Below are 68843 nucleotides of genomic sequence, written 5' to 3'. Positions count from 1 at the left end.
CCAGGCTGAAGACAGGAGCCCTGAACTCCATCCTGGTCTCCCACGTGGGTGCAGGGCCCCAAGCACTTGGGTCATCCTCCACTGCCTTTGCAGGTGCATTGAGTGGGAGCTGGATCTAAAGAAGAGGAGTCGGGACTCAAACTGACACTCAGGTCTGGGATGAAGGCACTGCAAGCAGTGGCTTAACCCACTGCTAGTAAAGCTGGATTCTTAACATGTTTTTGATTAGTATGTAATCCTTATACATTTTATGGGGTTCAGTGCGATATTTCATCACATAATATGCATCATAGACCAATCAAACCAGACAAGAAGCCAATCTTATTTTGAAGGATTTGCTGTGTCTGGACTTGAAAGACAGTTTGACCTTGAAGGCTTGGGTTGCTTGTCAGGAAGATGGAGACTCCCCAGATAAAAGCGTAAGCATCAAGGGAGTAGAACGGTGGGTGCTGGGCTGGGGGCTGGGAGGTCCAGATGTTGGCAGAAGGGTGCAAGCTTGCAGTTAGAAGACGAACCAGTTCTGTGGGTGTAAGTTATGGTGTGGTGACGATGGTTAATGATATTGTATGGTTTCCTGGGAATTAGCTAAGAGAATAGATTTTAGCAAAATCCTCAAACCCCCTCTCCCCATGACTGGGGACCGCATTTCTTTATTTTAGAGATTTATTTTGAAAGGCAGACTGGCAGATGTTTCATCTACTGGTTCACTCCCTAAATGACCACAACATCCAGGGCTGGGCCAGGCTGAAGCCAGGAGCCAGGAGCTCCATCTGGATCTCCCATTAGGGTGCAGGGGTCCAAGCACGGAGGCCATCTTCCGCTGCTTTCCCAGGAGCGTTAGCAGGGAGCTGGATCAGAATTGGAGCACCTAGGACTAGAACTGGTGCAGGCTACTACACAATGCTGGAACATTTTGCATTTCCGCTAGCTCCCGGTGGTTTGTCCAAAGCCCTCAACACACACACACACATGATGATCATAGTAATCATGTCACAATGTGATGTCAGCCCATCACATTGTACACTTTGCTAATTTTTTTTTAAATTAAGATTTATTTTATTTATCTGAAAGAGTTACAGGGGCCGGCACTGTGGTGCAGTAGGACCGGGAGGAGTGAAGCGTTTTCTCCTGTGGACTTCACTTGACCTGGTTCTAGAATAGTCAAGAGGGCATAGCTAGGGGCCGGCGCCGTGGCGTAGCAGGCTAAGCTCTGCCTGTGGCAGCAGTTCTAATCCTGGCTGCTCCACTTCCCATCCAGCTCTCTGCTGTGGCCTGGGAAAGCAGTGGAAGATGGCCCACGTCCTTGGGCCTCTGCACCCATGTGGGAGACCTGGAAGAAGCTCCTGGCTCCTGGTTTTGAATCAGCCCAGCTCTGGCTGTTGTGGCCGTTTGGAGAGTGAACCAGTGATGGAAGACCTCTCTCTCTCTCTCTCTCATTGTAACTCTGCAAATAAGTAAATAAATCTTAAAAGCAAAAATAAGAAAATTGATTACTGCCGCAGGTGATTGTTTCCCGAGAGAGATGCTTATTTCGGACATGAATTCTTGGGTGTTTAAGCAGACAACGCGCACCATGTTGCTTTCTGGTCTCAACACCGGCGCCACTGCCAGCGCTCTCCCTCTCTGATCCCCGATGACTGAGTCCGCGTGTTTGTTTACGTGCCAGTTGCCTGGGCCTCCCGGGAAGTGCCTTCACAGTGGTCTGACTCACCTGTGGCTCCTTCCCACACCTGCGTCAGGAGGGGACGAGCTGGGAAGTACGCTGGGGTGGGGGCAGCGTCGCTGAAGCTCCTGGTTTCTCTGCTCTCGGGCCTGGGTCTCAGTTGACCGAGCGAGAATGTTGGACATTTCTTTCCTGTCCTTTCAGTTGCAGGTGATAGGTGTGGATCTGAGTTTGTCCCTTTTCTCCCAGTGTTACTGATACGACGTTTATCCTAGTATTGAAAATGGCAGGTACTACTGAGGTTACTTTTCTCAGTGTTATTGAGGAGGGAGGAGAGAGAGATAGGCAGAGAGAGAGAGACAGAGAGAGAGATCTTCCACTTGCTGGTTCACTCCCCAAATGGCCGCAATGGCCAAGGTTATGCCAGGCCCAAGCCTGGAGTCTCGAGCTCCTTCGGGTCTCCCACGTGGGTGCCAGGGCCCAAACGTGCTGGCCATCCTCTGCTGCTTTCCCAGGCACATTAGCCAGGCACTAGATCAGAAGTGGAGCAGCCAGGTCTCTAACCAGTACCCATAGGGGATGCTGGTGTTGAGGCTATGGCTTAACCCACTACACCACAATGCCAGTGCCCCCCTTCCCTTTTTCCTTTCATTTTATTTGAAAGGCAGAGAGAAAGAGATCTTCCATCTGCTGGTTCCCTTCCAGATGCTTATAACAGCCAAGGCTGTGTCAGGCTGAATCCAGGGACCTGGAACTCCTGGTGGCAGGGACCCAACTACTGGAGCCATCACCTGCTGCCTCCCAGGATGCGTTAGCAAGAAGCTGGGGGGCCGGCACTGTGGTGCAGTAGGTTAATCCTTTGCCTGTGGCACTGGCATCCCATATGGGCGCTGGTTCGATTCCCGGCTGCTCTACTTCCCATCCAGCTCTTTGCTATGGCCTGGGAAAGCAGTAGAAGATGGCCCAAGTCCTTGGGCTCCTGCACCAACATGGGAGACCAGAAAGAAGCTCCTGGCTCCTGGCTTCAGATTGACCCAGCTCTGGCTGTTGTGGCTGTTTGGAGAGTGAACCAGCGGATGGAAGACCTCTCTCTCTCTCTGTAACTCTGCCTTTCAAATAAGTAAATCTTAAAGAAAAGAAAAGAAGAAGCTGGGTCAAGTACAGGTAGCTAGGACTCCAACCAGGCACTCAGCTATGGGCAGCAGCTTCACTACAGCCGCAAACACCTGAGCTAGCGAATGGGAGATCTCTTTCTCCTTGCCTTTCTGTATCTCTGCCTTTCAAATAAATAAAATAAATCTTAAAAAGAGCGAGAGAGAGAGAGCGAGCGAGCTCAGCTGGGAGACCCAGAGTGTCGGGGCTTCGCAGTCCCTGGGACTTAGTGCAATGGGCTGGATTGTCACCTACTGCCATATCACAGGCCATCCCCAAACTCAGGAACCTAAACGAGAGTTTATTTCTCTCTGTTCTTGGGGCTGGTTGAGCATTCTTGGCCCATCTTGCCTGTGCTGATTCATATGTCTGCGGAGAGTCAGCAGCTGGGCCCCCCTGGGGCTGGAAGGTCTGAGTGGCCCCACCCACAGAGCAGGGGCGTTCCTGGGGCCCCAGAGAAGCCCTATCCAGCCTGAACGCATTTACACGGCAGTTTCCAAGGTTGCCTAAGCCTGGGCTTGGAAGCCCCATCCCATCGCTTACTAAGCAGTCTATGGGTCGGAGCACAGTGTTGGGGCCAGCCCAGATACCGGGGGGGGTGGGGGAATAACAGTCCTTAAGAGAGACTGCCTGAGCACCCGGCCACGGGCAGAGTTAGCAGGCTGCCCCCGACACGGGCCAGCCCACAGAGACTAACCCTTTGAGGACACTTAGCCGCCCAGCTGGGCCAGGAGCAGGTGCGGAAGCAGACGGGAACCGCAGGCGTGTGAGTCAGCTGGGGGCTTCGGATAGAGGAGAACCTTCCCGAAAGGACTGGGTCAGAGCTCCATGCCAGTTTGCACGCAGATGGCCAGGATGCTGGGCCACTGGGCAGTGAGGACCACGGCACTTCAAAGAGCTCGTGGAAGATGGGAAGAAGCAGCTTTCTGAAATCCATGCATATACGGGATCTTCAAAATGTTCGTGGAAATGCATATTATAAAGAAGCTTACAATGGATTCTGAAAATTTTCTGCACCAAAATAAACTTTTAGTTTTGTTTTCCACCAAGTTTTGGAACTTGGTGGAAACAACATTCCGCTTTGCGCTGTACCTCCCTCCTCTGCCCCTGCTGGCTGGGCTTCAGGGGAGCCCACGCCAGCCCCGCCCCACTCAGCATTCCCAAGGACAGTCATGTCCTTGATGGAACCAAGCTTTTCTTTAAGATTCATTTATTTATTTGTTAGGCAGAGGCAGAGAGAGGCCTTCTATCCACTGGTTCACTCCCCAGATGGCTGCAATGGCCGGAGCTGCACTGATCCGAAGCCAGGAGCCAGGAGCTTCTTCCGGGTCTCCCACACAGGTGCAGGGCCCAAGGACCTGGGCCATCTTCTACTGCTTTCCCAGGCCATAGTAGAGAGCTGGATCAGAAGTGGAGCAACCGGGTCTCGAACCGGTGCCCATATGGAATGCTGGGACTGCAGGCAGCAGCTTTACCTGCTACGCCACAGCACCGGCCCCCTCTCTTCTACTCTTAAGAAAGAAGGGGGAAACAGGCCTGCATGAGACTGCTGTGACTTCCAGAACAAAATAACGGACACGGGTGCTTAAACTACCCAATGTATGTTCTCAGTTCTGGGGTCCAAGATCAAAGTGCAGCAGGACTGGGTCCTTTTGAGGCCCCTCCCTGCCTGGTAGGCGGCCACTTTCTCCCTGTTTTCACACGGTCTTCTGTTTGTCTGTTCAGATCTCCTCTTCCCTGAGGATATCAGTCAGGTTGGATCTGGGTCCCCTCCTAGGGACCAGCACTGTGGCGTAGCAGGCAGGCCACTGCCTGCAAACACGGACATCTCACACGAGTGCAGGCTCCACTCCTGGCTGCCCCACTTCCGATCCAGCTCCCTGTGGCTGCGCCTGGGAAAGCAGCAGAGGAAGATGGCCGGAGGCCCTGGGCCCCTGCACCCAGGTTGGAAACCCAGATGGAGTCCCAGGCTCCTGGCTTCAGCCTGGCCCAGCCCTGGCTATCGCAGCCATCTGAGGCATGAACCAGCAGATAGAAGATTCTCTCTCTCTCTCTCTCCTTCCCTCTGTCACTCTGCCTTTCAAACAAACTTTAAAAAGAAAAAAAGGGGGCCCTTTTTTAACATGTCCCCTTCAAGGCCTTATCTCCAAATAGAGGCACATTGTGTCTTGTCGGGGGACCAGGGCCATGACAGAAGACTTAAGGGGGGGTGCAGTTCAGCCCATAGCAAGGGCACTCCCCTTTCCCACGGGGACAGCTGGTGGCACTTTTTGTGGGTGTTTCAGAAAGTGGACCCCCAGAGTTCGGGGGTGGTCTCTCCCTCACCAGTGGGAGTACATTGGCGTGTCTGGGGGTTGGAGAGGGAGCTTGGCCAGCCCTTTAGGATCAGGAGTTCCCTGTAAAAGCCTTGTCCTTGGCCTGTCCTTCACACATGAGGGCCTCTGAGGGAGGGGCCAGCCAGGAGGGAGAGCTTGCAGGCCTTGGTTTCTAAATGCAACTCTCACTGCCTGGTTGTCCCCAGCTGGCAACAGGTGGCTTCGGAAGCCTCCCGGCCCTGGAGAAAAACATCAGGGTCTTGGCTCTGTGGAGAGTTCACGGGGTTGGGGGTACAGAAGAATCCCGGGCCAAGCAGGTGCTGCTGCTTAGTGCCGTGTTCTTCCTGCTTGCCAAGTGGCCTGTCTGCCTTTGTGTGTGTGTGTGTGTGTGTGTGTGGCAGGACCGGAGAGAGGAGGGGCCGCCCTGGTAGACCCAGGCCGCCCCAGTATTTGCCTCTAGGTTGACACAGAGCTTGATTTTTTTTTTTTAAAACAGTCCTAGAGTATTTTACTGCAGGCTGCTGGCTTGTGCAGGAGCTGAGTGAGCACAGTGCTCACCCCTCCCCCTGACCCTGTTGTGAAATTCCTGTGCCTGGAACGCAGACAGCAGTTCTAGGAATTCCATCCTTGTACTCTGGCTAAGTCCCTGCCCCAGTCCCTCATCAGGGGAAGAATGCCTCTGCCGGGGGGGGGGGGGGGGGGGGGGGGGGGGGGGGGGGGGCGCCGCCCGAGGGAGGGACACGCAGGGCTCAGTTTACACCGGCTGCAACCCAGCAGCAGCAGTAGGGAAGTAGAGGAGCAGGCGTCCCTCGGGGGACATGCTGTCCTGGACAGGTGCTGGGGAGTCTGCCAGATGTCAGACCCCTCGGGTGGGTGGGTGGTGGCCCAGTCGGCCTGGCTCATGTCAGACAGCGGGGGTGTGAACCCTGAAGGCCTCAGTTCTTCATCAGCACATTGGGTGAGACAGTGGTATCCTGTCGGAGGGGGACCTAAGGCCTTGCGTGTTGGGCCGTGAGCAGGGTGGCGTCTGTGTCCGCCTCGCCTGAGGACCTAAGCACGCGTTTGTGCGACACCAGCGTGCTTCTAAGAAGCTCGTGGACAATGGCATTAGAAGAGTATTTTGGTGTAGAAACTTCTGAAAACCATGCATATGGGGAGGGGTCTTCCAAAGTTTGTGGAAAATGTGCATCATGGAAAAAAAAAAGTGTGGATTTCAAAGTCTTGCAACAGAATAAGTTTCCCTTTTAATTCCATTCCCGCCGACGTCGCTGTCATCACACGTGGAGAAGGCACAGATCCGTGCATTTCGGCCTCCGAGGGCCTGCCTGTTCCCAGCCCGGCCTGGCCCAGCCCCTAATTTTATTTTTTCCTGGACTTGTATGTGCTCTGCTGCGTGGTTGTCTTTTTAGTAGCAGTTTTGTGGATAGAATAGAATCTTTATTCTTTTTAAAGATTTATTTATTTATTTGAAAGAGTTAGAGAGAGAGAGAGAGAGAGGGAGAGGTCTTCCATTTGCTGGTTCACTCCCCAGATGGCCACAACGGCCGGCACTGAGCCGATCCAAAGCCAGGAGCTTCTTCCGGGTCTCCCATGTGGGTGCAGTGTCCCAAGGACTTGGGCCATCTTCTACTGCTTTCCCAGGCCACAGCAGAGAGCTGGATTGGAAGTGGAGCAGCCGGGTCTCGAACCGGCGCCCATATGGGATGCCGGCACTGCAGGGGGAGGATTAACCTACTGCGCCACAGCGCCAGCCCCTGGGATAGACTCTTGACATTTGTTCGTTCCTGTATTTAGCATTCACGGTGAGGCTGAGTTTTGTTATTACCCAGCTCCTCTGACTAAGGACTGAAGCTCTCGCTCGGAACCGAGGGACTGGCTATGTGATGAGCCCGGCGCTGGCCCCGCAGCTTTGCCTCCAGCCCCGTGCTGTTTGCATGAGAGGCACCTGCCAACAGGCAGGTCCTAAAAATAGATGGCGCATCAGAGGTGCTTTAAAAATAGTTGGAATGAGCTGAGCACAACACTCTGGTTTCATAGGTGAAGAAACTAGGTCTCTTGTAAGGGGCGTTTGTATTGCTTTATCAATTCCACTTCTCTGAACTTTTTAAAGTCCCTCCCATAGGTACCTATACCTGTTGTATTCCCACACTGTCTGGAAGATTTGAGGGTTTTTCTCCTTATTGTCAGCATTGTGGAGTTTCACCGTAAATGTGACTTAGCGCTTTTTGTTTTGTTTTACTTTAAAAGCTGTATTTATTTGAAAGGCAGAGTTACAAAGAGAGGGAGAGAGAAAGAGATTTTCCATCCTCTGGTTCATTTCCCACATGGTTACAGTGGCCAGAGCAGGGCCAGGCCGAAGCCAGGAGCCTGGAACTCCATCCTCATCTCCCATGTGGGTGGCCAGGGGCCAAGCACTTGGAGCAACTGGGACTGTAGCCGCTTGACCTGCTGGGCCACCTGCCCCAGGGGTCCAGTTTTTGACTGTCTGTTTTCTCTGCCCAGGGCAGAGCAGGGTTTGAGGCACCCCCTTCTGGAGGTCCATGGTGACTTAATTTCCTGGCACCGCCCTGGTTCTGCCAGGTGGTGGTGAGACTACCTGCTAACAGCCCCAACCCCATTTTCTATGATGCCTCTAATTCTTTTTTCAAATATTTTATTTGAAATTCAGAGTTACACTCAGAAAGAAGGAGAGGCTGGGTCACCCCCCAGTTGGCTGCAATGGCCAGAGCTGTGCCGATCTGAAGTCAAGAGCCAGGAGCTTCCTCCAGGTTTTCCCACGCGGGTGCAGGGGCCCAAGGATTGGGCCATCTTCTACTACTTCCCCAGGCCACAGCAGAGAGCTGGATGGGAAGTGGAGCAGCCAGGACTTGAACTAGTGCCCATATGGGATGCCGGCACCTCAGGCAGCGGCTTTACCCGCTATGCCACAGCGTCGGCCCCACTTCTAATTACTGAATCACCTGCTTCTTGTTAGGGCCCCTCCCTGTATGGAGAGGGGTCTCTGACAGGTGGTGAGGAAACAGGCCCTCTGTTCCAGAGTTCATGTGGAACACCCCCTCCATGTGACACCACCTCCATCACAGACTCTGATGTACGCATGTGCAGCAGGTCAGGGGTGGGGGTGGGGGGGACCATGCCTGACCAGCAACCTTTGCACACAGACACACACAGCTGCCACTTCAGCCTAGGTTCGCATTTAAAAAAAAAAAAATCATTCATAAATTTAAAAGAGTGACAGAGAGAAAAATCTTCCATTCACTGGTTCACTCCCCATATGGCAGCAACAGCCTGGACTGGTTCAGGCCACCTCCAGGAGCCGGGAGCTCCATCTGGGTCTCCCATGTGGGTGGCAGGGGCCCAGGCACCACCTCCAGGAGCCGGGAGCTCCATCTGGGTCTCCCACGTGGGTGGCAGGGGCCCAGGCACTGGACCATCGTCTGCTGCTTTCCCCAGTGCGTTCGCAGGGAGCTGGACTGGGACTGGAACTGGCGCTTTGATATGTGGCAGCTTGACCTTCGGCACCACCAACACCGGTCCCTGGTTCGCATTTTTGACAACTCAGGGCTGTGTAGTTTTTGCCTCCTCTGCAGGAGGCTTAGGGAGTCTGCAGGTCACTGTTGGTCACAGTTAAGTGAAGTTAAGTCGCGGTGGAGCCCGTGGGTGATGGGAGACAGACTCGGTAAAAGGCAATGGCGGCTTCCACCAAAAGTGCACTTCCCCGTGTGGCCTCCGCCTCCGGCTCCTCACTGCCCCTCCACTCCATCAGGTGGCTTCGTGGTCACTTCCCCTCCTCCTGTGTCCCAGTCCCCACCACTGTTCACTGCCCGCAGCCTCCCGCCCCCAGCTGCAACACTCCCGTGTGTGTGTTGGTGGTGGTGGGGGGGGTCCTGGCTACCACCTCTGCTGACGTTTAGTTTGTAGGTTTTATTAGCACCAGTAATGATTTAAAAACCACTGGGGTGTGTGTATGCACTGCTTGGATATGTACCCCTGAGAGTTGGAAGCAGAGTCTTGAGATCTGTGCACTGTCGATCATAGCCACGTAGCTCACCATAGCCAACAGGTGCAAGCAACCCAAGTGTCCACGGACAGGGGAAGGTCAAACAAAATGTGGTCCATCCCTACCAGCGAACATTATCCAGCCTCCGAAAGGAAGGAAATGTGACCCAGGCAGCAAAATTGATGAACCTTGAGGACATGGTGCCAAATGAAATAAGCCAGTCATTGAAAAGCCAAGTACTTAGGGCCGGCGCTGTGCTGTAGCGGGGAAAGCTGCTGTATGCAGCGCCAGCACCCCATATGAGCACCAGTTCCAATCTCAGCTGCCCCATTTCCAATCCAGCTCCCTGCTAATGCACCTGGAAAAAGATGGCCCAAGTCCTTGGGCCCCTGCATCTGCATGGGAGACCCGGAAGAAGCTCCTGGCTCCTGGCTTCGGCCTCATTCAACCCTGGCTGTTGTAACCATTTGGGGAGTGAACCGGCGGAGAAGATCTCTCCCATTTCACAGATAAGGAAACTGAGCCCCTCTCCGCCAGCAGAGGATGCAGGGGGTACTGTCCAGGGTCACACCGCTGCCTCAAAGTGCAGCCCGGTTCTGGATTCTTTCCTGTATACCCCACTTCTTACCTCATGAAACCCAGCGGTGGATTCTCACCTGCCCGGTGATGATGATGGGGAGGGGCCGGAGCGGGGCAGGAAGAGTGGGAGTGGGTAATGCAGGCGACACTTCTCTTTGCTGTCTGTCTCTGTCTCTGCCCCTACGACATCCCACGTCCTCCTCGGCCCACTCCCATCTTTGACACTGAAGTTGACTCCTGCTGTGGTTGCAACGAGATTTGGCTCCCAAGCCCCTGCAGACGTTCGGTCCCGAGTCAGAAATGGGTGGCACTGGCCGGCGCCGTGGCTCAACAGGCTAATCCTCCGCCTTGCGGCGCCGGCACACCGGGTTCTAGTCCCGGTTGGGGCACCGATCCTGTCCCGGTTGCCCCTCTTCCAGGCCAGCTCTCTGCTGTGGCTAGGGAGTGCAGTGGAGGATGACCCAAGTCCTTGGGTCCTGCACCCCATGGGAGACCAGGAGAAGCACCTGGCTCCTGCCATCGGATCAGCGCGGTGCGCCAGCCGCAGCGCGCTACCGCGGCGGCCATTGGAGGGTGAACCAACGGCAAAAGGAAGACCTTTCTCTCTGTCTCTCTCACTGTCCACTCTGCCTGTCAAAAAAATAAATAAATTAATTAATTAATTAATTAAAAAAAAAAAAAAGAAATGGGTGGCACTAGGAGGGTGGCAGCTGGGCTGGGTGGTGGAGTTTAGTAGGTGGGCGGGGGGGGGAGGTCCTTAGGTCTCTGGGGGCGTGCCCTCAGGACGGAGTTCTCTGGAGGGGGCAGGTTATAAAAGCCGGATTGGGGTCCCGCCTCGCCTCTGCTTCCTGGTTTGCCACACCACCTTCCTCTGCTCGCACTCTGCCGTCGCCACCCTCTGGCCTCACCAGACGGCCCACCCAGCGGGGCCTGCCTGAACGTGGACTGTGGGCATCCAGGTCTGTGTGGCCAGAGGAACCTGCTCCTTTCCTCGGCAGCTCGGCTCTGTTCCAGCAGCGACAGGCTGACTGGCGCGGCTCCTCTCCGGGGGTTTACGGAGAGGAGCACTGAGCCATGAATCTCAGCGGTGAGATGCCACTCATCCTTGTCCTTAAGTGAGGGGGCGAAGGATCAGGAAGGGCATCCCCAGCGTCCTCTTTTTTTTTTTTTTAAGATTTATTTGAAAGACAGAGTTACATAGATAGAGAAGGAGAGGCAGAGAAAGAAAGAGAAGGAGAGAGAGAGAGGTCTTCCATCTGCTGGTTCACTCCCCAGTTGGCTGCAACAGTCAGAGCTGCACTGATCCAAAGCCAGGAGCCAGGAGCTTCCTCCAGGTCTCCCACATGGGTGCAGGGGCCCAAGGACTTGGACCATCTAGGTTCTTGCAACACCTATTGAGAGGACCCAGATGGACTTCCCGGCTCCTGGCCTCAGCCAAGCCCAGCCTTGACTTGCAGGTGAACCAGCAGATAGAAGATCTCTCCATCTGTCTCTCTATCACTCTCTATCTCAAACAAAATGGAAAAAATAAAAATAAAAGGAAACTTGGTTCCACTACTGTATACAGAAAACCAGATTCACTTACCATAATAGAAGGTATTAATAAAGAGAAATATGACACCAGACAGTTTTCAAATTCTAAGTAGATTGCATTGCGCTGAGGGCTCTGAGCGTAAGGCCAGCTCTTTGTTGAAAAGGGAACGGATAGCAAATGTTATAGGGGCTGGCGTTGTGACACAGCAGGTTAAGCCATCTCTAGCAACATTGGCATCCCACATCAGAGTGCCCATTCAAGTCCCTACTGCTCCACTTCCAATCCAGCTCCCTGCTGATGCACCTGGGGAGGCAGCAGAAAATGGCCCAAGTCCTTGGGCCCCTGTACCCACATGAGAGACCAGGATGGAGTTCCTGGCTCCTGGCTTCAGTGTGTCCCAGAACTGGCTGTTGCAGCCATTTGGGGAGTGAAGCAGCAGCTGGAAGATTCTCTCTCTCTTTCAAATAAGTAATAAATCTTAAAAAATAAAAAAAGAGACTGCTAGTGTCATACTGCAGCTTTAGGAGTAGTTGGGATTAGACAAGAATATGAATGACCTTCTCATTGTAGGATGAGCATCCTTTATCTCAACTACAAGGCCAACCACAGTCACTGTGGCTTGCCTGTGCTGCAGGCAGGGGGCCCCCGAGGGGCTTCACCAACCTCCCTTTGCCATGCCAGGCACCAGGATTATCTACGACCGGAAATTCCTGATGGAGTGCCGGAACTCACCTGTGGCCCAGACACCTCCAAAGGACCTGCCCACCATTCCCGGGGTCACCAGCCCTGCCAGTGATGAGCCCCCGACGGAAGCCAGCCAGAGCCACCTGCGCAACAGCCCGGAAGACAAGCGGGCAGGCGGTGAGTGGCTGGGCTTGGCCAGGCTGTCCCTTGGGGGAAGGGGACCGAGTCCCTAGGAGGGAGATGCTGGGGACTGTGGCCCGCCCTCGGAGTCCAGAGTGGTGGGGCGGGGCTGGGGAGGTAGCACTGTCGCTGCAGCCAACTCGCTCCCGTGAAAGGGGCCCAAGAACCTCAGGATATGTGACTTGGCACCCTCGGGTGCCCTGTGAGGAGCCGTCCCTGAAGCATTGCCACGCGCGGGGCGGGAGATGGCTCCTGGGAAATCACGCATCCGCGGAGTAAGACATGTGGATGCCTCCTACCGGGGTGTGATCCCGGGGGCAGACAAGGCGGGGACAGGCGTGACATGTGGTCGCTGGTCCTTCCCGAAGTCACCCCCCCTCGCCCTGGCCACGGGTGTGAGTGACCAGCACGCTCTGTAGCTTGCCCGCAGCACGCTCTGTACCTTGCCCGGGCGTGGGAGCAGGCAGGGCGCCGTGTAAGGGCTTCGGTCCGGGCAACCTGGAGTCAGCCTGGGACCCGCTGACCCTTCGCCCAGACAGGAAGCAGCTGCCACCTCGGGCCAGGCTGGGTCTGCTGACAGCAGCACAGTCGTCACCCTGGACGTGAGTCACGGTTATCTCCGGGAACCCGGTGTCCCAAGGCAGGCAGCCGTTGCCTCGCCTTTGAGCCGTGGGGCAGGAGGAGGATTTGGATGGGTGCAGAGAGCAGGGGGACGTGACGCTCAAGGCAGCACCTCCACCCACCTTCTGCCTCCATGGCGCTGTGCAGCCGACTGGCCTTCACCCCTGCTTGTACCCTGTGCCCCGCCCCGCCCCGCCCCTGCAGTTCCTAGAGTTCTATACAGTTTTCATTCCGCTTAACTGGCTGTGAAGCAGCCCAGGCTGCTCCTGCCCTTGGGCCTCCGGATTTCGCACTAAGCCCAACCGGAAAGAAAGGCCAGCCGTCTCCCTACCGGGGGCGGCGGCAGGCAGCTTGCTCCTAGAAACTTGGGCCCTGCCTGGCATTCCACGAACAAGAGGAAGAAGGCCTTGTGCAGCATGGAACACTGGGATGTCGCAGCGGAGAGAGGAGGGGAGGCAGGGAGAAGCTGAATCAACCAGGATGCCTGCTGTTGCGTGGGGCCAGCCTCCGCCCGCGTAGCTGGATGCTTGCCTAGTAGGTTAGGGGAACCATTTTCCAAGCCGGAAATGTGGGCTGTGGGCTCCGAGGGGGTTGATGTTTTAGGAATACTTTTTGATGAGATTGCTTTTCATGAAACCCTGAGTAGCCATTCACTCTTACTAAAACAATAAAAGTGACTGAAAATCCAGGACTGTCACTTGGGTTTTCCCCATGCAGGGCGGGGAGGCAGCTGCTCTCTGTTCTTTGTGTGGGGGACTGGGAAAGACAGCACGCACGCTCCCGGCCTGTGTTGCCAAGAATCACTAGCCTAGTTGCGCGCCCTCTTCTTGCCGGCAACACACACCCGGCCACTGCTCCGCTTGCAGGAATGACGGACAGGAAAGAGGGGGCCTCTGGCTGGCCTCTAACATGTCAGTCCGGCCGTGTGCCGGTCGCTTACCTGGTCTCCTGCCCTTTGTCTCCCCAGGTGAAGAGTCACAGTTTGAGATGGACATTTAAAGGACCAGCCGTCTAGCGAGCAACGCCCCGGGCCCCTGAGACCCTTCTGGGCGAAGAGTCACACCAGCCAGGCCTTAAGAAAGTTAACTGAACTGGGGCAGGCGTCGGGTGGGACTGGCCCCCGCCCCGGCCCTCTGCTCCCTCACTCAGGGCACCCGCCTCCCTTCCTCTTTGTCACCACCAGCACATACCTCCGTGTGCCTCTGTCGGTGCGGGAGCTGCCGCACCAAGGGCGGTGGCTCTGGCACACCCTGCAGCCTGCACCTGGACGCGGACCTCAAGGGAGCCCTTTCTGAAGGATGTCTGGCTCTTCCAGCCCTCTGGGGGCGCACCCTCCCCTTCCTCAGGTTGGGGGTGCCTGGGGAAGCTCCTCTCCCCTTCCTTCCCCCACGAGAAGCAATAAAAGCCACCTTCACTGTAGGGGCCGAGAGTCGGGCCCTGTCTGAGCTCTTTTCAACCCCAAGCGGTGACCAACACCGGCTGCCCTGTGTATAGAACCCTCCCTGTACGTTCTCCTCTCCTTTGGTTCTCACGCTGGCTCTGTGGGTAAGTAGAGCACCTGTTAGCTTCCTTTTACAGCTGACCAGACTGCCACACGAGAAGCCGGTCAGTGACCCGTGGGGCAGGGGTTGAGCTCAGCTGCTCCCACGAGGCCATCAGCCCCTGGCCTTGTGACCCAGTCCCCCTTCCCCTGGGGGCCCAGTTCTTGTACAGAGGCAAAGGGAGGAGCCGAAGCCTTGGCCAGTGTGCCGTGTTTTGGGTCCAGGTGCACCTGCTCTTTGTCGGGTGGTCCCTGTGTGTGAGCTGTCATGGAAGACACAGGCAAGAGGCAAGCTGCCTGCCTGGCGGACTTTCAGGATCTGCGTCTCATAAGAGGCAGTGCGTGTGAGACAGGTTCCCAGTGAGTAGCCGTGCGTGTGCTAAGCCTGTAGGAGGAGCTTCCTGGAAGTGATGCCGAAGCCAGGCTCTGTGAGGGAGTGGCCCTGGGAACAGGCAGGAGCCCAGTGTTACAGAGGTCAGGTGACTGGGACCTCAAGGAGCCCCTTCTGGCCAGAGCAGCAGTGTGTGTGGGGGGGGATGACTTTTACAAGTGGTGCTGGAAGGGTCGTTTCTGGGGGCCCTGAATCCCAGGCAGGAAATGTTACTGAGGAACAGCAGGCTGTGCTGGGGGCTGGATGGCCTTGACCAAGGTTAATGCCTGGTGTGGCCTCTAGAAGCTGTGGGTTCAGCTTGTGCATTTTGGGGAGCAGTAGGCACTCACTGGCCGAGCTCCTGGCCTAGCCTTTTCTATTTATTTATTTGAAAGGTAGATGGAAGTCAGTGTTGTGGCTTAGCAGGTAAAGCCACTGCCTGCGACGCTGGCATCCCATATGGGCACCATTAAAAGCTCTCACTGCTTGACTTTTTTTCTGTAAGATTTATTTTGTTTATTTGAAAGGCAGAGTTATGGGGAGAGAGAGAGAGGGAGAGAGAGAGAGAGCATCCATTCCCTGTTTTGCTCCCCAAATGGCTGCAACGGCCGAGACAGGGCTAGACCAAAGACAGGAGCCAGGACCTTAATCTCTCAGGTGGGTGCAGGAGCCCAACCTCTTGAGCCATCTTCCGCTGCTTTCCCAGGCACCATTAGCAGGGAGTTGGATCAGAAGTAAAGCAGCCGGGACTTGAACTGGTGCCCATATGGGATGCCAGTGTTGCAGGCAGTGGCTTCACCTGCTATACGGCAGTGCCAGTCCCCCTTCCCTGCCCCCGCTCTCCCTGGCTGCTCCACTAACCATCCAGCTCCCTGCTAATGTGCCTAGGAAAAGCGACAGAAGATGGCCCAAATCCTTGGATTCCCTGCACCCACTTGGGTGATATGGATGAAGCTCCTGGCTCCAGGCTCCAGGCTTTGGGCTAGTCCATCTAGGGAGTAAATCAGTGGATGGGAGCTCTCTCTACCTCTGTCTTTCAAATAAATAAATCTTAAACAAAGAAAGAGAGAAAAAAAGGGAGAGAGGGGCTAGCATTGTGGCATAGCCACTAAAGCTGCCACCTACAGTGCCGGCATCCCACATGGGCAATGGTTCATGTCCTGGCTGTACCACTTCAGATCCAGCTCTCTTCTGTGGCCTAGGTAAAGCAGCAGAAGATGGCTCAAGTGCTTGGGCCCCTGCACCCACGTGGGAGACCCTGATGAAGCTCCCTGATTCCTGGCTTCGGCCTGGCCCAGAACTGGCTATTGCCGTTTGGGGAGTGAACCAGCAGATGGAAGATATTTCTATCTGTGGCTCTCCCTCTCTCTCTGTAACTCTGACTTTCAAATGGGTAAATAAATCTTATTGAGAAAAGAAAAAGAAGGGTAGAGAGCTCCCATGGACTGGTTCACTCTAGTTCCTGCAGCAGCCAGGGCTTGCCTGAGCCAAAGCCAGAAGCCTGGCATTTAATCCGGTTCTCCCACGTGAGTGGCAGGAAACCAAGCACTTGAACCCCCACCGCTGCCTCCCTGGGCTCAGCAGTGCAGCCGGGGCTTGAACCCAGGGCCACTGCTGCAGGTTGTGGGCATCCCAGGCCGCATCCAGGCCTGGCCCCTGGCCTTCTCTGCAGCAGAGCCGTATCCTCCTCCCCTGGGGCGTGAGGGACCTGTCTTTGGCGTATTGGTGCCTGCCGGGCACCCAGCCTTCCTGTGTGGATGGAAAACTGAGCCTTTGATGCAGCTGCTGCCGCCACCAAAACAAAAGAAACAGTTGGTTCCAACCAGGATCAAGAGGGAGGCTGGACCAGTCTGGCCGGCCCCTTCGCTTCCCGGTGAGAGCCCTCACTCCTGATGTCCCTCAGGGTCGCTCACCTGCTCTGTACCTTTGGGTCATGTCCCCCTTAGCCTGGGGAGCCAAGAGACAGGGCTTAAAAAAGTGGCTTCTCTGGTGGTTCAGGGCCACAGTAAGAAAATTGTTTACAAGTGTCTTCCCTGTTGAGGAAAAGTTTCCTCCAGAACATCCCAGTACTTTTTTTTTTTTTTTTCCAATTTATTTGAAAGACAGAGTTACAGAGCCAGAGAGAGAGGTCTTCCATTCTGCTGGTTCACTCCCCAGATGACCCCAATGACCAGAGCTGCGCCGAGCTGAAGCCAGGAGCCAGGAGCTTCTTCCCAGTCTCCCACACAGGTGCAGGGGCCCAAGGACTTGGGCCATCTTCTACTGCTTTCCCAGGCCATAGCAGAGAGCTGGATTGGAAGAGGAGCAGCCGGGACTCGAACCTGCGCCCATATGGGATGCTGGCGCTGCAGGCTGGGGCTTTAACCCACAGCGCCAGCCCCTTCCCCAGTACTTTTTATTTACTTGAGAGAAGCAGACAGAGCTCGCATCTGCTGGCTCACTGCCCAGACACCTGCAGTGGCTCCCTGGCGGGGGCTGAAGCTGGGAGCCAGGACTCAACCCAGGTGTCCGCATGAGTGGCAGGAGGCTGATCACTCGAGCTATCACTGCTCTCACAGGGTCCACATGTGCAGAAGCTAATAGCAGGAACACAGATAACTCGGCTGGAGACACGGGTTTCTTAACTGCAAAGGCAAATTGCAACCTCAACCAAAGGTGTTTGTGTTTTTGTTTTGAGCATCAATTCTGGCTGGGTGCTGGCTGTACTGAGTCTTTGTCCTCAAGGAAGTGAAAATCCTTGCAGCTATCTGGGGAGTGAATCAGTGGGCAGAAGATCCCTCTGTCTCTAACTCTGCCTTTCAGACAAATATATCCTAAAACAAAACCAGAAACAGGGGCTAGTGCTGTGGTGTAGTAGGTGAAGCATTCGCCTGTGGTGCCAGCCTCCCATCTGGGAACCTGTTTGAGTCCAAGCTACTCCGCTTCGGATCCAGCTCCCTGCTGATGGCCTGGGAAAACAGTGGAAGATGGTCCAAGTCCTTGGGCCCCTGCACCTGTATGGGAGACCAAGAACAAGCTTCTGGCTTCAGATCAGCCTAGCTCCAGCTGTTGCGGCCATTTGGGGAGTGAACCAGCAGATGGAAGACCTTTTTCTCCATCTCCCCCTTCTCTTTGTAACTGTGCCTCTCAAATAAATCTTAAAAAAAAAAATGGCTGGGGAGAGGAGACTGCTGGGGTGCAGATCACTGTCCTGAGTGCTCAGGTTTGGGAGGGCACTCGCTCTAGGAAACCAGCAAAGCTTGGCCTGCCCCTCCTGCAAAACCAAGACCAGTTTTTGCACCTGATGGAGCTGGCAGGAGTTAGATTCAGGGAGGGCTTTCCTGGGTCTTGAGTGACCCCCAAGAACACTGAGCTGTAGGAATGTGGAGGATGGTGGGGTGGAGGTCTCTGCTCGGGGGAAGCCCAGAGAGAGGTGCTGGTTTAGGGATCAGGCGATGTGAATAGCCAGGCAGCCACAGTGGAACCTTGGTGAATGTTCCCAGCCCAGTAGAGTGTAGGGGGCTGGGCTGCCAGGTTTTCCAACCTCCAGGCTGCTGTGGGCGTCCCTCCAGTTCCCAGGCAGCCAGACTGTGGTCACGACCGAGGCCATCTCTGTCTTGGTGCTCTTCGGTGCCACATTCCCCAAGGTGACTGCAGGAAAGGCGCAAGGCCATGTGGCCAGCCGCCTGAAAAGCAGGTACTTCCAGGAAGGCGGGATTCATCCGTAGACTTAGCAAGTGATCCTTCCTGCTAAATCCAGCCCCGCTGAATGAGCATGTGCCAAGCGTCATTCACACCCAGCACGCTGCCAGACCTTGAGGTAACATGAGAGACAAAGTTAAATAACCCAAGGGAGCATCATGAGGTGCAAATAAATGGACTGGTGAGTGTGACGGACACCCTGGGAAGGGTGTGTGTGTAGGCTCCAGAGGAAATGCATGACAAGGGTGTGGTATTGAAGGAATCTAGTGTTAGAGAAACAGGACCACTATTGGATAACAGGTGTATGTCAGGTACCACATGGTAAGTTTTTTGCTTTTTTTTTTTTTTTTTTTTTTTTGACAGTTAGAGAGAAAGGTCTTCCTTCTGTTGGTTCACCCCCAAAATGGCCGGCGCACTGCACTGATCCGAAGGCAGGAGCCAGGTGCTTCTCCTGGTCTCCCATGCAGGTGCAGGGTCCAAGCACTTGGGCCATCCTCCACTGCACTCCCAGGCCACAGCAGAGAGCTGGACTGGAAGAGGAGCAATCGCGCCCCAACTGGGACTCGAACCCGGAGTGCTGGCGCTGCAGGCGGAGGATTAGCCTAGTGAGCCATGGCGCAGGACTTGCTTTTTTTTTTTTTTTTTTTTTTTAAGATTTATTTATTTACTTGAAAGTCAGAGTTACACAAAGAGAGAAGGCAAGGCAGAGAGAGAGAGAGGTCTTCCATCCACTAGTTCATTCCCCAGATGGCTGCAACGGCTGGAGCTGCACCAATCCAAAGCCAAGAGCCAGGTGCTTTTTCCTGGTCTCCCATGTGGGTGCAGGGGCCCAAGGACTTGGGCCATCTTCTGCTTTCCCAGGCCATAGCAGAGAGCTGGATCAGAAGTGGAACAGCCAGGACTCGAACTGGTACCCTTATGGGATGCCGGCACTGCAGGCGGCCCCTGCTTTTGTTTTAATGTAAGGATTTATGTGACAGAATGGGAAAGAGAGAGAGGTAGCTTCCATCAGCCAGGTCTGAGCAAGGCCAAATCCAGGAAGGAGCCAGGAACTCCAAACTGGTCTCCCACATGGGTGATGGGGATCTAAGTACTTGGACCATCTTCTACCACCTTCCTGGGCACATCAGCAGGAAGCTAGATCAGAAGCAGAGTAGCCAGGACTTGAACTGGAGCTGTGCTATGAGATGCCAGCATCGCAAGCAGCAGCTTAACCCTCTCCACCACAATGCTAGCCCCACGTGTTAAGTTTGGATGCATGGGATTGTTGGACCCCAAAGAGAGCACTAGTGGAGTATCTGCATAGCGGAGGCTCCCTGCAGCCTTCCCTGTGATCCGAGGACTTCAGAGGTGGCTATTGTCACATCTGGCAAGTGCCAATCAGGATTCCAATTCTGGCCGGCTCCGTGGCTCAACAGGCTAATCCTCCTCCTAGCAGTGCCAGCACACTAGGTTCTAGTCCTGGTCAGGGTGCCAGATTCTGTCCCGGTTGCCCCTCTTCCAGTCCAGCTCTCTGCTGTGGCCCGGGAGTGCAGTGGAGGATGGCCCAAGTGCTTGGGCCCTGCACCCCATGGGAGACTAGGATAAGCACCTGGCTCCTGCCTTGGGATCAGCATGGTGCGCAGGCCACAGCGTGCCGGCCGTGGCGGCCATTGGAGGGTGAAGCAATGGCAAAAGAAGACCTTTCTCTCTGTCTCTCTCTCTCTCTCTCACTGTCCACTCTGCCTGTCAAAAAAAAAAAAAAAAAAAAAAAGGATTCCAATTCTGGTTCCAGAGCTCATGTTCTTGATACCGCAAGGTGGGTGGGCTGGGCTAGTGAGACTGAGCTCTGGGCAACTAGGGTGTTGGCCGGAGGAGCCGGAACAAGGCAGTGACACCCGAGGTCGGGCAAGTCCATTAGAGGAGGGACCTAGAGCCAGGAAGTCATTCGGCTGTTGTGTGGGCTGTTCGTTACCGAGCTGGAATTGGGGAGGAAGACAGGTCGACGGCATTTACTCAAGGCTTTGTGAGTCCCTACGGTGTGTCAAGCACACACCTCTCTGTGCTAAGCACTAGAGATGGGACAGTGGCCGAGTTGTGCCTTCAAGGAGCTGACCCACCTGGGGCACCTTGAAAGACTGATGCCGGGGCCAGCGTTGTGGCATAGTGGGTCCAGCCACCGTCTGCGATGCTGGCATCCCATAAGGGTGCCAGTTCGAGACCAGACTGCTCCACTTCTGATCAGGTTCCCTGCTGATGCATCTAGGAAAGGAGCAGAGGATGGCCCAAGTGCTTGGGCCCAACTGGGAGAAGGCTCCTCCTTTGGCATGGCACAGCTCCAGCTGTTGCAGCCATTTGAGGAGTGAACCAGTGGATGGAAGACCTTTCTGACTCTCCCTCCCTCTGTAACTCTGCCTCTCAAATAAATAAATCTTAAAAAAAAAAAAGAGAGAGACTGATGCTACATGTGCTTCCTGCTTTGTAAACTCACATTTCACTGTGGAACTCAGAACCGGCCTACAATGAGGTGCAGAGGCCAACCCTGCCCCCTTAGCTGAGGACACAGACCCTGGCTGTGGGACAGGCGGCGGACACCTGTTTCTGGAGGAGTCAGAACAAAGCCTCTCTCATGGGCAGCACGTAAGGAATACTCTTCCTTCAGCTTGGTGGGAAAAGTGAGACACTCAAAGGTTAGGTTTTCTTGGGTGAGGGTAGGAAAAATGGGGGAGACGAGGCCTAGAGGCCACAGCGCAGTGACAACAAAGTCCTCGTGACCCCAGCTCCAGTTCAGAGGGCATGCGCAGGAAGCCACTTTTTAAATAAAGGGGGAACGTTTGAGGCATCTTTACCTGTTCCAGATATTCCCTTGCAACACTCGGTTTAGGGCTGCCCCCTGCTGGCCATGTTGGTCACAGCAAGGACGGAACCCTGCCTCTAGAAATGCCCCACCTGTTAGGTGTAGAAAAGCAAAAATGCCCCAGGTATTCCAGTCCTCAGCACACGTCGCCAGGGGTTATGCAGGGGGACCCTCGTCCTCTGTGAGGGATACTAAAGGAGACCTTGCTTCCTTCGGGGACACGGACAGACACACACACACACGTGGCTGTGCTGCCCTCTGACCACCAACCTGCCTCTCAGGCCAGCAGTAGCCAGTCGGTTGTGCCCACCAAAGAACTCCCGCTAGGAGCAAACTTTGTCCTTGCTGGGTTGTTTCTAAACCGAGCTTCCACGGTTGCATTGAACCCTTTTCCTGCTCGCTCCTCCCCAACATGAGAATGCAAAGGGCATCAGCGCACTGAGCTGTCGGAAACGTCTCCTTGGCCGCTGGAGGGGAGGTTCCGACTTGCATCAAGGATATGGATATGGCAGCCGCTCAGGTGGTCCCCCAGGTCCTGGGCCTGCTGCAGCTTCTGAGTTTCCCAGACCCTGAGCCAAGCCTCTTAACTCCAACAACGGCGTGTATGGCACGTGAGGAAGCTCCAGTGTCCACAGTGGCACTGACACCCAAATACTATAACAATCTGTGTAATTTTTAATTTTTTACTGTAAATTGTCAAATTACAATTGTATATGTTTATACAGTATAGTGATGTTCTATGCATACAATAGGATCTGATTAAATCAACCCAATGAACATATCACCTCAAATGCTGATTTTTTTTTGCAGTAAGAACTTTTTTTTTTTTTTTAAAGATTTATTTATTTTATTTGAGAGCCAGAGTTACAGAGAGGCAGAGAGAGAGGTCTTCTATTTGCTGGTTCACTCCCCAGTTGGCTGCAACAGCCAGAGCTGCGCCGATCCAAAGCCAGGAGTCTGGAGCTTCTCTTGGGTCTCCCACATGGGTGTAGGGGTCCAAGGACTTGGCCTATCTTCTATTGCTTTCCCAGGACACAGCAGAGAGCTGGATCAGAAGTGGGGCAGCTGGGACTCGAACCGGCGCCCATATGGGATGCTGGCACTGTAGGTTGCAGCTTTACCCGCTATACCACAGCACCAACCCCCAGTGAGAACATTTGAAATTTACTCTTGGCGATTTGGAAAAAGACAGTACATGGTTAACTTTTTTTTAGGATTTATTTATTTGAAAGAGTTACAGAAGGAGACAAGAGACAGATCTTCCATCTGCTGGCTCACTCGCCCAGATGTCCATAGCAGCCAGGGCTGAGCCAGGCCAAAGCCAGGAGCCAGGAGCTGCACTTGGGCCACCTTCCACTGCTTTTCCTAGGCCCTCAGCAGGGAGCTGGATGGGAAGTGGAGCAGCCAGGGCATGAACAGGTGCCCACATGTGCGCTGTTAGTGGCTTTCGTTACCCACAGCATCACAAAGGTGATCCCTGGCCGGCACCGCGGCTTGCCTGGCTAATCCTCCACCTGTGGCGCGGGCACCCTGGGTTCTAGTCCTGGTCAGGGCACTGGATTCTGTCCCGGTTGCTCCTCTTCCAGTCCAGCTCTCTGCTATGGCCCAGGAAGGCAGTGGAGGATGGCCCAAGTCCTTGGCCCCTGCACCCGCGTGGGAGACCAGGAGGAAGCACCTGGCTCCTGGCTTCAGATCAGCGCAGTGCGCTGGCCATAGCGGCCATTTTGGGGGGTGAACCAATGGAAGGAAGACCTTTCTCTGTCTCTCTCTCTAACTCTGCCTGTCAAAAAAAAAACAAAAACAAAAAACAAAAAACAAAGGTGATCCCCAAGGTCAGCTCCTTAATCAGATGCCCTTCTGGCCTGATGAGCTTTGCTGTGCTCTTGATTCACTCACCGATTACACTAATCTGACTGGGGGGGGGGCCCTGCCTTTTCTCCAAGATGGCAGCTGAAGCAGATCAACCTTCGGCAGTGGGAGGGGCCGCTGCATCCCGCTGGAGGGGAAGAGTTTTCTGTGGGAGCACCTTGCAGCGTGTGCACTCCTCCAGCCCGAGGCTGGGGGACCTCAAACCCCAGAGGAACCGCATGGCGTCACCACTGTGCTATGGCTGAGAGCTAACTGGCAATGCCATTCAATCACGAGCGACTGTCTGTTAACAGGATGTCCCACTCATCTCCACCAGGACCTCCGACCCACAACTCTTCGGCCTCCTGTGCACTCTAGCTCTTGATTCTTTACCTGGAGCGCAGCAGCTTCCTTCCTGTCCTCCGAGGTTGAGGATGAGCCATCCCAGGCAGAGGCACAGCATTGCTGACCCCAACTTGTCAGCTGGCCAGCACTCCAGGGTGGGACCATGTTGGCCTAAACACCAGCTATGGGGGTGTTTTTAATGCTCCTTTTATTTTTCTCAAGTAGATCCATCAGCTAAAAAAAATGTTTCTTACATTTATTAACTTCATCCAAAATAATTAAATCCTATGGGATGAGACAGCAGCTTTAATACTGTTTTGCCTTCTTTTAAAAAAAAAAAATTTGTTGTTCAAGGCAGAGAAGATAGCTCAAGAAAAGAAATAGAGGCAGGGTCAGTGCTGTGGGTAAAGTGGATAAAGCCGCTGCCTGCAGTGCCAGCGTCCCATATGGGCACCAGTGTGAGTCCCAGCTGCTCCTCTTCCAATCCAGCTCTCTGGTATGACCTGGGAAAGCAGTAGAAGATGGCCCAGCTCCTTGGGCCCCTGCACCTGCGTGGGAAACCCAGAAGGACCTCTTGGATCATGGCTTCAGATCGGTGCAGCTCTTGCTGTTGCGGTCATTTGGGGAGTGAATCAGCAGATGGAAGGCTTCTCTTTCTTTTTTTTAAATGAGAGTGATGGTTTTTATTTAAAGATTTATTCTTATTTATTTATTTGAAAGTCAGAGTTACACAAAGAGATGAGAGGCAGAGAGAGAGAGAAAGAGGCCTTCCATCCGATGGTTCACTCCCCAGATGGCCGCAACGACTAGACCTGTGCCAATCCAAAGCCAGGAGCCAAGAGCTTCTTCTGGGTCTCCCACATGGGTGCAGGGGCCCAAGGGTTTGGGGCCACCTTCCACTGCTTTCCCAGGCCATAGCAGAGAGCTGGATCGGAAGTGGAGTAGCCAGGTCTCGAACAGGCGCCCATATGGGATGCTGGCGCTTCAGGCCAGGGCATTAACCCACTGCGCCACAGCACCGGCACCTAAAAGGCTTCTCTTTCTCTCTCTCTCTCTCTCTCTTGCATCTCTGTAAATGTGCCTTTCAAATAAATAAATAAATCTTTAAAAAAAATATGTAGATAGGCAAAAAACAAACTGACCATTGAGTGGGGCACTGGTTTGCTTTTGAACATGTTTTTTAGAAGATTTACTTTATTAGGGTCGATGTTGTGGTACAGCAGATTAAGTCTCTATCTGAGATGCCAGCATCCCAAACGGGCTCTGATTCAGAGTCCTGGCTGCTCCACGTCTGATCTAGCTCCCTGCTAAGGTGCCTGGCAGCAGAAGATGGCCTGCATGCTTGGGACCCTGCACCCACAGAGAGACCCAGATGAAGTTCCTGGTTCCTGGCTTCAGCGTGGCCCAGCTCTGGCCATTGCAGCCATCTGCGGGAGTGAAACAGCGGATGGAAGATCTCTCTGTATCTAACTCTACCTTTCAAATAAATAAGTCTTAAAAAAAATTGATGAAAGGCAGCATAGGCCGGCGCCGTGGCTTAACAGGCTAATCCTCCGCCTTGCGGCGCCGGCACACCGGGTTCTAGTCCTGGTCGGGGCGCCGGATTCTATCCCGGTTGCCCCTCTTCCAGGCCAGCTCTCTGCTATGGCCCAAGTGTTTGGGCCCTGCACCCGCATGGGAGACCAGGAGAAGCACCTGGCTCCTGGCTTCGGATCAACGCGATGTGCCGGCCACAGCGGCCATTGGAGGGTGAACCAACGGCAAAAGGAAGACCTTTCTCTCTGTCTCTCTCTCTCACTATCCACTCTGCCTGTCAAAAAAATAAATTAATTAATTAATTAAAAAAAAAAAAAGAAAGAAAGGCAGCATAAAAGAGAGGAAGAGAAAGAGATCGCCTCCCACAGTCCACTCCCTGAATGGCCAAATGGGATTGTGGGCCCCGTGGGTCCACAAGAAACCATTTTAGTTTGTAACCAAGGACTGCCGGATCCCATGTGCTGGCACGAAAACTGCGTGAAGCAAAAGCTTTTGCAGGAGAGGCAGTGACTGTTCGTGGGCTCTGATGTAATGGATGTGGACGCGAGACGGAGCAGGCGGGCAGTCCAGCAGGTAGGAAAGCAGAAGGAAGCTAGGAGCCAGGCGAGCGGTGGCTTCCAACAGGATGGGAAGATCTTTGCCAGAGCCTCTTGAATACACAAGTTAGAAAGTGAAATTCTTCAGGGGAATGATGTCACATAGAGTTTACAGACGTGATGTGCAGAACAAGAGCTGGTTCTGAGACCTCCAACCCACAATGTGATGACAGCACTCATTAAAGACGGAAATGAGGCATAAAAAACACCTTAGCTGGTTTCAGCCTACTCAATCAATTATAATTTTTAAAAATATTTATTTTATTTATTTGAAAGAGTTACAGAGAGAGGTAGAGACAGAGAGAGAGCGAGGTCTTCCATCTGCTGGTTCACTCCCCAGATGACCACAACGGCTGGAGCTACGCCAATCCAAAGCCAAGAGCCAGGGGCATCTTCCGGGTCTCCCATGCAGGTGCAGGGGCCCAAGAATTTGGGCCATTTCTATTGCTATCCCAGGCCATAGCAGAGAGCCAGATTAGAAGAGGAGTAGCCAGGACTCGAACCGGCGCCCATATGGGATGCTGGCGCTTCAGGCCAGGGCTTTAACCCGCTGCGCCACACCCCCGACCCAATCGGTTATAATTTAACTACTTAATTGGTCAGAGCTAGAGGGAATCCAGCAACCTGCTAATCGGCGGGGTCCAGTTGCAGGAGCCCAGTCCTAGCCCACGACCTGCTACAAAACCTTATTTACCAGAAGCAAACCAGTAAGTGTAGCCCAGGCTCTTGATGAGCAAGTTAAAACCACCACTGCGGTTAATACTGTGGGGGAGCTAGCCTGCGCAAGCATCCTGTCTCTTCTTCAGGAATCAACATTCATCACTACCAGGCTTTCAAGGCACTGAGCTCTCCTTTAAGTCTGTCAAAGGACCCGGGCCGGGGCGGCATCGGGCGCAGCAGGTTAAGCCGCAGCCTTCACACGGGCACTGGCTGGATTCTGGCTGGTCCGCCTGGGAGAGCAGCCAAGCACCACCTCAGGAGGAGACCCTGGTGGAGCCCAGGCTCCCAGCTTGTTACCGCCATCGGGGGAGTGACTCAGCCGAGAGAAGATAGATCGACTCCCCTCTCTCTCACACAGCCTTTCAAATACATAAATCAAAAAAAAAAAAAAATCAAAATAGCCGGGCCTTTCCAGGGTTGTGTCTGCAGCCCTGGAGACTCGCATTCCACGTGGCCTCAGACGGGGGCTGGAGCGGACCTGTGGGTGCCTCCGTGGGCCACTCTTCAGGAAACGGGCTCGATCTCCGGGGGACCGGTCCTGGCCCAGCCGTCCCACGGGCGAAGATTCCGGAGTCCTGAGCCCATGGCTACGCAGTGACCAGCTTACTCACTGTCAGCCCTTGTCCTTGGCATTCCTATCCCAAGCTCCCCCTCCTTCTCCCTCCCCCTCCCACACCTCCTTCTTCCTCCTCCCTCCCCCTCCTCCCCCTCCCACCTTCTCCCCCCCTCCTTCCCCCTCCCCTTCATCCTTCTCCTTCCTCCCCCCCTCCTCCTCCCCTTTCCCACCGCTCCTCCTCCTCCTCCTCTCCCCCCTCCTCTTGCTCCTCCCTCCCCCTCCTCCTCCTTCCCCCTCCCTCCTATTGCTCCTCCCCTCCCTCCCCCTCCTCCTCCTTCCCCCTCCCACCTTCTCCCCTCCCCTTCCTCATCCTTTTCCTTCCTCCCCCTCCTCCTCCCCTTTCCCACCCCTCCTCCTCCTCCTCCTCTCCCCCTCGCTCCTCTTGCTCCTCCCCCTCCCTCCTCCTTCCCCCTCCCCCTCCCCTTTCCCACCCCTCCTCCTCTTGCTCCTCCCCTCCCTTCTCCCTCCTCCCACCTTCTCCCCCCCTTCTCCCCCTTCCCCCTCCCCTTCCTCATCCTTTTCCTTCCTCCCCCTCCTCCTCCCCTTTCCCACCCCTCTTCCTCTCCCCCTCCCTCCTTTTGCTCCTCCCCTCCCTCCCCCTCCTCCTCCTTCCTCCTCCCTCCTCTTGCTCCTCCCCTTCCCCCTCCTTCTTCCCCCTCTCCCCACCTCCTCTTCCTCCCCTTCCCCCTCCTCATCCTTTTCCTTCCTCCCCCTCCTCCTTCCCCTTCCCACCCCTCCTCCTCTCCCCCTCCCACCCCTTCTCCAACTCTCTCCCCACCCCTCCCCTTCCTCATCCTTTCCGTTCCTCCTCTCCCTCTTCCCCTCCCCTTCCCCGGCTTTTCCTTGGCCACGCCCCCGCCCCCCTCACCTGCGCGGCTTGTGTTCGCCTCTGCGGACCGGGTAAACGCGCTCGCCAGCAGCCGACCACACAGGGGCGCAGCGGGCACCGGTCTCTCTGGAAGACGTTCCCCACAGTCAGGGAGCGGAGCGCGGCCACGGCCCTTCGTCCGCGCCGTGACTGCCACTCTTAGCCGCAGAAACGCGCAGCGTCCGTTCCCGACGCCGAGCCAGCCCGTCCCGGGGCAGTAACTGACAGTCTGCCCGCTCCGCCCTCAGCGGGCGGTCACCGCAGCCCCGCCCTCCCGGCCTTAAAGCGGCCGGGCCCCGAGCGCGTACTCCTCAGACAGGCGGAGGCCCCACCCCGGGCCTTGACCGTTTGAAGGCTACGGCGCCGGGCCGCAACTGGCGCGAGGCGGAGCGTGCGTTCTCGCGAGAAGTCCGGAAGGCGGCAGGCATGGCGGCGGCGGGAACCGGACCCAGCCCGGGAGCAGGTGCCGGGCCCGGCCCGGGCGCGGCTGCAAATGCAGCAGCTGCAGAAGACGGAGAGACGAAGCCGGCGGCACCGGTAGCAGGCGCTCCGGCTGGAGAGGGGACGTCTGCTGCTCCCGCGGCGGAGCCCAGCTCGGGAGAAGCTGAGAGCGGGTAAGGCGTCCCGCGGCCCCGGAGGACGCGCGAGGGGAGGCCCGCCCCCCTTGACTCCTGCGGCTCCCGGGCTCGCTCCCGCCCGCCCCTCGAGCCTAGGCCTGCGGCCAACGGCCCGGCTCGTCCGAGGCCGCGCGAGGGCAAGGTGCCGGCGCCCCGGGAGGAGGCTCGGGCGCCACCCTGGGAGAAGGAGCGGCCCCTCTGAGAGCCGGGGCGCTGCGCCCTGCGCTCCTCCTCCAGCACCGGCGCTAGCTCGTGTAGACCTGAGCGCCGGGCCCGGAGGCTCGCGGCCTCCTTGGACACCCTGTCCATGGTGCCCTGACCGTAGCCCGGCGGAAGAAGCTGTGGCGGCGCTCACGTGCAGCGGTTATTTTGTGTGAGGTCTGTCTGCCCTGAAAAGCCTTGCTTGTGTGTCTTCGTTGTTTCAGGGATGCCAGCTTGGCGGATATAAGCGGCGGTTTAGAGACAGAATCCGCGAACGGGAAGGATACACTAGTAAGTATTTCTCTTTTGGATGTCTGCCGGCACAGTAGGATTTGTCTTTAAAAATGTTAAGGGAGGCGGCAGCAGCACAGCCAGGTGCGCCACTTTGGCTGTCGGCTTGCTCTGTGGGCACAGGACGGCGCCGGGGACACGTCGGAGGTGATGGACGTGCAGACGGGCTCGGTGGACGAGAACTGCCGGCAGCTGGGGGAAGTGGAGCTGCAGTGCGGCATCTGCACGAAATGGTTCATGGCGGAGACCTTCGGCATCGACACTTCGTGAGTGCGCTCTTTTTATTTCGTCGTCTTGTAAGAATCTCTGTAGAATGAATCTCAGCGTGTGCACCCGTCGAAGAGTGTGCAGGCAAAATACACGCACAGTATTAACCCTGTCCTAACCCCCGTTCGGTGCGTAGGGCGTTGGGTCAGTTGTTTCCGTTCCCTCCGTAGATCTCGCACTTACCTAGGGCTCTGACCTAACGAAGTTGATGGTTATGGATGGCCCACAGATGATGTTCTAAATATGCACACAGCCCTTGGCAGGAAAAAAGGTTTGCTTTAGCCGTCTCAGCAAAGACTGTTTCCATCAGGTACCTCTTCCAGTGAATTAAGATCCTGAAAACAAAGGCCTTGTTCCTTATCCTAGGGATGTGCTCCACAGCTAGCTTGTGAGCATTCACTCCTGGACCGGCCTCAATGTTCTTCATGGTCTCATTAAACTAACAAATAAGAGGGTAGTGAAGAAATACCTCCCTTTTAAAAGTTGAAGTGGATCTTAGAAATGCTAATATCCCAATTAGCATGTGTCTGGTCACCCTAGGTAGAGGATTTGTTTTTTAAAGAAAGAGAATACTGAGAAATGGAGAAGAAAGAATTGGTCTTGGTAAAAAGCTGTGCAGGAATTTGCCTGGATGGAGCCTAGGAAAGGGACTAGGAGAGAGAACTGGGAGGAATTCAGGGAAGAGTCAAACTCAGCTCAGAGTTTTGGTAGCTTTGGAGAGACCCCTGTGTCCCTTAACTTGAGAAATGATACCTGAAGCCCAGCGGGGTAGATGGGCTGATTGTCTTTTAGGGCTGAGATAGACGACAGGAGCTGCTTGTTCTGAACACCCAGTGGTAGTTGAATTCTGTGCATCTACCTGTCTTCCCCACAAGGCTTTGCCCTCTCTGAGTGAGTTTATCCCAACTGTGTAACTCCAGAGGTTCTAGCAGAGGCAAAGGGAAGGGAACTTGGATGCTTCTTGCTTCCTTGTGTGGTGGCCATGGGCTGACAGCACTTACTTGGGAAACTTCTCTTTGAGGATTCCCTAAGCTAGTTTCAGCAGAGTCTGAGATCAATCTGCCTTTTTTTTTTTTTTTTTTAAGATTTATTTTATTTATTTAACAGAGTTACAAACAAAAGTAGAGACAGAGAGAGAGAGGTCTTCCATCCGCTAGTTCACTCCCCAAATTGCCACAATGGCCAGAGCTGGGCCAGTCTGAAGTCAGGAGCCAGAAGCTTCTTCTGGGTCTCCCTCGTGGGTGCAGGGGCCCAAGCACTTGGGCCATCTTCTACTGCTTTCCTAGGTGCATCAGCAGGGAGCTGGATCAGAAAAGTGGTACAGCCAGGACTCCAGCCTGTGCCCATATGGGATGCCGGTACTGCAGGATGGGACTTTAGCCTGCTGTGCCACAGCACTGGCCCCCAACCTGCCTTTGTTTCTTCTCTGCATGCTGGAGCTGTTTGTCCTGAAGGTCTTTTCCCTGTTCCTTTCTGCTTTGGAAAGCTCTCCTTGTGCTTCCCCGGTCCTGGCATGGTCACCACAGTGGCTGTTCTCATGCATTGAGTTAGCCATCACTGTCTTATTCAGTGCCCCCTCCGCTGGCTTCTTCCTCTCTGCCTTAAGACAGGCAGGTCTTTGTCTCCAGCCTCGCCTGGTAGATTCCCTCCTGAGGCTACAGCCGGTTAGGGGTTGGAACACCTTTCACTCCTGCACCTCTTGCCTCTCATCCCTCGCCAAGATTTACCACTTCCCTTTCCATTTTTAGTGCTGTCACTCTGAGGTCCCCTGGAGCTTCAAAAGCCTCTTTACATATTCACTTTTTCTTATCTCTTCTCCCATCAGATCCATCCCACCAGATATTTATCCCTTTAGCTCCTACAGAAAATGTCCAGTTCTGCCTAGCATGTAAGGTCTTCTTGTGATTGCTGCTTTTCAAGCTTTATTTTTATCCTGTTCTCGACAAATCCTCTGTTCCAGACAAACTTGCCTATGCAGGTTTGTCTCTCTCATCCCTTAGCTTGTTTTCTCATCTCTACACACAGTTCAGTTATCTAGAAAACCCATTCATCGGGGCCGGTGCTGTGGCTTAGAAGCCACCATCTGTAGTGCTAGCATCCTATTTGGGCAACAGGTTCAAGTCCCAGCTGTTCCTCTTCTGATCCAGCTCTCTGCTGTGATCTGGGAAAACAGTAGAAGATGACCCAAGACCTTGGGCCCTGCACCTGTGTGGGAGACCCAGAAGAAGTTCCTGGCTTTGGATCAGCATGGCTACAGCCTGTTGCAGCCATCTGCGGAATAAACCAGCAGATGGAAAACCTCTCTCTGCCTCTGCCTCTCTGTAACTCTGCCTTTCAAATAGGTAAATAAATCTTTTAAAAAAAATTCATCTTCCCAAATCCAGTTCATAACCTGTGTCATCTGAAGTTACTACTTGGGTCCTTTGGGCTCCTGTGGGCTAATTATCATCTGTAGAATCCATCTGGTGATGAGGCAGGTGATGTTTTGGTCTCAGTTGTCTTCTTGGGTGATCATTTACATTTTTAATTTGCCTTTCTGTACATCTCCTTTGCCCGTTTCAACATTATTGTCACCTTAGAGAGCCATGTCTTAGGCTACTTCTTGTACAGCTGGCCTGGCATACTTCTTTTTAGGTGCTCAATAAAGATAACAAACTATGACACCAGCGCTGTGGTGTAGCAGGTAAAGCCACCGCCTGCAGTGCTGGCATCCCATATGGTTGTCAGTTCGAGTCCCAGCCGCTCCACTTCTGATCCAGCTCTCTGCCATGGCCTGGGAAAGCAGTAGAAGATGGCCCAAGTCCTTGGGCCCCTGCACCCATGTGGGAGACCTGGAAGAAGCTCCTGGCCTTGGATCAGCACAGCTCCAGCTGTTGCAGCCAATTGAAGAGTGAACCAGCAGGTGGATTTATTTACTTTCAAGTAAATGAATAAATCTTTAAAAAAAAAAAAAAAGATAATAAACTAACCTGTACAAGGTGCCAGTTAAGTTCTTTTTAGATGCTAAATTTTCCCCTATGGTAGATGCATCTTGCTAATTTTTGTGACAGAAAAATCCAGATAACTTATCGTTTGGTTTTCAGGTTAAAGATATATTGATATACTGGCCGGCGCCATGGCTCAACAGGCTAATCCTCCGTCTTGCGGCGCCGGCACACCAGGTTCTATTCCTGGTCGGGGCGCCAGATTCTGTCCCGGTTGCCCCTCTTCTAGTCCAGCTCTCTGCCGTGGCCAGGGAGTGCAGCGGAGGATGGCCCAAGTGCTTGGGTCCTGCACCCCATGGGAGACCAGAAGAAGCACCTGGCTCCTTCCTTGGGATCAGCGTGGTGTGCCGGCCGCAGCACGTGGGCTGCGGCGGCCATTGGAGGGTGAACCAATGGCAAAGGAAGACCTTTCTCTATCTCTCTCACTGTCCACTCTGCCTGTCCAAAAAAAAAAAAAAAAAAGATATTGATATACTAAAACTTTTATCCAAGTTTCACGGAGGGGAGAGGATTCCTGTTGATTTATGTCTCATTCAGAAGTTCACTAATTTGTGTGATTTGGCTTTTCTACAGATCCTGCCTGCCTTTCATGACTAACTACAGTTTTCATTGCAATGTTTGCCATCACAGTGGGAATACCTATTTCCTCCGGAAGCAAGCAAGTAAGAACAGCCCTTGAGTATTTCAGAATGATTGTCTGGGGCAAACATTTGGTGCAGCAGCTTAAGTCTCGTGTAGGGATGCTCCCATCCCACATTTGAGTGCCTGGTTTAAGCCCCAACTACTCTGCTTCTAATCCGGCTTCCTGCTAATGTGTGCCTGCGAGGCAGCAGGTGATGGCACAGGTCCCTTGGGACCTGTGGGATGCCTCGGTGGAGTTCCTGGTTCCTGGCTTCAGCATGGCCTAGCCTGCCTGTTGCAGTCTTATGGGGAGTAAACCAGCAGGAGGAAAATCGCCCTCTCTGTCTCTCTGTCTCTGTCTGTGTCTCTGCCTTTCAAATAAAATGGATTAAGTAAATAAATAAAAGTACCAACATTTTAAAAAATGACTACTGGAAAAGAAAAGGGAAGTGGGCTTAGCACAATTGGGAGACTGTTGCCTAGTAGCTAGTAGAAGATAAGCTGGGCTTTAATTCTGAATAATTGCTATTGCCCATTTCTGATCAAATGCTGACTCCATTTTAGTTCTGTGTGGGACATCTTGTTGAATATTCCTTTGATGATAGAGTTATAGTACTATAGGTAGCTTTTTAAAAAATTTATTATTACTTTTTAGATTTATTTGAAAAGTAGAGTTACAGAGAGAGGAGGAGAGATAAAAATCTTCCATCTGCTGGTTCACTCCCCAAATGACTGCAATGTCCTGGGCTGGGCCAGGCAAAAGCCAGGAGTCAGGCGCTTCTTCCAGGCCTCCCACATGGCTGCAGGGGTCCAAGTACTTGGGCTGTCTTCCACCACTTTCCCAGGTACATTATCAGGGAGCTGGATCACAAGTGGAGCAGCCAGGTCTCGAACCAGCACCCGTATGGAGGCTTAACCTGCTACACCACAACGCTTGCCCCATATAGGTAACTTTGCCTTCCTTTTTGTTTTTGATAGACTTGAAGGAAATGTGCCTTAGTGCTTTGGCCAACCTTACATGGCAGTCCCGAACACAGGATGAGCACCCGAAAACCATGTTCTCCAAAGATAAGGTACAGGTGGAATTAATGTAATTCCAATTGTGCCAGTGAATCAGGTTGAACTGTATATCCAGCCTTTAAGAACAAGTGCTTAATTAACAAGTACCTCAATGTTTAGGACTGTAGGACTGTAGGTTAGTGGATATCTTACTCTTAGGGGATTTGCTGATTTCCTTGTATGTGTCATTTGGCTTGGCTATTAGTAGTGTGAATCCTTAAATAGTTTTTCCTGGCTTTATAACAGCAAATAACTGAGAGGCCAGCTTTGTAGGACCATGGGTCATCCTGTTGGGTGTGACGCCAGCATCTCATCGAGGTGCTGGTTGGAGTTCCAGTCCTGGCTGCTCTCCGTCAGATCTAGCTCCCTGCTGATGAGCCTGGGAAGACAGCAGATGATGGCCCAAGTACTTGGGCCCCTGCCACCTGTATGGGAGATCAAGGTGGTATTCCTGTCCCATGGCTTTGGCTGAGCCCAGCCCTGGCTGTTAAAGCTATTTGGGAAGTGAAAAAGCACATGAGAGATTTCTCTCTGTCTCTTTCTCTGTCACTCTGCCTTTCAAATATGTAAATAATAATAAATAATCCTTTAAATAAACAACATGAGTACCCCACAATAACCAGATCAGACATGAACTTTTTCAGTCTGTTTAACGAAGTTTGTGGATGCCTATCACAGACTTTGTCAAGGAGAAAGGGAGTCAGTTTCTTTTTATCGAGAATTATCGAAGCTTCATTAAAAAGTGTTTTCCCTGGGGCCAGTGCCGTGGCTCACTAGGCTAATCCTCCGCCTGCGGTGCCGGCACCCCAGATTCTAGTCCTGGTTGGGGCACCGGGTTCTAGTCCCGGTTGCTCCTCTTCCAGTCCAGCTCTCTGCTGTGGCCCGGGAGGGCAGTGGATGATGGCCCAAGTGCTTGGGCCCTGCACCCACATGGGAGACCAGGAGGAAGCACCTGGCTCCGGGCTTTGGATGGGCGCAGCAGCAGCCGTGGCGGCCATTTGGGGGGGTGAACCAACTGAAGGAAGACCTTTCTCTCTCTCTCTCTCTCTCTCTCTCTCTCTGTCTGTAACTACCTGTCAAATAAAAAAAAGAAAGTGTTTTCCCTTTGGCCCTTTCCAATGTTATCTGTTCTTGTCAGTGCTAGTTTTTACCTACAAAATTGATTTTTTTTTTTAAAGATTTTGTTTATTTGTATGGGAGGTAGAGTTACAGACAGTGAGAGGGAGAGACAGAGAGAAAGGTCTTCCATCTGCTGGTTTACTCCCCAAATGGCCACAACGGCTAGAGCTGTGCTTCTTCTGGGTCTCCCACATGGGTACAGAGGCCCAAACACCTGGGCCATCTTCTACTGCTTTCCCAGGCTATAGCAGAGAGCTGGATCGGAAGTGGAGCATCCGGGACTCAAACCGCCACCCATATGGGATGCCGGTGCCTCAGGTTGGGACTTTAACCTGCTGCGCCACAGCACCGGCCCCCAGAATTGATTCTTACAAATTGACTGTAGCATAGTTATAGAATTTGAAAAACAGTTGCAAGGAGTTTGTGTCATAAGATTGGTCGATCAGATGGGCAGAGACCTGGCCTATTAACAGAATTTTGCACTTGATCACATAAGCTGGAGCAGTCAGCAGAGGGTTCCCCTTTGCTTCTGTATAAAAGTGCTTTACCCAGAGGAGTGTTGTGATTAAACTTTTTGGTTTTCCCTTAGTTAATATTTCCCCAAAACTGCTATTTTGAAAATTTTCAAATCTATAGGGAAAATCAGTTACTACAGTAAACATCCATTTTGCACCTACCTAGACTTAGCAGTAGCTAATATCTTGCTACATTTCACTTCACGTATCTATTTTTTTTTTAGCTATGAGACTAAATTGCAGGTGGTGTACTTACCTGTTATTCTGTCAAGCAATAAAAACATACAATGTTGAAACAAAATGCTCTCTAGAGGAGCTGGTGCTGTGGTGCAGTGGGTTAATGCCCTGGCCTGAAGCACCGGCATCCCATATGGGCGCTGGTTCAAGTCCCGGCTGCTCCTCTTGTGATCCAGCTCTCTGCTATGGCCTGGGAAAGCAGTGGAAGATGGCCCAAATCCTTGGGCCCCTGCACCCGCATGGGAGACCTGGAGGAGGCTCCTAGCTCCTGGCTTTGGATCACCGCAGCTCCAGTCTTTGTGGTCAGTTTGGGAGTGAGCCATTGGATGGAAGATTCTCTCTCTCTCTCTGCCTCTCCTCTCTCTCTCTAACTCTGACTTTCAAATAAATAAATAAATCTTTAAAAAAAAAATGCTCTCTAGAAATTTGTGTCATGCTTTCTCCATATTGTTGTTTTAACATTATTCAGAGTTTTTTCCTTCCTCCAAGATCTGGTCAGAATCACGTGTCAGATTTAGTTGTAATGGTTCTATTGTGTGGAATCCAGAGCAGTTCCTTTGTTTATTTTTTTTACCTGCTGTGACATTTAGGCTAGGCTTGGCAGGGCAGTCCTCAGTTGGCATTTATCTAATTGTCTCCTTGTGCTTACATTCAAGCTGAACATTTTCTGGAAAGAATAGTGTGAAGGTAGTGTGGGTTTTTCTGGATGTCACACCAGTAAGAATAAGGGACTGGTTTGTTATTGGTGATCCTTTGACTGCTTGGTTGAGGAGGTATCCTCCTGATTTCTCCATTGTAAAGGGACCTTTTTATCTTGGGGAGGATTAAATGTTATATCTGGGCTGAAACATTGAGACTGTGCAAATGCCTTGCTCTGCCGCCCATTTCAACCAGCCACTGTGGGTTATCCTAACCTGAGTCCATTAATAGGTGGTGGCTGTAAAACAATATACTCACTGGTTGTAATTCTTCTGCCACAAAGAGCTTTGCCCTGCCCCTTTTTTTCCAGTTCTATTAAATTGTGGATTTTAGGGACTGGCATTGTGGCAAAGCAGGTAAAACTGCTATTTGTGGTGCTGCATAGCGCTCCTGTTTGAGTCCTGGCTGGTCAACTTGAGGATTTATTTATTTATTTGAAAGGCAGAGTTACAGAGAGACAGAGGCAGAGAGAGGTGGTGGGGAAGTTGGTCTTCATCTACTGGTTTACTCCCCAAATGGCCATAGTGGCTGAACCTGCGCTGATCCAGAGCCAGGAGCTTCTTCTGGATCTCCCACACAGGTCCAGGGACCCAAGGACTTGAGCCATCTTCTACTATTTTTCCAGGTCTTAGCAGAGAGCTAGATCGGAAGTGGAACAGCAGGGACTCGAACTGGCATCCATATGGGATGCTGGTGCTGCAGACCAGGGCTTTAATCTGCTGCGCCACATCGCCGACCCTGTGGTCTACTTCTGATCCAAGTCCCCAGCTAATGTGCCTGGGAAAGCAACAAATGATGACATAAGTATTTGAACCCATGCCTCCCACATGGGAGATCTGGATGAGTTTTGGTTTCTTGTTTTTTTTTTAAGATTATTTTTTTGAAAGGCAGAGGTACAGAGCGGGAGAGGTAGAGAGAGATCAATCTTCCATCTGCTGGTTCACTTCCCAAATGGCCATAAAGGCCCGGGGCTGGACCAGGCCAAAACTAACAGCCTGGAACTTCATCCATGTCTTCCATGTGGGTGCAGAGGCTCAAGTACTTGGGCCCATCTTCTGCTGCTTTTCCAGGCCACAGCAGAGAGCCGGATCGGAAGAGGAGCCGTCAGGACTGGAACCGGCATTAATATGGTATGCCAGGGTAGCAGGCTGCGACCCCTGGATGGAGTTTTTGGCTGCTGTTGAGGCCTTTTGAGGAGTGAATCAGTGGATGGAAGATCTCTCCCTCTCTCCTCGGTCACTGTGCTTTTCAAATAAATAAACCTTTTTTAAATAATGGATTTTTAAAAATTGATGTTTAACCCGTCATTGGGTTCTGATGCACAAATGTTCCCAGATTGGACCAGGGTAGACTCCTGAAACTTCTTGTATGTCCTTGTTAGGTTGGAATTCTTCCCTACCTTCTAGAACAGTAAAGTGGTCCTTTTACTTTCCCTACTTCAATCCTGATTTCCTCCAGTAAAAATGTGGTTTCCATGACACTAATTCTGGTTGGAGAGTGGTCTGGAATGGAAACTTTGATGCCAGAAGGTCAGGGTCCGACAGTTCCAGGCACACGGCAAGAGCTGGGGAGGGCCGTAGTCAGTGCAGTAGGGATGGAAAGGAGGCCTGGGTGGCGTGAAGTTTCTGCAGTTGTAAGTTTCATCTGATGACTGGATGGGAAGGCTGTGAGACAAGAACCAGGGTCTAGCTTACGATTCTGGTGGTCAGTGACTCAAAGAGCAAGAGTGGAAGTCTGCAGAGTGAGTAATTTGGAAATTACCATCCAGTTGACAGCAAGGGAATGTGACAGAGCTTTCGCTCCAACTGGGTTGTAAGCCCTAGGTGGCTTAGGTTCATGTACACTTGTTTGAAACTCCCACAGTCTATCCAGTGTTTGCATGCAGTTAAATATTTGTTCAATGATTCAAAGACAAAATACTATTTTTCTCTTTATTGTTACAAGGTCTTTGAAAATACTACTGTTTTCTTTGTGAGCTTAACCTTGAAAGCAATTATAAAAGACTTAATGTATTTTATTTTCTAAATTAGGATATTATACCATTTATTGATAAATACTGGGAGTGCATGACAACCAGACAGAGACCTGGGAAAATGACTTGGCCAAATAACATTGTTAAAACCATGGTAAGTAGAATACATTTAATTAGACCTGGCATTTAGAAAATCAGTGTTGTTTGCAAGTTAAATTCTAATGTCTCACTTGGGAGTAATGTGATGCCTAAAAAAATGAAAACAACTTAATATTAAATCCTTAAGTGTGAGATATATCCAATTGCAAATTTATTAGTTTTCACACAGAAAATCAATGTGTAGCATGTTAAGTCATAAGTGATATCACTGGGGCCAGTGTTGTGGCTTAGGGGGTTAAGCCGCTGCCCGTGACACCGCATCCCATATGGGCTCTGCTTTGTGTCCCAGCTGCTCCATTTCCAATCCAGCTTCTGGCTAATGTACCTGCGAAAAGCAGCAGAAGATGGCCCAGGTACTTGGGCCCCTGCACCTACGTAGGAAACCCTGATGAAGTTTCTGACTTCGGCCTGACCCGGACCTGCCCATTGTGGCCATCTGGAGAGAGCCAGTGGATGGAAGATTCTCTCTCTCTCTCTCTCTCTCATTCTGACTTTCAAATAAATAAATCTTTTTAAAAAAATAAATGGATAATGCTTAAAACAATGTTGGGGTTTTTTAATCTTTTTTAAGATCTGTTTATTTATTTTAAAAGGCAGAGATACAGAGTGATCTTCCGCCTGTTGGTTTACTCCCTAAATGGCCGCAATGGCCAGAGCTGGGCTGATCCAAAGCCAGGAGCCTCTTCCCTGTCTCCCACGTGGGTGCAGGGGCCCAAGGACCGGGGCCATCTTCTGCTGCTTTCCCAGGCACATCAGCAGGGAGCTGGATCGGAAGCAGAGCAGCCTAGACCTGAACCAGCACCCATATGGAATACCGACACTGCAGGTGGCGGCTTTGCCCACTACACCAGAGCACCAGCCTCAACAGTGGTGGTTTTATATGATGAAACCTTGGTCCACTGCATGTTTGGAAATGTAATTTTACATTGAAATTCAAGACCTCATTTTCTCTTTGATTAAAAAAAGAATACTATCGTCCTTAGAATTAAAGAGAGCACCTCAGGAGCAAGCTGTTGGCAGTGTTACGATCCCTGCGGGGTGGGGAATAAGTGAGGATTGTGGCAGACTTTGGCTCCCTTTGAGTTTCTCTGCTGTTTGGATTGTTGATGGCGATGTATTAGATTTTCTCATCAGAGAGACACGCACTATGGAGACTACCCCTAGGAATTCACTTTTGCAGTTGGAGGAAGTCCTCCATTTTGTACATATATGTGGGAAATCTTTAAATCTAAAGAGCTGTTTCCTTTTTAGAGTAAAGAGAGAGATGTGTTTTTGGTAAAGGAACACCCTGATCCAGGGAGCAAAGACCCTGAAGAAGATTACCCTAAATTTGGACTTCTGGATCAGGTATGTTAACGTGCCTTGTCTTCTCTTTTGGATGCCCATGGAAAGAGCAGACCTGGAGTCGGGAGCCTTGGGTTTGGATTCTGGTGCTTCCCCCAGAGCAGAGGGAGGTGGGGCACTTTTTCCTGCCAGGGGCAGTTTGGATAGCTATAACATCACTCGCAGGCCATGCACAATTGTCAGCTTAGAAGTTGGCCTGCTGTAGACTGAACTCCCTCTTGAGTCTCAGAGTTGCCTCGGCAGGGTCAGACTGAATGATTTTGAGGGCCTTATGCAGCTAATGAGCCAGAGGCTCCCCACTCCTGCCCTAAATGTTCTGAATTTGTGCAAGTCATTTTTATGTTTTTTAGCTTTAATTTCCTCATGTGTAGCACATAATGCAGTTACAGATTTTTTTTTTTTTTTTTTTTTTTTTTTTTGGTTGGACAAGGCAGAGTGGACAGTGAGAGAGAGAGACAGAGAAAGGTCTTCCTTTGCCGTTGGTTCACCCTCCAATGGCCGCTGCGCCCGGCGCACCGCGCTGATCCCAAGGCAGGAGCCAGGTGCTTCTCCTGGTCTCCCATGGGGTGCAGGGCCCAAGCACTTGGGCCATCCTCCACTGCACTCCTTGGCCACAGCAGAGAGCTGGCCTGGAAGAGGGGCAACCGGGACAGAATCTGGCACCCTGACCGGGACTACAACCCGGTGTGCTGGCACCGCAGGCGGAGGATTAGCCTATTGAGCTGTGGCGCTGGCCTCCAGATTATTTCTAATCTTGCCGTCTCAAGTTTTGCCCTTAATATTTGCTGTGTAGAAGAATTTGTATCCCATATCCAACCTAAAAGGGAAAAGAAAATGTCACACTGGGCAGGGATCACATTTGGCAGCTCTAATGGTCAAAGCTTTCAGTGGTGCCTTACTGTGTTTGGCTAGCTTTGAACATCGGAGAGTTCACCTTGGAAATTCAGATTTCTGTCTCTTGTGAAATGAGACCTGGATTCCTTGGGGAGCGAGTGTGGGCTGCGCAGGCCCTGTGGTTCGCCATGCATGCTCAGCATGTTGACTGTTCCTTTGCGGTTCGTTGCCCGCCATTCTTAACATGCCTGTGAGCCTCGTACTTGGCCTCTGCCTGTGCCACTTCCGATCCCTGAAGCAGCCACATTCAGGGTCCCTGCAAGTTTCCATTCTCATTCTGTTGGAATTTTTCTCAGGCTTTTGAGCCTTGCCAGGTTGTCTCACTTTTGTAGGCTCCCTTTTTCATTGAATTTGTCCTTCCAGGATCTTAGTAACATCGGTCCTGCTTACGACAACCAGAAACAAAGCAGTGCAGTGTCTACCAGCGGGAATCTGAATGGTAAGTGCTGAAATGTCTCCGTGCTGAAGTGTTTTTAAACTGTTGCATATGAGTGTGCCAAGAATCATGCATTCTTTGGGTTGACCCTTAACCTGGATATTTACTTAGATGCTTTTAGTCCAAAAATCGGATTTTCAGGGCTAGCATGGACTTGACAGATGGAGAACTGTTCTGTTCAGTCTTGGGTGAGACAGGTGGAGTGTAAAACAGAGTACAGCTTTTAAGGTGCGGCTCACTGTGCTATTTAGACTCCCAGTCGTACCCTCCTAACTGACCGCTAATGTAGAGCAACTCCGTCACTCTCCACTCTTTCCCCATAATTCAGTTCGCACTTCACAAACTTCCCGTGCCCGTCTTCTGATTTCTCTTGCTCTGACACTGGAGCTTGTTCACCTTCTTCTGTATGGGTTACCCGCTGGCCTGTTTTTCTGCTGGGGAGCCATCTAATGGGGAGCTGCTCTTCTTGTGATGGTGATCTGATGAGAATTGGGGTAGCTGAAAGGTCACCAGCTGCTTGTCTGACACCTGGCATCGCTAGCCTGTCTTTTGGAGCGGCCTAATCATTTCCAGTGTTGGGGATGGTCTAAGATGGGTGGAGACATCCGACTGTTGTTTATCTTGCCACTCCGTGGTTTCCCCTCTGATTGTTTAAGCTTGACAAATACATGGTGCCACTTCTGTTCCTACAGGTGGAGCCATTTTGGGAGGTGAATTCCTCCTCTCTTCTTTCAGCCTCTCAGACTTAAGTATTTTGTGGTTTGGAAAATGCTTTTTGCTGAGTTGTGGTAGAAGCTAAAACTGAATAATCTTAAAGCATTGTGAAAATGGTGGCAATAGCACATACTATGAAGCAGTAGTTCCAGTTTAATGTTAGCAGTTAAAGGCTTTTATGTTGTCATATTCTGCCTAACATGGCCAGCAGTCCCCTTAGTGTTGCTTGTTCTATGCAAGATGGAGCTAAAATTTCTCTTTTAAAATAACTAAAATGACCGTTACAATGAAAGATGGAATCTTGTTTTATCATTAACTGAAACTAGAGGTGCTCACATTTCAATAGTTTAAACCTTTGTGAGACACAGGAATAGCGTGTGATGTGCACATAAAAGGAACTTTGGCGTCATTAGTCTGGCCCTGTGTATGTAGAATATGATCCCCCCCTCCATGTCTTGATCCTTTTTATTGCAGCAGAACTGCTGGTAATGTCCAAGCTTGCCCCTAACTAAGATATAGTACTCTATGCAGTTGTTGTATAAAGGTGTTTGCCTGCAGTTCAGGGACATTTTTTTGGAAGGGGGAAAACAAACTAATTGAGAGGCATGATAGATCTGGATGAAAATTTCAAAGAACCTAATTGAAAAACACACAAGGGAAACTCCTTGTAGCCTTAATGTATAGCTAAATTTTTTTGTATGAAATATAAATTTTCTATTGATATTATTTGCTCTTAATTTCACAAGCCAAGTTAGTCTAAACTAAATTTCACGCATTGGCACGATCTTGATAAAGATTGGATGAAGGAGTGTGAAACTACAGATTGCCTTCTAAATTTAAAGCCTTCTTGCCCACATCCTGTACAGCCACGATGAGTGTCTAACAGCACTGGAGAGAAACACCTTTTGAGTTCTTCTGTTTCTGTTTTCCATGTTGGATGTACTTTTGTCTTGCTCCGTATACAAGTTAAGTGCTTTAGCAGCTACTGTGCCTTTATGATGTTTATGGACTCCATGGTGTAGCTCGAGCAAATGAACTTCAACCTGCAAGTGAGGATATTGGCTTTGTGGGTGTTTGTATTGACTCGGGTCGGGGGAAAGCTGTCCATGCAGTTGTTTTCATTCTTCTTAGCTATGAATGTTTTAGACTCTGAGCAAGTGAAGATGCATTTGTGTCACATCCTCAGAAATTGTACTAGTAGCTGTGATTCACTGAGAAAGGAAGGTTGGGAACGTGGCGTGAGTGTCCTCGGAGCTAGACTCATTTGAGCTTATTGCCAGAACCCGGTGTTCTGGACTTGAGACACTTAGCAGTCATTCCAAACCGACAAGCTTTCGGAAGGAAATCCTCCTGTGATGTCACACAAATGCACGTTGGGTGTGTTCATCCCCACGGCAGGCACCTGCAACGCAGCTCATTGAGGGTGGTCTGCCTTCTCTTCAAAGGGGGCATTGCAGCAGGGAGCAGTGGAAAAGGAAGAGGAGCCAAGCGCAAACAGCAGGACGGAGGGACCACGGGGACCACCAAGAAGGCCCGCAGGTGGGGAGAGCCCCAATCCCCACCCTGACTGAGTGTTATTTGGAGTTTGGTGCTGGAAAAGGCCAGAAAGTGTGAGAAGTTAAAAACTCCCTTTTTTCAAGCCTTGAGCACGTTAGCCGCAAATAACCCCAGACAAAGCATCCTGTGTTATGAACTTGTTCCTGTAAAGAGGCCCCAGGGCAGCCTCCGGAGATAAGCCTGGGTAGTGAATTCTGTTCGTACTGCATCTTAAGAAAGGATAGGCGAGGGAAGGGAATAAAGCCACTTGAAGGCTGGTGCTTTTATCTGACTTTGAACACCAAGGTGATGAAATCCGGGTAAGTTCTTTGGACTGCCAAGAGATAGTAAGTGCTCGGGTCTCTTGCTTGTGTTGATTTGGTTATACGATAGTAAGCGTCGGAAGGAAGTCATGCTCCTGCCTCTTTTCTGCTTGCCCCTACTGTGTTAAGTACTGGCTCAGCTTCACAGACCTCAGCTTAGATTGAAGGACCCCAAGAGTGTCAGTGTCTGCCTGACAAATCCCTTGTCTGTCCTGCACTCTACAAGGAATTTGACCAAAACTGCTTTGCCAAAGGAACTGACTCCTTGTCATGTCCCTGTTTCGCCTGCAGAGGGCAGGATGGGCTACCTGAGGACTGAAAAGTGTCCGTGGTGAAGTTCGGTGTGTTTCACCTGAAACCTAATAACTCAGAGGCATTTCTTACAGAATTGGATGAGCCAGAGAGGGTTTTGGTTTCTTGATTGTGCTCTTTCCTTTTTGCAGTGACCCTTTGTTTTCTGCTCAGCGCCTTCCCCCTCATGGCTACCCCTTGGAGCATCCATTTAATAAAGATGGCTATCGGTATATTTTAGCTGAGCCTGACCCCCACGCCCCTGACCCTGAGAAGCTCGAACTTGACTGTTGGGCAGGAAAACCTATCCCTGGAGACCTCTACAGAGCCTGCTTGTACGAGCGAGTTTTGTTAGCCCTACATGATCGAGGTATGTAAGGTATTAATGATCTTACAAACCTGTGTTACCTTGAACTGCGGTCAGCAGTGTTGTTGGATCTAGAATTGATTATGCATCCTAGTCTTTTCCCACTGCCACACTCCCATCTCTAACCAGACTCAGCCAGAATGTGCAGGAGTAATGTCATTCATCTCTTCCTGTAGACAGTAGCACGTGTGTGCGTGTGTGTATGTGTGTGTGTGTGTGTAGATATGTGTATGGTTTTTTATAGCTTTCTGTATCAAACTAGTTTGTTTGTTTGTTTTAAGATTTATTCATTAATTTGAAAGGTAGCATTACAGAGAGAGAGGGAGACAGAGAGATCTTCCAATTGCTGGTTCACTCCCCAAATGGTTGCAACAACCAGGGCTGAGCCAGGCCAAAGTCAGGAGCCAGGAACTCCATCTGAGTCTCCCACGTTGAGTGGCAGAGCCCCAAGGCTTGGGCCCTCTTCTACTTTCCCAGGCATATTAACGGGGGGCTGGATCAGAAGTAGAACATCTGGGACTTGAACCAGTGCCCATATGGGGCGCCAGCTTCGCAGGTGGCACCTTAACCCACTGAGCAACAATGCTGGTCCCTGACCTAATTTTAAACTTACAGCTTCTCCTAATGATAGCACCTTACTCGACCATAGTACAATTATCAAAACTAGGTCATTGACATTGCCAAATACTACAGGTTGAGCATTCCTAACATAAAAATCCAAAATCTAACCTTTTTTTAATTATTATTTACTCTTATCCCATTTGAAAGGCAGAGAGACAATCGTAGAGACATCTTCCATCCACTGGGTCACTCTCCAAATGCCCTCAACAGCCAGGACTGGGCCAGACTGAAGCCAGGAGCCCGGAACTCAGTCTGGATCTCCCGTGTGGGTGGCAGGGGCCTAAGTACTTTGGCCATCATCTGCCACCTTCCCAGGCACAATAACAAGAAGCTGGATCGGAAGTGGAGTAGCTGGGACTTGAACTGGCACTCCCATATGAGATGTGGGGATCCCAAGCAGCACAACTTGCTGCCTCTCAACTCCCATCATTCTAACAAAGATTTTTAAAAACATAGCCATTGTACTATTATACCTACCTAATTTATTTTTTTAGTTAAAGATTTATTTATTTATTTGAAAGTAAGTTACAGAGAGGCAGAGTTACAGAGAAAGAGAGGTCTTCCATCCGCTGGTTCACTCCCCAAATGGCTGCAATGGCCAGAGCTGCGCCGATCTGGAGCCAGGAGCTGCTTCCGAGTCTCACGTGGGTGCAGGGGCCCAAACACTTGGGCCATTTTCATACCTACCTAATTTATTAGTCCCTTAATTACCTAATGCCTGGCCCATGTTCATATTTCCATGGCTATTTAAAATATGCCTCTTGGAGCCGGTTTGGGGCACAGTTTACCTGCCACTTTCTACCCTGGCATCCCATATTGGAGTGCTGGCTACTGTGCTTCTGTTTCCTGCTAATATAACTGAAAGTCAGAGGATGATGGCCCCTTGGCCCCCTTGCCACCCACGTGGAAGACCTAGATGGAGTTCTGTCTCTCTAACTCTGTGTCACTTTGCCTTTCAAATAAATAAATCCTAAAAAAAAAAAAAAAAAAAAAAAGACTCAGTTTGAATTAAATCTAAACCAGACCATAAATTCCTTATATTTGTAAGTCCATTATTTCTTGGACTTAGCATCTGTTGTTTTTAATTTTTCTTTTTTAAAATTTCATTTGAAAGAGACAAAGGCAGGCAGAGAGCGAGAGCTTCCATCTGCTGGTTCACTCCTCATATACCTGCAACTGCGGGAGATGGACCCTGGCGAGGCCAGGATCCTGGAACTCCATCCATATCTACGTGTGTGGCAGGAGCCCAAGTACTTGAGCCATGATCTGATGTGTCCCAGGGTCTGCCTTCACAGAAAGCTGGAATCAGAAGTGGGGCCAGGACCCAAACCCAGGCATTTTGCTGTGGGACATGGGTGTCCCAAGCAGCGTCTTAACCACTGAACTAAACACCTGCCCACAGCTAGGCACTTGGAAATGAAGTGATCCCATGGAGCAGTGTCTGTTATGTCTATATTTGATTGCCATTTGCGGTGAGCACACTTTGAAGTAGTGGATGGTCAAAAAAGTGACTTGGGGATTAGGAAGTGAGTCCTTTTTTCCTAAACCTTTTGAGTGACAGTAAGCTGCCATGATGCCCTGTCACCTTTGCGAGTGTTAGTGTCTTCCTTGTAAACACATCCATTCTCCTTGTGACAGTTGTCTACCCAGCTGTCTCCTCCTGCATATCAAATTACCATTGCACTTTGCAGTCTGAAACTACAGGGTTGTTTTTTTTTTTAATCTCTGTTTTTATGGATGCAGCAGTCTGGGAGTTGCTTATCTGTGGAACCTCAGGAGGTTACAGGCAGACTTGTAGCAATGGCTATCTTGTCTGAAGAGCAAGTGGAGCTGGAGGGTCTGTTTCCAAGGAGTCATGGGGCCTTCACCTCATGCCCTCTGCCCTCCCTGAGGGCCTGTCCTGCCTGTTTGTCCTTGTCCGTGGGAGCTGACTCATCATGGCACATTGTCCCAGACAGGCAGTGTACCCTTTGTGACCTGCTGTCTGGAATGGAATGGTCACTTCACCTTACTTGCTTGTCAGAAGTGTGTTACTAAGTCCAGCCCACATTCAGTAGAGGAAAATTAGTCTCTGCCTCATTAGAAGGGGGACAATCAAAGAATTTATGGGTATTTTTTAAACTCTCCATTCTTACAGGGCTAGTATAGAACCGTCAAAACCAGGATGTTAGCATTGATCACTACCCTCACCTCACATGCTTTCCAGGTTCCCCAGTCCATCTGATGGTGTCTTTTGTAGGAAGGGATTCAGTCTTCTTCCATACGTATCCATTTCTCCATCTTCCCTAGACTTTCATGACCCTGATGTTTTTGAGAATCACAAGCCACTTGCTTTATAGAGTATCTCTCAGGTGAGATTTGTGTGGTTTCTCGTGATTCAGATCATGCACCTTGGACAGGAACACAGCACAGTGATGCTGTGCCCTTCACGCGGGTCCTGTCAGGTCGCACGTGGTTTTCATTTGTCTCATTAACGGTCATACCCACTTTGATCATTTCACCACGGCATGTCTGCCAGGCTTGTCCACTATAGGTAACTTTTTCCTTTGTGATTAAATGTTTTGTGAGGAGGTAAGCCCTTTAATATCCTATTAACACTGGATAATGTTCTGAATCCAACATGGTTAAAAAGGATATTACTGGGATAATTGGCTTACTTTGAAGATGATCTGTAGATTATTAGTTAATGTAATATCAGTGTAATTTTCTGCCTTGATGATTGTGTTATGGTTGCAGATGACGTTAACGTTTGGGGAAACTGAAGGGCATACAAAGACTGTAATTTTAAAGTGTGGAATTAAGGCAGTATTGGGTGGATCAGTTAAAACACCACTCGGAATACCTGCATCGCATATCAGTATGCCTGAGTTTGAGTTCCAGCTCTACCCCTGATGCCAGTTTCCTGCTACTGCACACCCCGGGAGGCAGCAGGTGATGGATCAAGTAGTTGAGTCCCTGCCACCCATAGGGAGACTTGGATTGAGTTCCTAGCTCCTAGCTCCTGGCTTCTGCCTTGCCCAGACCTGGCTGTTAGTAGCATTGGGGGAGTGAACCAGCGGATGGAAGATCTCTGCCTTTCAAATAAAAGTAAATAAATAAATAAATAAAAATGTAAAAGAAGAATAAAGTTTGACAGTGTTGTAAAGTAAATTCCTGAGCTAGTATTTCAGACACCTAAACCGCTATTTCTAGTTTCTTGTTTATTTGTGTTACTGGAGTGTGCAGACTCGGATTTTTGTGGGCGCTGTCACAAGGGCCTCCAGTGAGCCCCAGGCCTCTGTTTTGACCTCCACTGCAGCTCCCCAGCTGAAGATCTCCGATGACCGGCTGACTGTGGTTGGAGAGAAGGGCTACTCCATGGTGCGGGCCTCTCACGGGGTGCGGAAAGGTGCCTGGTACTTTGAGATCACTGTGGATGAGATGCCACCCGACACTGCTGCCAGACTGGGTTGGTCTCAGCCCTTAGGTAAGTTGGTCCGTAATGTGGATGTCACAGCTGGTAGAGAAATAACAGACGATCTGGCCAAGGCCTCACAACTGGGGGCATATCAGAAGTGGGCATCAAATTCAGTGCCTGAGGGCTTAGCCAGTTTACAACTCCTGGAATAATGTTTATAATTCTTTCCTGTGAGAAATAGTTTGTAAGAAATTTTACAGGTGTTAGGTAGGAAGTTGTGTGTATGAGAGGGGCCTGAGGAAATCCAGGATCTGCAGAAGCTCCCCTTGGAAACAGCCCAGTATTTTATACCGCAGAGTCCTGCCCAGACCTGATAGCTTTACAGGTGGTCTCAGCTCTTCCCCCGAAGGAAAGCTCCCCAGGAGAATCCTGTCTCCTCAGCACCAGGTTCCCTGGCCTGATAGCATAGAGCAGTAAAACCTTTGCATCCTTCCTCCAAGGCAGGCACCCCGGGGAGGCTCCTCTGCCAGGTGCCCGGTGGCCCCCAGTCTGATAACACTGAGTAGTGAAGCCCTTTGTCCTGAGGAGGTGCAGAAGAAATGGCAGGAAGAACTGGACCTCTTTCCCCTAGAAGCCCCAGTCTGAATACAGACTGTGCGCTCAGCTCTCTGCTGAGCCTGCTGCCTGGCCTGCCAGGTGTATTCTGTCCATTTAACCAGGTAACCTTGTTTTCCCAGTCTGAGTGACTGGGCACTCTGTCTCAGATTCTGTCCCGCCTGTTCTGACAGATGCCCTACCCTGATAAACTTTGCTACCTGTTCTCTGTCTCACATCTGAACTCTTTCTTGCACCGAGACAAGAACCTACCCCACGTATCTCTGCTAACACGAAATTGATTTTAAAAAGTAATAATAAGGGGTGGAATCTTTTTCCTTGAGCAAATCAGAATCAGAGTTGGCCGGCGCCGTGGCTTAACAGGCTAATCCTTCACCTTGTGGCGCTGGCACACCAGGTTCTAGTCCCGGTTGAGGCGCCGGATTCTATCCCGGTTGCCCCTCTTCCAGGCCAGCTCTCTGCTATGGCCCGGGAAGGCAGTGGAGGATGGCCCAAGTGCTTGGGCCCTGCACCCGCATGGGAGACCAGGAGAAGCATCTGGCTCCTGGCTTTGGATCAGCACGATGCATCGGCCGCAGCGGCCATTGGAGGGTGAACAAACGGCAAAAAGGAAGACCTTCCTCTCTGTCTCTCTCTCTCACTATCCACTCTGCCTGTCAAAAAAAAAAAGAATCAGAGTTGACTTGCAGCCCTCTGACTTCCTGTGTATCTTTTGATTGGCACAGGCAACCTCCAAGCTCCCTTAGGCTATGATAAATTCAGCTATTCTTGGCGGAGCAAAAAGGGAACCAAGTTCCATCAGTCCATTGGCAAACACTACTCCTCTGGCTACGGACAGGGAGATGTCCTGGGATTCTACATCAACCTTCCTGAAGATACGGAGACAGCCAAGTCATTGCCTGACACATACAAAGACAAGGTGAGTCTCTTCCCCAAGGCTCTCCTTTGGCAGCAATGCCTGCAGCCGGGCCTGGACGTTATCTTGTGATGACGCACAGTTGCCTGAACATTCATCACCTTGAGTGTACCACTAGCATATCCTCTGTTCACCCTCCAGCCTGTCTAGCCATCTCCTGTTTTAAAGCACTGTAGGGCAGGCATCAGAACACTTGCCCCAAATACTTCAGGATGTAGATCATTACCTAGAGTTCAACCTGGTTTAGTTTATTTTGATGTAAAATTCATATAAAACGAAACACACACATTCTGAACATGCATCCCCTAGTCTTGATGAGAGGTGGAGTCTCAGCATCGCCCCAGGTGTTCTCTCAAGCTCTCCCAGCACATCTCCAGCCCCAGCCTCCAGAGGCAGCCAGTGTTTGAATTTTCTCCTCAGCATACTTCAGTTTCTGCATCTTCTTGAGTTTATATAAACAGAAGCATGCAGTCTTTTGTACCTGGCTCCTTCCTGTTTTTTGAGTCTCGGATGATATGACGTAGAGTGTCTGCAGTTGTGGAGTGCTATTCCATCGTATGAATGGACTGTAACATTCATGTATCCATTTTGCTATCAATGGACACTTAGGCCTTGTGTTTTTTGTCACTGTAATGAGTACTGGAGAGAAGTTACTTCTGAAGGGAGGAGGTTTATTTCAGCTCACTGTTTTGGGGGTTCACAGGCCCAGATCAGTGGCCTCATTGGTCTGGCCTGTGATGAGGGTAAAGGCTGCAGTGGCGGATTGTGTGTGAGACAGTGATCACATGGTGAGCCAGGGAGCAGACAGCCAGCTCTCCCATACCCCTGATCTCTTCTTCTTCTTCTTTTTTTTTTTTTTTTCAAAGATTTGTTTATTTATTTGTTTATTTGAAAGAGTTACACAGAAAGAGAAGGAGAGGCAGAGAGAGAGAATCTTCCATCCGCTGGTTCAGTTACCAATTGACTGCAACAGCCAGAGCTGCGCCAATCCAGAGCCAGGAGCCAGGAGCTTCTTCCGGGTCCCCCATGCAGGTGCAGGGGCTCAAGGACTTGGCCCGTCTTCCACTGCTTTCCCAGGCCACAGCAGAGAGCTCAGTTGGAAGTGTGGAACAGCCAGGACTCAAATCGGCGCCCATATGGGATAGCGACACTGCGGACAGTGGCTTCACCCGCTATGCCACAGCACCAGCCCCGTGATCTCTTCTTAAAAAAGCCAAAATCCAGTCTAATCTAAAGGCCCCCACTTTTAGACAGCACAATTGGATGGTGCCTCCACCCGTCAATCCATGACTTTGGGGACTTAAATGTCTACATGAGCTGGGACCCAGATCCTTTTCAAACTGTGGCAGGACTGTTAAAATAGAGATGCCGTGGGGCCAGCGCCGTGGGGCCGGCAGCATGGCGCAATGAGTTAATCCTCCACCTGCAGTGCCGGCATCCCATGTAGGTGCTGGTTCTAGTCCTGGCTGCTCCACTTCCCATCCAGCTCTCTGCTGTGGCCTGGGAAAGCAGTGGAGGATGGCCCAGGTGCTTGGGCCACTGCACCCACGTGGGAGACCAGGAAGAGTCACCTGGATCCTGGCTTCAGATCAGCTCAGCTCCGACTATTGCAGCCATCTGGGGAGTGGACCAGTAGAGGACTTCTCTGTCTCTCCCTTTCTGTAACTCTGCCTCTCAGATAGGTAAATAAATCTTTTTTAAAAAACATAGAGAGGCCGGCGCCATGGCTCAACAGTCTAATCCTCCGCCTAGTGGTGCCGGCACACTGGGTTCTAGTCCGGGTTGGGGCGCCGGATTCTGTCCCAGTTGCCCCTCTTCCAGGCCAGCTCTCTGCTGTGGCCAAGGGAGTGCAGTGGAGGATGGCCCAAGTCCTTGGGCCCTGCACACCATGGGAGACCAGGAGAAGCACCTGGCTCCTGGCTTCGGATCAGCGCAGTGCGGCGGCCATTGGAGGGTGAACCAATGGCAAAGGAAGACCTTTCTCTGTCTCTCTCTCTCACTATCCACTCTGCCTGTCAAAAATTTAAAAAAAAAAAAAAAATAGAGATGCTATAAGCGTTTTTGTACAAGTCTCTTTTTTATTTTCATTCTGTTTACAAGGCTGAGAATTAAATGTAAACATGTTTTCATTTCTTTTGAGTCAATATACAGAAATGAAGTCAGTAGACCATGGGGTAATTAGATATGGTATTTTTCTCCTCGTCTCTGACTTGTCTGTTTTATTAGTAATATCTTCTGATAAACTGAAGCCTTAATTTTTATGGAGTCTAATTTACCAGATTTTTCTTTTATAGATATATTTCTTTCTGTGAATTAAAAAACCTTCGGGTACCCTCAAGCCATATTCTCCCATATTTTATGGTTTATTTTGAAGACATCGTGGTTGTAGCTTTTACAGTTAGGTCTCTGTTCCACCTTGATTTAATTTTCTGTGTCAATGTGGCGTTCCAAGTTAATTTTTTCCATATGAATATCCAATTATTCCAATGCCATTTGTTAAACTCTCCTTTCTCTGCTGGATTTCTTTGGTGCCTTTAAGTGAAAAGCAAATGACTGTCTAAGTAGAGATTTATTCTGGGCTCCTGGTTCCACTGATGTGTGTGTCCTTTATGCCAGTACCATTATTGTAGCTCTAGAGCAAGTTTTGGATAGTGGAGGTCCTCTGCGTTTATTCTGATAACAAGCAGACTGAGATCTCACTTCAATGAATGCACCACACAGTTGACTCTCATCTCACCACCTGCCGCTTGGAGCCCTTCCATGCCTGCCACACACGTTCACACCTGTGGCGCAGGTAGTGCCTGTTCCAGTTCCCACTGCTCTGCTGCTGATCCGGCTTCCTGCCATCACACCTGGGAGGCAGCAAGTGAAGGGTAAAGTACTTAGGCTCCTGCTACCCACATGGGAGACGTGGATGAAGTTCCAGGCTCCAGGTTTCAGCCTGGCCCAGCCCCAGCCATTGCATCTGCTTAGGAGGAAGTGAACCGTTGGATGGAAGATTCCTCTCTCTGTCCCTATCCATTTCTCTCTCCCTCTCTCTTTCTCTCTGCCTTTCAAATAAATAAAAATCTTAAAGGTGCTAAACAAAGTTTGTATGTTGCTGTTTATGTGGCTTGTTTATGTGTTTAACTGGTATGTTTTTGTGTATGTGGTTTAAGATTCATTTATTCATTTGAAAGGCAGAGTGACAACAAAGAGAGATTTTCCACCTGCTGGTTCACTCTCCAAATGGCTGCATCAGTTGGGGCTGCACCAGACCTAAGCCAGGAGCCAAGAACTTCATCCAAGTCTCCCACATGGATAACAGGGGCCCAAGCCCTTAGGCCATCAAAAAGCCGGATCAGAAGTGGAGCAGCCAAGACTTGAACTAGTGTTCCCATGTAGAAAGCTGGCATCACAAGCAGCAGCTTAACTTGCTGTGCCATGATGCTAGCCCCTAATTTTTTTTATCTATTTATTTATTTTTTGAGATTTATTTCATTTCCTTGAAAGGCAGAGAGAGTTTTTCCATCCACTGGTTTACTCTCCAAATGGCCACAATGCCTGGGCTGGGCCAGACCAAATCCAGGAGCTTCTTCTGGGTCTCCCACATGGGTGCAGGGGCCAAGCACTTGGGCCGTCCTCTGCTGCTCTCCAAGGCCATGTGCAGGAAGCTGGATTGGAAGAGCAGCAGCCGGGACACAACCTACACCCATATGGGATGTCGGTGCCCGCAGGCAGTAGCTCAACCCACTATACCACAATGCCAGCACCTAATTTTTAAGATAAATAGTTCAGAATCCAGCAGCGTAGACTGCAAACCAGTTTGATGTGTGTCACACAGCCCGAGGCTCAGCACTTTGGGGCCAGCTTGCCCCTTCTCCGTGAAGATGCAGCTGGTTTCTCAGTGTGCCTTTCCCCTGCCCCCTTCTCGATTTTCAAGGCTTTGATCAAGTTCAAGAGTTATCTGTATTTTGAGGAGAAAGACTTCGTGGATAAAGCAGAGAAGAGCCTAAAGCAGACTCCCCATAGTGAGGTAAGTCATGGTCATGAAAACTGCGGCAGGCTGGGATCCACTTCCTGAGTATGAAGAGAGGGGAGTGAGACCCCGTGTGAGTGGAGGGGTCTCTGTCACACCATGGTTACAGGGGCGGCACTTAGAAAAAGGGTACAGACCACCTGAGAGGGACGTCTCCAGGAGGTGGGGGGAGCTGCTGGGGTACCCAGGGGCTACCCAGCTCCCATCAGCACTTTGCTCCCCCTCTTAGGGTCACTGGGAGCTTGTGTGCACAAGGTCTTACACAAGCAGAGATGGGCCAGTCCATCTGCTCCAGGCACAGCGCCGAAAATGAAAAGGGAGCGGGGAGGAGGAAGAAAGTCCTGAGCTGAAAACATTTGTCCATGAAAATACCATAAAGCCCCCTGGGACGGGAATGGAGGAGAGTGTGGAAGTAAACTGGAATTCCAGTTGTTGTTAGGAAAAAATATGCTGAAGGGATGAGATGGCCAAGAAGTAAAAGCAGGGAGAAGTTAGCTTCTGTTGGGAAGGGAAAGGCCTTTCTGAAGACCCTACAAGTAGATATTTATGAGACAGGACGAAAGATTGAGAGAACTTGGAAGCAGAAAAGCGGAAGTCGGACCCTGGGGCAGGTTCGGCCTCTGGCTTAGATGCCTGCACCCATGTCAGGACACCTGGGTTCAGTAACCTGCTCCAGCTCCTTACTCCCGTTCCAGCTAATGCAGACCCTGGGCGGCAGCACTGATGATGGCGCAAATAACGGGGGGACTTGGATTGAGTTCCCATCTCGTGGCTTCAGCTCAGCCTCATTTGGTTGGGATTGATCTCTCTCCCTCTGCCACTCAAATAAATAAATGTGTTGTTTTTAAGAACTGTGATGGGCATTTGGCACAGCACATAAGTCACCACTTGGGACACCTGCAAGCCATATTAGTGCCTGGTTTGAGTCAGGTTCCGTTTCCACTCCAGCTTCCTACTAATGAGCACCCTCGCGGGCAGCTCACTCACTTGGGTCCCTGCCACCTTGGATTGGGTTCTTGGCTCGTGGTCCAGCCCAGCTGTTACAGGCATTTAGGGAGTGAACCAGCAGGTGAAAAATCTGTCTGTTTCTCTGCCTTTCAAATAAAATAATGAACAAATAAATATATAAAAGAACCCGATGCAAGAGGAAGGAATAAATGAGAAAACAAGTGTAGTTCCAAGGGGTTCATGGAAGGCCAGCTACTGTTTATGAACTACAAGAACGTAGAACTCTTTAGCTTATGTGGTACAGGAAGTCAGAAAGCAAGTAGAAACCCAAAGCTAACTGGAAGAGTGCCTGTGAAGTTACTTTGAAAAATCTGAAGTGTTAAGGTCTCCCTGCATTGTTCTTTGAATGCATTATTCCCAGTGTCGTGGGGGCAGTGTGCAGGGTTCTCCAAGGGAGGCCCATGTCTTGTTTGTTCTGTTTTTAAATTCTGAAGGAGAACCATGGTTTTTGTTTCAGATAATATTTTATAAAAATGGTGCCAATCAAGGTGTGGCTTACAAAGATATTTTTGAGGGGGTTTACTTCCCAGCCATCTCACTGTACAAGAGCTGCACGGTACGTATCCCGTGTTCATCCTGGGACTCGGGCATCGCGCAGAAGGAAGGGGTGGCGTTGCCGGAGAGGCTGGCTGAGAGTTGGAGGAGCCCCAGAGAGGCGTGGGCACGTGTTTCGGTTTGGCCCGAGAACACGTGGGGCTTTGAGCAAGGTGTTTGCGTGGGCAGAGTTCATGCGGTTAGTATGCACCACAGCTTTCCTTTGAATTCACTGGGGGTAGTATTCTGTATGAAGGATACAGAGCCCATACGGGCAGCAGTTCCTATCCCGGCTGCTCTGCTTCCCATCCAGCTCCCTGCTGATGGCCTAGGAAAACCAGCAGAAGATGGCCCAAGTGCTTGGGCCTCTGCCACCCCTGTAGGAGACCTGGAAGAAGCTCCTGGCTCCTGACTTCTGCCTGGCCATTTTGGCCATCTAGGGAATGAACCAGCAAATGAAAGAGGTCTCTCTCTGTCTCTACCTCTCTGTAACTTTGACTTTCAAATCTTTTTTTTTTTTTAAAAAAAAAAAAAGGACAAAATTTAATTTTTGATAAAAATTTGAGCTCCATGTATAACTATTTCATAATACACTTTTTCCATGAACTTTTTGAAGACCCCCACATTAATCAGTATGGGGCTGTGTGTCATTGTAACCTAACTGTTGCTTACACTGATCTTTCTTTTTTTTAGTATCATCCAGCTTGAAGAAGAAGATTCTCATGAGGGCCTATTTGGTTTTTTTTGTTTATTTGTTTTTAAAGATGATTGAAAAGTTAATGCATGAGGATTTCTTTGTAGTTTTAGTCAGCAGCCGCCACTGAAGAAGGTAATGTAAGAAGTCTTTGGCTTCCAGAAGGAAATTAGCACAGGCCTATTTTATTTGCCCAATTCCCACTGGACCTGAGGATGTTGACCACTGTTAGCAGTGTTGTATACTTCGTTCCAGTTATGTCTTGAGTGTCATTGCAAATGAAGATTCAGTGTCAGCTTAACTTTTTCCATATCATCTGGTTTTTTTTTTTTTCATGTCTCCTTGGATTGAATTTACCCCAGGTCTCCATTAACTTCGGGCCGTGCTTCAAGTATCCTCCCAAAGACCTCGCTTGCCGCCCCGTGAGTAGCGTTGCCATGCCCGCCTGCCCTGCACCCTCCGTGTCTTTGGTTCTCGCTGTGGTTTTGCTCACCCCCTGTTTCCCGTTCCTCCACAGATGAGTGACATGGGCTGGGGCGCTGTGGTAGAGCACACCCTGGCCGACGTCTTGTATCACGTGGAGACAGAAGTGGACGGCAGGCGGAGTCCCCCGTGGGAACCCTGACCGGCCCCTCTGTGTTTTCAGACACGGACTTCTGGGGAGAAGACTGGGGCTTTGGTCTTTGCTTTTTACCCGTGCGCAGTGTTCCCGCAGCTGCCGCAGAACACGGCCTCACCCTTCAGCAAGGCGCAAGGCTGGGTGGGCCTGCGGGACACCCCTGCCCTCACGCATCCCGTCCCCCGCTTCCAGTGACTGCTCTTCCTCTGTGTGCCATAAACCGACAGCCGCTGACCCCAGGATCCCGTATGCTCCCTGTGGAACTGGTGCTGTGCCACATCCCCCGCCCGCTGGGACTCGTTCCCTCACTGGATTTTCCAAGGCGTGAATAATCTCGTCCAAGTAGCTAAGTTATCTGAAGACGTGTCTTCCGTGGGCATTGACTCCACTCCACCCCACCTGACTTCTGCTCGGGGGGAGGGCCTGCTTCCGAGGACAGCTGGAATCACTGGCTGTGCCTTCCGGAGCAGTCCAAAGACTGTCACCTCTCTGCGTGAGTTTGGTTTTGCTATTAATTTTAAACACTGGGACCTCTGAAACGACTAGGTCTCCAGAGCTGTAATTGTGACAGGGACTTGCTTCCACTTTACCAGAAACCCTTCCCCAATAAACTTGTTCTTGAGTTTGCGCAGCCCTCGGATTCCTTGGAGGTCGGGGCGGAGTGAGGAAGGGGAGCCAGCACTGGAAGGGAGAGACGCGTCTCGGGCCCGAATCTCAGGCCCTTCCCTCTTGGCCTCTTCTCCAGCCAAAGGGGCAGCCTCAGGAGGGTTTAAAGGGCCAACGTTCTGGCCCTGCCCCTCTCCCAGCCAAGGCATCTCTGCGTGCAGGCTGTCTCCCTGCCTGCCTGTCTTCCTTCCTAATAGCCCACGACTGAAGGGCAGTGTTCAAACCACTAAATGCTGGGATGTGAGAATGACCCCCCCCCCTTGAGTCCCTCTGGAGCTTCGCCAGCTCCCCTTTTAAACACGCTCATCTCATGGCAAAATGTGGCCCCCCAGGCCTGCCTCAGCAACACTGCTACTCATGACTGACGCAAAGTCAGCGCTGGGTCCCTGCAGTGTCCACATGTGTTACCCACGTGACTCTGATGGATGTCCGAGTTCCCAGTCTAAAAAGTTACCCAAATTTCAAGTGAGTGTTGGTATCTTTTGGTAATGCTGACTTGATACATTTGTCCTCTGCTGAGTTCCTTAGACTCGGATTTGCCCATTCGGTGTCTCCTACCAGGAAAGCGGGCACGGGACCGCTGGAGCTGTAGGCTGGAGTCTCAGCCTGTCACTCCCTAGACAGCTGTTGACTTGGGAGCCCATCCTACAGGGCCCACCGTGGTGGGAGGCTTTTAGGTCATCGGAGCAGGAGGGACTCCCAGGAAAATGGCGTTCCTTTCCATACCCACTCCGTCTCAGCGTAGCTGGCCTTCATAACTTAGAGGTCACAGAAAAGACTTTCTGGTGAATACTTGAAAAGAGAGTGAGCGTTTGCTAAGCTAATCCGAAGGGCTCAAAGAATACCTACTCTCGACACAGTCTGGTCGTCAGTGACAACTTGTTTTATTCCAGTGAAAAATAGCAGCTGGGAAAATCTCCCCAGACACCACAGAGACATAATACATGGTTTGAAGGCAGCAAATGAGAATCCAACTCAAAACCTTGGTGTTTGTTGGAAGCCTCTTTATTATCCTGTTTTTCTCTTGAAATGAGAGTATCTGTTGCTTTCACATCGCTGTAAACAAGTAGCCATTTTCTCTCAGTTGGTAGTGGACGGTCATTTTAAGAACTTCTTTGTAACCATCCTGTCTCCCCCTGAAACTTTTAAATAAACAATTCTATCCATACCAAAAGGAAACTAAGAAACAAGAATAAATTATGATAAATACTTCTATCACTTGTAAAATTGTAGTACCTCAATAAATACCAGTGTTTCCACCACTGCTATTTCGTTCAATAAATAAGCTAGAGCTCTATGTCCGAAGAGTACAGAAGCCACTGCTGATAAAACAAAGCTGGAAATGCTGTAGGTGGTACCAGTGATTCCCATCCTGCTTATGTGTTTCAACCAAGTAATCCCATTCCAGTCTACCTACTTTAAGCATGATGTCTCAGAGTCCTGGACCGGGGAGTTTGCTGTTTCCCTGTTGCCCCTCCAACCAGCCACTTCCTCTCAAAATAGAAATATCTGAGCCTTTGCAAGCAAAGAAGTCCTAAGCCAAGTTGGCAGCTATGAAATTCTACTCCCATATGTGGTACTAGCTTTTTTAAAAAATAAAGGTTTCTGTATTTTCATTTGAAAGGCAGACAGATCTTCCATCTGTTTGTTCAGTCCCCAAATGCCCACAATAGCCATGGCTAGGCCAGACTAAGCCCGGAGCCAGAAACTCCAGATCTCCCACATGAGTGGCAGGGACCCAAGTACTGGAGCCATCGGCTGCTGTCTCCTAGGGTGCACATTAGGAAGCCGGTAGCCAGGACTCGAGTCCCAGCCAGTACGGATGTGGGCTTCTGAGGGGCAGTGTGACCACTGTGCTACGCACCCCCTATACTTTTTAATTAGGTACATAAAAATCCTCAGTGATAATCTGCCTCTTTCAAAGCCAATTATTTAAGTTCTTACAGAACTCTGTAACAAGCTGTTTTTAATGGAAATTAAACTTATGAAAGATTCTAACAGTTTCTATATTATTGAATGATATAAATCCTCAGTAGTTTCTCTTTTAATGAACTGGGGGAGGGATTTAGTTTAACTATTTAGAAATCTGCCCAGGACTTCTCTCACATGAAGTTGAAATCTCGGAGTTTTCTCTTACAAAAAGTTTTAGAACAGGTGCAGACTGAAGTTTTGTGTTAGTTGGTTGATTGTTTATTCTGACTAAGTGCTTGTGGAGAAGGAGAAACCAGCTTGGTAAATAGTTTTGTGTTTTTCTACGGGAAACACCTGAAATACACAGAACTGGGTAATTGCTCGTTCTTGGGGGTTGGCTATATGCGTGTGGTGGGAGAGCAGAGGGTCGCTGCTCTCTGCCAGGGGACGGTAACTCATGAGCCCATAAAGCAGGCGTGCTCAGTCCCTGTCCCTAGCATCACCACACCCATATCAGCCACTAGCATTTTTAAGATACTATCAGGTAAGTAAGGGGAAAAAAGTTTTACAAATATTTTAGGAATCTTGGCCCTCATTCACAGCTTGTGGTTGAATGCAATCATAAGGCTTTCTCCACCTTAGAGGCCCATCCCTGATTTTTCTTGCTACTAAACTTGGACCAGTCTGAATCCCTGTGTGCTCTCTACACACTATCGTCCCACTGCCGTCAGCTGAGATCCTGGACAGGCCTGCTGGCTGGCAGCAGGGGTCTCCGGTGCACGCGCAGGCCATGAGGTGTGGCACAGCTGGGAGCAGCGAGCTGGTCTTCAACACCTGGCTTTAGAGGCCGAGCTGGACTCCAGGTGCTTGCGCAGGTGGTTGGCAAAGTCCACCTGGGTCTGAGATAGGACCTGGTTGATGATGGTCTTTGGCAGCCACCCCTGCAGAAGATAGGAGAAGTTGGCACTCTGGACACCATGCCCTATCACAAACATGGACTGCCTGGCCTTGGCCTTCTGGCTCTGTTCATAGGTGCACCCATGGGGCCGGCCAGAGGACTGACTGCATGTCACGACAGGATTTTTTTTTTTTTTTTTTTTTTGACAGGCAGAGTGAGATGATGAGAGAGAGAGAGAGAGTCAGAAAGAAAGGTCTTCCTTTTTCCGTTGGTTCACCCCCCAAGTGGCCGTTGCAGCTGGCGTGCTGCACCATCCGAAGCCAGGAGCCAGGTGCTTCTCCTGGTCTCCCATGCGGGTGCAGAGCCCAAGCACTTGGGCCATCCTCCACTGCACTCCCGGGCCACAGCAGAGAGCTGGACTGGAAGAGGGGCAACCGGGACAGAATCCGGCGCCCCAACCGGGACTAGAACCCGGGGTACTGGCGCCGCAGGCGGAGGATTAGCCTAGTGAGCCGCGGCGCCAGTCAAGGATTTGCTTTCAAGACAGTCCAGCCCGGTCTTCCCAGCACCAAGACCTTGAGCAGGTCACATGACCTTTCTCACACCAAGTTTCCTTCTTTCTAAAACGGTAGCTACAGAGTTGAAATTTGATTTGAAAGGTAAGAGGGAACCATTGCAAGCCATTTGTGGAACAGCAACATTCCTTTCCCACCCAACAGCCGGTGGTGGTGGTCCCTGTGAGTGGGGGAAGAGCCTGTTTTTTCTCACCAGACCGACCCCCGAGCCACTTCCCGTGCCCCTCACCTTGAGGTCGATACTGAGCAGCCAAGTGAGTTTGGTCTTGGAGGGACTTCCGGCCAGGGGATGAAACACCATGCAAGTGGGACCCTGCTCGGCTCTGGCAAACGAAGAGAAGGCAGGTCAGGAGGGCAGCTCGGAGATGCCTCAGCAGGAATCAGCTACCCACATTCCTGGCGCACCTTGTCTACTCCCCAAGTTACATCAGGGACACGCTCTTTCCTAAAGGAAATATTTCACAGTTGTCATGGTGACCAGCTCAGAATAAATGTGACTGCAGCCGGGAGTGGAGCCTGGAGTCCCCTCGGGCCCTTCGGTTGCTGGGTCACAGGGAGGTTGGGGATGGACCCAGGCCCCTTCTCGGTGGTGAAGAGTATTTAACATTTTGATCATCAGTACCGCTGCCCTGAGCATGCGGCCTGAACACCAGCCTTGCCCTTTGCTTCAGGAAATGCTTAAGGCTCTTGAACTTTCTGGAAGAGTCAGGACAAACTGGTTGGATGTCACAGTGCGGTCATCTTGTCTGGCACATTCTCTGACTAGAAAATGAGGTGCTCCTAAGAAGGAACTGAGGGCAGGAGCTGGCACTGGCCTAGCGAGTAAAGCTGCTGCCTGCAGCACCGGCATCCCATATGGGTGCTGATTAGAGTCCCGGCTGCTCCGCTTCCAATGCAGCTCTCTGCTATGGCCCAGGAAAGCAGTGGAAGATGGCAAAGTCCTTGGGCCCCTGCACCCGCATGGGAGGCCAGGAGGAGGCTCCTGGCTCCGGATCAGCATAGTTCCAGCCATTGCAGGAGTGAACCAGTGGGTGGAAGACCACTCTCTCTCTGCCTCTGCCTCTCTGTAACTCTGCCTTTCAAATAAATAAATCTTAAAAAAAAAAAAAAAAAAAAAAAAGCCTCAGCAGCCGCTGAGGATGGAGACCGTTACACACTTGGTGCGTGCCCACCAGCCTGTGTGTGTTAGGGGTGGGTGGGTGGGGTTTAAAACCTGCTGCCAGCATTACCTGATGACGCCTTTCTGCTCAGGCATCTCCCCGAAGTGTGTGGCCGTGCCAGCCACCACGCAGGTGGAGCCTCGGCGCCTGGCACAGCGCACGCTCACGAAGTCGCGGGGCCCCACGAGGTTCCCCGCTGCCTCTGCGGCCAGCTCGTGTGTGATGACCGTGTCCTTCCCAATCTTCTGCAGGACCTGGGAGCCACAAGCACAGCTCAGCAGTGCCTGGGGCTGAGCACCACCCATAGCCCGAGGGAGGGGGTGCCCTCCTGGGTCCCTGCCCCCTGGCCCCTGACCTTGCTCCTCACCTTGATCTCTTTAACATTGGGGTTCCACTCCCCCACGGCCTCCACGCGCTCCACAAGCTCCTCATAGAGCCTCTCCATGGGCTGGTCCAGCACCACCTCCAGTCGGAACACCTTGCCCACCTGCGGCACCACTTTGCTCAGCACCTTGTCCCCGTTCGCCTGTCAGGGACAACGACAAGGTCTCACGGGCAGGACCAGGCACGAGAGGGAAGGGAACAGGACACAGGAGCTCCAGCTGATGATGATAGGCAGGTAGCCGTGGCTGCACAAGACCAGGGAGGGGAACCTGCCCGCCCGCCTCAGGCCCTTTTTTCTGGGTGAATGTTGGTGGCCAGCGGTGGACCACCTGAGAGGACCCTGCCCCGACTTCAGAAGAGAGGGAGAGACAGCTGGGCTACAACCGGGTATTTCTTTGAGTGAGATTGTAGAGGTTTGCTTGTGTTCCATGCCTCACTTCACAGCAGGACATGAGGCCAGAAGAGGTCAGCGAGGACCCCAGGCTGAGAGCAGTGCGGGACCTACATCCCAGGTCTCTGGACTCCCAAACTGGCCTGTTAACTCCTCTGCTCTGCAAACTTAGAAATCTTACCTGAACTTTGGGGCAATGGGGAGCAGGTGAGCTTTTGGCTGAGGGTAAAGCCACTAAGGTCTGTGGGGACAGAACCACTGGCCTATAACGTGGACCTCGTCACTGGCGTCTGGTGAGGCTGCAGCACCCGGGAGCAGAGAGCCCAGGAGGGTGCTGGGCCGCCTATGTGTTCCCATCCAGTCCCACAAGCTCAGCCGCGAGGCCGGCACAACAGCACGGAGCAAGCGCCGCGGCTCTGTGCGTGTTCTAACATAGCGTGATGAGGGCTCTGAATCACAGAGTCCCCCTCGCGCGACCTGCCGAATGTATGCACAGCGTGAAAGGAGACTTCAGCAAGCTTGTGGGGAAATGGAATCAAAAGATGTATGTGTTGGTGCAAAGAATTTTGCAGTCCACCTGTGGCTTTTTCATAATGGGCATTTTTCCACTCACTTTGAAGGCTCCTCATCCTTGGTATGTTAGCAAAGGATGCAAACAGGATTTCTTAAACAGAGTCGCCAAGATGTCTCGTGGGGGTGGGGTGGGGTAACCGAGGGTGACTTTCTGGACAAGGAGAGTCCTCTAAGCCACCTGCTGCCCCGTGGAGGCCGAGCAAGGCCGGCAGTCCCAGGAGCACAGCGGCCCCACTGGCCCTGTGCACAGCGAGGCCACATTGGGGCCCGGCAGGTTTCTGCCCACGCCTTCCCTACCTGCCGGTTCTCCTCCTTCCAGCCCTCCTGGTTGCCGAGGATGCCCAGGGCCTTCTGCAGGGCCTCCTCTCCCTGCTGGATGTAGGCCAGCTCCTGGTCACTGTAGAGAGTCTCTTCCAGCCGAGAACCTGGATGTACAGCCAAGGAGAGATACAGCGTCCTCCCACGCCCCTGGCCTGCCCCCAGTTGTCACCGCTCTGATCTCTGAACCTGCTCGTGACTCTGGAGAGCCAAGTCCAAAGCCATAGGGCTGAGCCTGCAGGTGAAGGTAGACAGGGCAACCCCAAGTAGCAGGCAGGGACTCCCAGATGGGAAGGGACTTGCAAAATTAAATGACAAAGGGCAGGAGGAGAGGCAGAGCCAGAGTGTCCACCCCCTCCAATGGCCCCAAGCACTTACCAAGCAGAGAGCTCCGTCGCCGCACCTGGCTGATCCATGTGTTGGAGGTGGGGCCCCCCAGTGCCCTCCAGTTCAGCTCCTGACCAATGGCCAGCACTGTCTGTTGCCTCAGCCCTGCCGGGAGGCAGAGAAGCCGTTATTGCCACTGAGGGTTACAGAGAGAGAACTGGCCTGGAATCACCAATTGCCTAGGGACACAGTTCCTAGGAGACCTAGGAGTGCCAGGTCCCTGGCTCCCAGTTCAGGGCCTGTTAGGCTTCAGCAGGCTGTCTGGGGCGATCAAGACTGATCCTGCCTGCAGTGTCTGTGCCAGAGCCTGCTGGAGTTTCTGTCCCTGGAGGGCACAGCAGTGTTGTTCCAGCAACCAGACAGAGCCTGCTGGTTAGGCGAGTAAAAGAAACCCGTCCCCACGGACCGGCGTGGTGGGGCTGTGGGTTGAGCCGCTGCCCCCATCCCACATCGGAGCGCAGTTCAAGTTGTGGCAGCTTCCGATCCTGCTCCCTGCTAATGTACCTGGGAAGGAGCAGATGATGGCGCAAGGATTTGAGTCCCTAACACTAATGCGGGAGACCCGGGTGGACTTCTGGGCTCCTGGCTTTGGGCAGACACAGCCCCAGCTGTTGAGACCATTTGGGGATTGAACCAGCAGACAGAAGATCTCTTTCTGTGTCACTCTGCCTTTCAAATAAAGAAGTCTTAAGAAAGATGGGGCCAGCATTGTAGTGCCTGCTGCCGCCTGTGGGTCTTCCAAGCTGGTTCAACCCAGCACCCCTGGGACAGACTCATCCAGGTTGCTCTGTGCACCCTTCCATGGCAGCAGAACTAAACTGGGTGTGGAGTGCCTGGTTTCTGTCTCTTCCTGACTGTACAAGAGTAAGTCTCCCCTGGGGCCAGCATTGGGGCGCAGCCAGTGCAGCCGCTGCCTGTGACGCAGGCATCCCATAGGAGCGCCGGTTCAAAGCCCACTTGCTCTGTTTCTGATCCCGTTCCCTGCTAATGGACCCAAAAAGCAGCAGTAAGTGACTCGAGTGCTCAGGCCCCCACCATCCATGAGGGAAATCCGGAAAGAGTCCCGGCTTCGGTTTGGCCCAACCCTAGTCATTGCAGCCACCTGGGGGGTGAACCAGCAGATGGAACATTGATCTCCCTCCCTCTCTCTGTAACTCTGCCTTTCAAGTAAATAAGTAAATAAATCTTAAGGGGAAAAAAAAAGTCAAGACTAACTTCTCCTTCTACCGAAGACGGTCTGAAGGGAAGAGAGTTGCCCAGGTTTCACCCACCTGGGATGAGAACCTGGCTGGCCTGACACTCCATCCAGTCCCTTCCCCGACTAAGCCACACAGCCGGGGAGCTGGGTCCCCACCCCAGGGATCTCACCCTTCATGTTGCGCATGTGTCTGTAGGAGCTCCCAGCACACAGCTTGAACGTCGCTAGCAGCATTGTTTGCTGGCAGGTGTGACCGTGTGACCGTGACCGTGCCGCCGCCGCCGCTGCTGCCTCTGCTCTCTCGAGGGCGACTGCTTCGTCCTTATGAACCCTTCAAGGTCCACCCCCAGGTCCTGCAGCTGTGACCTGGGCTGCGTGTGCTGCGTCTTAAATGCCCCCAGCTGAAGGCTATGCTTCATCACAAGGAGATAACAAAGCCATCACTCAGCAAGCAGAGGAAGGGGTCAAGGAGATGAACGATTGCCACATGCTGCTGCTCAGGGCGCTTGTGGGTTAGGGGAGGGTGGGGGAGCTCAGAGTGCAGAAAGGAGCGGAGCAAGGCCCGCCAGACCCAGCGCAGCAAACCGGCGGTGGCCACGGTGGAGCCAGCACGCGGCCCCCAGAAATTTGCAGTGCAGGTTTTAGAAACTGCAGCTGTAATAGGTCTAGAATTGAGGCTCTGAAACTTGCATTGAAAAGAAAAATCGCCAGGTGATTGCAGTGCAAGTGGGAAACGCTGCCCCGGACAGTGAGCCAGGGGGCCTGCAGGAAAGCCCCGTGAGCCGAGCTGGGAGGAGCTCTCTGGCTCCTGTTCTTACAAACGATGAACCTCAAGTCCATGGAGCAGAAATGACTGTTCAAGGTCACACATCTGGCAGGACGCTAACACAACTTCTCTGGCTTTGGGTCCCTCTGTGGTTCCCCCTGCAGCCCCTTGGTCACTGTGTGTGCTCAGTGGTTCATTTATTTACTCCATCCAGTGATACGAACAGCGGTCACCAAAGCCGTGCTCTCGTTAGTTCTCCTCTGAGGGGTTTTGTGCTGGACCAAGCTGTGCACATGCAGAAAGCAGGGCAAACAGGGTGCTCACCCCAGGCTGTGCACCACGGGGGACCTGTGCCAGGTCTCAGTGAGGCCACTGAGACAGCGTGGCTGTTCCCGGCAGAGAGAGGGAGACAGTCACTAGGCCTGTGACGTTCTGGTCTTCGATAAAAATCTTTTCTCCTCAAGGGTGACCTAGAGGCTGTTCTTAAGTCAGACTCACTTGGCAAGAAGATTGGGAACCTAAAAGATCACCTAGATTTGCTCCTGGGTGACACATGGCTATCTCCTGTCACCACTCCTGGGGGCAGTAGCAGGGCCTGGTGCTCCTATCTCCCTGCCCTAAACGTGAAAGGGGCAAGGGTCTCCCGAGAGCCAGGTGCACAGAGCAGAGCAGGCACGGGGTCTCCCCTGGCTGCCACTCAGGCCCACTGCAGGCCCTGCTTCTCCTTGGCCACCGCATCTTCAGGAATGGCTTGTTCTCCTGACTGCACCCTCAGTACTTGGAGGGTACCATGGCTTGAGTTCCTCCACATCTCTCTCGGGGTGGGGGTGGGGTTCCATCTGCTGGTCACTTCCCAAATGGCTGCAACAGCCAGGGCTAGACCAGGCCAAAGCCAGGAGTCATGAGCTTCATCCAGGTCTCCCATGTAGGTGGCAGGCGGCCCAAGCATCTGGGCCAGCTTCCGCTGCCCCCCAGGTGCATTCGCAGGGAGCTGAATTGGAGGCAGAGCAGGAGGGACCCAAGCTTAACGTGCTGCCCTGCAACACCTGTCCCCATCTGCCTGTCTCTGGTGAGGCAGCCTTGTGCCCACTTCCCCTCCAACCTGCCCCCACGGGGACTCTCGCCTCTTCTTGGTTGGATCAACCAGGGGGGCAGCCGTGCAGCCCAGGGAAGACAGGCCTCAGTGCCCGCCGCTGGTCCCCAGCCTGCGCCCAGGCCCTGTGCAGAGACCACGTGGGCAGACATGGTGCCAGCTGCCCGGGGGGGGGGAGCTCCCCTACCCGTCTGTGCAGTCCATGTGTTCCAGGCTGCACACGTGCACCCTCCGAGCCTGCTTGCAGGAGGGGGCCGGGACTACGCCACGGGCCGTGCAGATAACATTCAAGGCCCTGCTGTTGCCATCCCGTGAAGAATTACAGCCATTCTGAGGAGGGAGGAGGCGGTGCAGGAGGCGGGCGCTGAGGCCTAACACGGCTGCTGATGTCACAGGCTGTCACTGACTCAAGGAGGGGTGCACAGTGACCTCCCCGAGGGCCAAGGCTTTCTTCCTCTTCATCCTGTCCAGGCTGCACGTTAACTCTTGCTGTCCCTCTGAGCAGTAAGCTGGGGGTTCTGGTTCTGGAAGTTTTCTGTATGTGGCTCTGCCTTTTTTTTTTTTTTTTTTAATGATGTATTTATTTATTTGAAAAAGTTAGACAGGGGTTGGCGCTGTGCACAGTGGGTTAAAGCCCTGGCCTGAAGCACTTGCATCCCATATGGGCGCCGGTTCAAGTCCCAGCTGCTCCACTTCCAATCCAGCTCTCTGCTATAGCCTAGGAAAGCAGAAGATGGCTCCAGTCCTTGGGCCCCTGCACCCACATGGGAGACCCAGAAGAAGCTCCTGGCTCTTGGCTTCGGATTGGCGCAGCTTTGGCCATTGCGGCCAATTGGGGAGTGAACCATTGGATGGAAGACCTCTCTCTCTCTCTCTCTCTCTTTCTCTCTCTCTCTCTGTGTGTGTGTGTGTGTGTGTAAATCTGACTTACTTTCAAATAAATAAATAAAAATCTTAAAAAAAAAAGAGGCAATCTAGTGGAAATGCCTATCTTTAAAAAAAAAAAAAAGCTATAGACACACACACACACACAGAGATCTTATCTCCAGTGGTTCACTCCCAAAGTGTCTGCAACAGCCAGAGCTGGGAGACCAGGAAAAAGCTCCTGGCTCCTGGCTTCAGATCAGCCCAGCTCCAGCTGTTGTGGCCGTCTGGGGAGTGAACCAACAGATGGAGACTTCTATCTCTCTGCCTCTGCCTCTCTGTAACTCTGCCTTTCAAATAAAAAAGAGAGAGAGAGACAGAGAGAGACAGAGAGAGACAGAGAGAGAGAGAGAGCCGAGTGAAGGAAGCAGGACACATATGTCTGGCCTCAGAGTCGGGCTCTTGGCACTGTTGCTTAACCTGTGAAACCTGGGGCTGCCGTCGCCTCTCCTGTCATTTGAAGTCCTGCACCAGACTTCAGGGCGGTGGATGAGCTACTCCACTGCTGCGCTGGAGGCCCTTGCTTTCCTCCTTCTTCCCCAGGTCAGACAGGCAAGCCGGACTTTAGGTCTCCTTGCCCAGGGACTTTCACAGAGATTGTAGAAGCTTTTGGTCTTTTGTGATCGCCTGAACCGGAAGAGCAGATGGGGAGAGTAAGCCGAACTTAACCTTTCAGATCTTCTATGCAGTCTCCACACTTTTTTTTTTTAAAGATTTATTTTCTTTATTTACTTGAAAGAGTTACAGAGAGAGGTAGAGACACACAGAGAGAGGTCTTCCATCTGCTGGTTCACTCCCCAAATGGCTGCAATGGCTGGAGCTGGGTGGATCCAAACTTTGAATTGGT

General features: G+C 51.7%; 3 protein-coding genes across 7 annotated transcripts in view; 2 read left to right on the top strand and 1 right to left on the bottom strand.

Annotated features, from left to right (window-relative positions):
* Positions 1–14157, top strand: part of EIF4EBP1 (eukaryotic translation initiation factor 4E binding protein 1) — an 18584-nt gene extending 4427 nt beyond the window's left edge. The window contains exons 2-3 of the mRNA XM_062213388.1: positions 11925–12104; positions 13696–14157. Of these exons, the coding sequence (XP_062069372.1) occupies positions 11925–12104; positions 13696–13727 (212 nt within the window). The 3' untranslated portion in view covers positions 13728–14157. The remainder of the gene's footprint in view (positions 1–11924; positions 12105–13695) is intronic.
* A 13944-nt stretch (positions 14158–28101) lies between these two features.
* On the top strand, positions 28102–58680 carry ASH2L (ASH2 like, histone lysine methyltransferase complex subunit). 5 transcript variants are annotated; one of them, XM_062213751.1, is made up of 16 exons: positions 28102–28298; positions 28727–28793; positions 28917–29059; positions 32618–32706; positions 33644–33738; positions 38325–38420; positions 39677–39772; positions 41027–41102; positions 43259–43352; positions 44116–44333; positions 48250–48417; positions 49689–49882; positions 53802–53894; positions 55363–55461; positions 56496–56555; positions 56651–58680. In XM_062213751.1, the coding sequence occupies exons 1-16, from the start codon at positions 28111–28113 to the stop codon at positions 56756–56758; spliced, it is 1884 nt and encodes a 627-aa protein (XP_062069735.1). In that variant the 5' UTR covers positions 28102–28110; the 3' UTR covers positions 56759–58680. The 5 variants fall into 5 exon arrangements, with proteins under 5 accessions (XP_062069735.1, XP_062069733.1, XP_062069734.1 ...); XM_062213749.1 differs by having other exon boundaries at positions 28908–29059; XM_062213750.1 differs by having other exon boundaries at positions 28727–28794; positions 28912–29059.
* Positions 58681–58727: 47 nt separating this feature from the next.
* STAR (steroidogenic acute regulatory protein) lies at positions 58728–65390 on the bottom strand. The gene is made up of 7 exons (XM_062213817.1): positions 65384–65390; positions 64007–64120; positions 63608–63735; positions 62330–62488; positions 62032–62216; positions 61032–61125; positions 58728–60270 (listed from the first exon to the last, which is right to left on the bottom strand). Exons 1-7 carry the CDS (start codon positions 65388–65390, stop codon positions 60157–60159), a joined length of 801 nt encoding a protein of 266 aa, XP_062069801.1. The 3' UTR covers positions 58728–60156.
* Positions 65391–68843: the final 3453 nt, after the last annotated feature.

This window comes from Lepus europaeus, chromosome 16, assembly GCF_033115175.1.
Source record: "Lepus europaeus isolate LE1 chromosome 16, mLepTim1.pri, whole genome shotgun sequence".
In the NCBI taxonomy this organism is placed as follows: Eukaryota; Metazoa; Chordata; class Mammalia; order Lagomorpha; family Leporidae; genus Lepus; species Lepus europaeus.
Note: the sequence above shows the minus strand (reverse complement) of the source record. Positions and strands in the feature narration are given on the sequence as shown.

Bases quoted from the DNA above. Each gene is read 5' to 3' on its own strand.
- ASH2L (XM_062213749.1), top strand. From the start codon at position 28,111: ATGGCGGCGGCGGGAACCGGACCCAGCCCGGGAGCAGGTGCCGGGCCC. The intron at 28,794-28,907 runs GTAAGTATTTCT...CGGCTTGCTCTG, and splicing joins CGAACGGGAAGGATACACTA to TGGGCACAGGACGGCGCCGG. The intron at 43,353-44,115 runs GTGGGGAGAGCC...TCCTTTTTGCAG, and splicing joins ACCACCAAGAAGGCCCGCAG to TGACCCTTTGTTTTCTGCTC.
- STAR (XM_062213817.1), bottom strand. The intron at 61,126-62,031 runs GTAATGCTGGCA...TTCGTTTGCCAG, and splicing joins GAGCAGAAAGGCGTCATCAG to AGCCGAGCAGGGTCCCACTT. The intron at 60,271-61,031 runs GTGAGGGGCACG...TATCTTCTGCAG, and splicing joins TGCTCAGTATCGACCTCAAG to GGGTGGCTGCCAAAGACCAT.